Source organism: Chelonoidis abingdonii, chromosome 5, assembly GCF_003597395.2.
Source record: "Chelonoidis abingdonii isolate Lonesome George chromosome 5, CheloAbing_2.0, whole genome shotgun sequence".
NCBI lineage: Eukaryota > Metazoa > Chordata > Testudines > Testudinidae > Chelonoidis > Chelonoidis abingdonii.
Window position 1 is genome coordinate 85,329,823 of NC_133773.1, and position 72,089 is coordinate 85,401,911.

The following is a 72,089-nucleotide window of genomic DNA, read 5'->3' on the forward strand; positions in this document are numbered from 1 at the left end:
CAAATTCTTAACCAGTTCCTCCCTATTTGTCAGAATCAAATCTAGAATTCCTTCTCCCCAGTCACTTTCTCTGTCTCCTAGAATAAAAAGTTGTTTCCAATGTATGCCAAGAACTCGTTGCATAATCTGTGTTCTGCTGTTTTATTTTCCCAATAGATGTCTGGATAGTTTAATTCCCCCATCACCACCAAGTCCTGCGCTTTTGATGATTTTATTTGTTTTAAAAAAGCCTCATCCATCTCTTCTTCCTGGTTAGATTGTCTATGGTAGACCCTTACCACGATATCACTTTTGTTTTTTTAATCTCTTTTATCCTTATTTGGAGATTTTTCACAAGTCTTTCTCTTGTATCCGTCTTAATCTCAGTGCAAGTGAATACATCTTTGATATACAACGCAACATCCCCTCCTTTTTCCCTCTGAATGTCCTTCTAGAACAAGCTATACTCTTCTGTAGCAATATTCTAGTCATGTGAAATATCCCACTACTGTGATGCTAACTATGTCATAGTTGTGACTATTCATTAGTATTTCTAGTTCTTTCTGTTTATTCCCCATATTTCTTGTATTAGTATACCCACATATAAGATGATCATTAGATTTTCTCCTATATGCCCTGTTGTGTCTCCTTTGTCCCTGCTGTGATTGCCCATATTCCCTCTAGATTCTGAGCCTTCATTCAGGTCTCCATGTTCTGAACTTCCCTGTGGGCTTTTGTTTCCTTCCTCTGTTGAACCTAGTTTAAAGCTTGCTTCACTGGGTTAGCCAGTCTGTATCTGAAAATACTCTTCCCCTTACCTGATGGGCAGATCTCATCTTTTCTCAACAGTTCTTCTTGGAGCAGCATTCTATGGTCGGAGAAGCCAAAGTCCTCCTGGCAATGCCATCCAGGCAGTCATGCATTCACCCCAGGACGCGTCTGTCTCTGCCTGGGCTCATACCCATGAATGGAAGGAACAATGAAAACACACCTGCACCCCCACTTCCTTCACTCTCATTCTCAGAGCCCTGTAGTCACTTCTGATCTGATCAGGGTCAGACCTTGCAATATCATAAGTGTTCACATGGATGAGCAGCATGGGGTAATGGGCAGAGGGCCAGATGATCCTCAGCAATCCTTCTGTAATGTCTCAGATATGGGCCCTTGGCAGGCAGCACACCTCCTCAGATGCATTGTCAGGCTGGCAGATGGATGCCTCTATCTCACTTAGAAGGGAGTCACCAACTACCACCATCCTTCGTTACTTCTTGAGAGTGCTGGCCATGATCCTTCCAGACTTCAGGGTATATGGTTTCTACTCCTCCATCTTTGGGGAGATTCCTCATCTTTCGATACCAGGGCAACATGCATTTTTTTATTTCTATGTGCATTACAAGCAGGGGTGGAGACTGCCTGTTGCCAGAAATAACCAGCAGCCAGCTTCCTCTCTGGGAAGGAGCTGTTTCTTCATCCCTTGGTGATGTCACTGCAGTCCTCACCAGCTATATTGCATTCTCAACCTTGGAGCGCTCCATATGCATAATTTCAATGAGTTCCTCATGTGCATGGATGCTCCTGAGCCTAGTCACCTCCTCCCACCTGAGAGATTCTACTGAGGGGCCTCTCTCATGCCGGATGGTCCTCCCTGCCTGACGTCTTATGATGGAGAAATGCAGGCTGCGGTCTCTGCAAATCCACACTAGGAGCTGAGTAGAAAAATACACAGTCAGATTCTCTGTCTGGACACAGGTGCAGGAGAGGAGCCAGGAGCAGTGTTGGCATTGGCAATGCAGCCTGTCCACACAAAGCGGGAGGGAAGGAGAGAAGTCTGCATGCCAGGAGGGAAGCAGAGCATGACTGACTTTGAGGAGAGGTTTTTTTAATGATGTTATATTCAAATCTTTCATAAAAAGCAGAGTTAGGTTAAAAAAGGGTCTGAGGTGCAGGCTGGTACTTACTATGTTAAGCTAATTTTAATCTTCATGGTGTATCTCACAGATGAATTATGTTTTATATATTTTAAGTAAATGTAATTAGTTAAACTGTCTGGTGACATATTGATGTTTATTGCTAGTCCAATTTTGTTTCAGAGATAATAGAAGGGCATGGGACAGAAATTCAGTTAGTATATGTTACAAATAATGTTATATGTTACAAATAATAAGCCCCAAACTCAACTGAATGATTTCTTCTGGCCATCTCAAATTAAACACTCAAAGAGTGCAAATTGTCTGCCATTGCTTTTCTTCTTCTGCAGACTTCAAAGCCAACAGTTGAAGGAAATGCTTTAAAACGAATCATTCTTACCTTGTGGAGCTCAAATATCTACCTATTCTTTTCTTTTTTAACAGCTACAGGGCTTCATGCTGATGTCTTTGTGTGTGTGTGCATGCACATGGCTGCGTGTCTATGCTTTTAACAATCTTTCCTCAACTAGCAGCATATTTTCTTCAGTCTGATTGCTCTCTCCCCATGACAACAGTAACAATTCCTAAATAACTCATAACTTTTCTCTTGGGATAAAAATAAGTAAAAACATTTAAAGGAAATGATTGACCCTGCTGTAATGCTTGGAAAATTGTCTCTGTGTTATATATTTAAGGACAATAGTATTGCCTTTTCCATACTAGTTGGCTAAAGAACCAAATTCTGTCGGATTGCATGAAGGATTCTTATTAAAATGGGGGTTCAGTGCACATGGATCCATGGGTGAAATTTGGCATGGAATGTGGAAAGCAACTAGATTAAAAGAGCGGAGACCATATGATCATTACATCATTCAGCTAATATATTTTGGAGAATAGACTTTTGAGATGGAAAGTGCTATCTATACTGGAAAAATGAATATAAAAATCAAATCTTTTGGCTGCTGTGAGAATGTCCCCTGGAAGGAAAACCTGTGCTTTTAGGCAGGAAAGTTTGAATGCTGATTTGTTTAATGTAACTTTTGACATAAAAAAGTATGAGTCAGTGGAAAGAGTAGACAAATAAAAAATATTACAGTTCAAATTTCTATTGTAAATCAACCCAAGAAAAAAGGTCCTGCATGCTGATTAGGGAAGAAATAATTGTCAACTGGAGAGAGTGAAGCAATTGTTTCAGTGCAACCATTCTAATTAGAAATGTACAGGTAATGAATTCTACACAGAAACAAACAGTCCATGAAGAATTCAGATGAGCTGCTTTTCAAAAAGAGTCAGATTCACCAACAATTCTATGAAATCGTGATATCCCACTTCTGCCACTCTGGCATAGTGCTCTCAGCACTGTAATAATTTGCTAAAGGATAGCAGTCTAGTGTCTCAAGGCATCATCCCCTCAGACAGGGGACCTTCAGGCACCGGCACAGGTGGACAACGTTGGTCTAGCAGGTGTGTGACTAAGACACTATGGGATGTGATAATTAGGCATATCTGCTCCTAAGCCATTGCTGCCTGGGCTCTTTTGACACTCCAGCAGAACTGAAAGCTCCTCTACCTAATGTAAGGCCCAAGAGTGGCTGGCAGAGTAAACCCTGCCAGGTTATCTCCGAGTTGAATTCTGCTCTACCTTCCCTAGGGATGCAACAGCCCTTCAGTGATGCCATTTACATCACTCTATACCAATAGGGTGCATCCTGATGTGAGGTCAGATGAATGGAACACAGGGTATCATTATGCTACATTGTGTCACATTTGGATATGTAAGTTGCTCCTTCCCGGTGCTGAATAGTACCTTAATCCATGAACAGACCAGCTGAAATCAGTGGGATCACTCACACAATAAGGCTCCATTCAACTTCCTCAGGGTATCTGAATCTGGCCCTTACGTTCTGATTTAGCCAACATATCCCAGAATGAAATGGCTACCATTAAATGAACAGATGTGTTGAGAAGACAGAGGCCAAATTCTGATCTCATTTACACCCACACCACTTTACTAGCTTCAATGGAGCTATATGGAAATAAATTAGTGCAAAAGTTTCGACTTGGGTCTTTTCTGTGGCTAACCTGTCAGTCAATCAAGAAGAGTCTTAGCTAACTTTTGCTCACACAACATGTGACTCTATTATATAAATCAGGGCAGAATTTGGCCCTCTTTGGGGAGGCATCTTCTTCACCTGGAAACTAGTAGCTACTACAACAAATCTCTAAGCACACCATAATTTTTCAAAGATTTTAACTTGTTCCTACTGCTGCAAAGCTCAGCAACAGCCCCCTCCAACTTATTACTATAATTAATGAGAAAACGGTTATGGTGTTAGCTTTGAATCAGGAAGATGCTATTTGACTGATAGTACCAATTGATTTTGGGAAAGTTATATCGTCTGATGCCATGCATGCAGAACATGCCCAGCTGGAGAAGATTCAAGGCAAATTAAATAGGACAGAGAGGTTTTGTAATATAATTAGCCTGGAAAACAAAGACTGTTTGGAGTCAAAGATAATATCATGCTTAATCATTGCTGTTGCTTTCTTAGCCAGAATCATTGGCATCTGAAGGAAAAGCAAAGAAAACTACTGCCTCAGGGCCATGTCCTGCTATCATCCTTAATGCAAAACTCCCACTGACTTCAAAGAGGATTCTGAACATGAAGAGATGGCAGATATGGAATCATTATGACTATGGTGCATTGAGTTGTGTGTGCTGTTAGGTAATGAAAGAGTTAACGCTGTGGATCTCTTTACAGCCAGAAGTAGTGCTAATTCAGCTATATCACTTTACGGTTATCATCACCACAGCAACTTACCTTGCTGAAACATCACATGTCTATGCTCTTTGCTCCTATCTGCACCAGAACATGATATGGAACATTGGTTATTTTCTGTCCTCCTCTCCAGAGATGATGGTATGTCTGTTGTGCTAAATGTATCTATATATTTTAAGCAAGGTTTGAATCCGTGAAATGAGATGCACCTCAGAAATATTGCAATTTATTATGATGAAGCTTGGGGAGAGTGTGAAAGGAGGAGTGGTACTAGAATATGTTAGCATATATGCTATACTGAAACAAACATTAAAAAGAGTTCAGACTGAACATGTGTTTCAGTGAAAGCCAGGTAACACTCAAAACACAAGAAGCCAGATCCTCAGCTGCTATAAAGTGGGATCAGGTGGTTGAAAGTCAATGGAGCAGCAAAAAATTATGCCAGCTGAGGATCTGGCTCAACATCTCAATTCCTTTACAAAAAGTCTACCTCATATAAAAAAAAAAATCAAATGTTAGAGTGACTGGAAATGAACAGTACATTACTTTGAATACTCTATAACAGTGCTCCGCCAGGTAGAACATTCGGTATGTTATAATAAGCTATTTCCTGACAGAATACTAAATTAAACAAAGGCTCTATTCTGTCACGACTTCTGGTCCATGTCATTTAAAAAAGAAAGACCTTACATGGATCTTACCTTTAAGGAGTCACTGTCAAACTGAAAGGCTCAGCATTTAACCTACTGTGAACCTCATGCATGTAATCTTTAATGGGCCCTCAGTGCTGGAAGCTCCCATGTTATGAACTACGTGGAAAATATTGTAGAGAAATTTGGATGGAGAAGAAATTTGCAGACAGAGCACTGCAGGGGAAACAGTGATTAGTGAAATCATGAGCAGACAAGGCAAGTGTGGAAAAAGCACTAAGCATTGCAAAGCCATGGAGAACTATGAGTGGGGAAAAGGGAAGAGGGCCAAGTAAAGGGGAAGGTCAAATCCTCAGAAAGGAGCCATTTGCCTTTGAAATCATATAGGAAAGATGTGGAAAGATCATATAACATTTATGCTTCTCCAAACTACATTTTTAGCTGGGGAAATAGCCCAATTCTATGGTGAGGACAATATGATTATGTCACAATAGGGCCAGGATAATGAAGCTTGACTTTACCTGGAACAAGGATTGAGTAGTTTACCAACTCTATACCAACTGGGTGCATTCGATGTCCAATGTGAGAATCAGATAAATGGAACCTTGTACATCTCATATGGATCAATCATGTAACTGTACACAGGGAATTGTCACCGGGTGGGTCTGTTCCTAGCTGAGTCCCACAGTGAGCAGTTCTTGGCACAATGCTATTGAGCATTTTTATTAATGAGATGGAAGAAACCATAAAATCATTGCCGATAAAGTTTGCAGATGTCACAAAAATTGGGGAAGTGGTAAATAATGAAGAGGACAGATTAGTGATTCAGAACTATCTGGATCACCTGGTAAACTGGGTACAAGCAAACAACATATATTTTAATACAGCTAAATGTAAATGTACAAATCTGGGAAAAAAGAATGTAGTCCATACTTACAAGATGAGAGCTCTACCCTGGGAGGCAGTGACTCTGAAAAAAATTGTGGGGTTGTGGTGGATAATCAGCTGAACATGAGCTAGTGCAATGCTGTGGCCAAAAGAGCTAAGGTGATTCTGGGATGCATCTCAAAGAGGTGTAGAGTTTATTTTACCTCTTTATTTGGTATTGATAGATGCCAAATACAGATGTTCCATTTTTAAAGGGACAGTTGGGACGTTTTCTTACATAGGCACGAATTACCCACCACTCCCTGTCCCGTTTTTTCACAGTTGCTATCTGGTAACCCTAGGCATTGATGCAACCACTGCTGGAATCTTGTGTCTAGTTCTGGTACCCACAATTCTAGAATTTTGATAAAAGGAGAGGGTTCTGAGAAGAGCCATGAGAATGATTAAAGGATTAGGAAATGTGCGTTCTAGTGATTGATTCAAAGAGCTCAAACTATTTAGTTTAACAAAGAGAACATTAAGGGGTGACTTGAGTACAGTCTATAAGTATCTACATGGGGAACAAATATTTAATAAAGGGCTCTTCAATCTAGCAGACAAAGGTACAATACAGTCCAAAGGCTGGAAGTTGAAGCTAGACTACCCAGACTAGAAATAAGGTGTACATTTGAAATGATGAGAGTAATTGAACACTGGAACAATTTTCAAAGGGTCGTGGTGGATTCCTCATCATTGACAATTTTAAAACCAAGATTGGATTTTTTCTAAAAGTTCTGCTCTAGGAATTATTTTGGGGAAGGTGCTATAGCCTGTGCTATATAGGACATTAGACTAGCTATCGCAATGGTCTCTTCTAGTCTTAGAATCTATGACTCTATGTAGTGATTGATCCTGTGCCACATGCTTGCAAATACTAGTGTTTATTTAATCAACGAAAACACACTAGCCCAGTGTTTGTCAAACTGGGGTCGCCACTTGTGTAGGGAAAGCCCCGGCGGGCTGGGCTGGTTTGTTTACCTGCCCCGTCTGCAGGTCCAGCCAGTCGCAGCTCCCACTGGCCGCAGTTCACTGCTCTGGGCCAAAGGGAGCTGCTGGAAGTGGTGCGGGCCAAGGGACATACTGGCCATTGCTTCCAGCAGCTCCCATTGGCCTGCAGCGGCGAACTGGAGCTGCGGACGGGGCAGGTAAACAAATCAGCCCAGCCTGCCAGGGGCTTTCCCTACACAAGCGGCGACCCCAGTTTGAGAAACACTGCACTAGCCCCTTATATCTCCATGCAGCCAGATACACTCCTCCCTTCATATGTGCTATGGACTACTATCAATTCTTTCACACTTTTTTCAGGATTAGTGTGCATTTCTATGCCCATGCAGACTGCTTCATATGCACATCTCCCCTATCAGTGCATCTGAGGGGAAGTTTGTAGTTCCACAGCTGTTTTCACACATATTTTTCTGCCTAACTGTACTCCCGCCACGTCTCTTCCGTACCCTAGAAACACATGGACCAAACAAATCTGTGTTTATGTCTTGCTTTCCATTGCATAAAGGCTGTAGAATTGCTAAATCCCAAAACTTGAGCTGGAATACTGAACACGGACATAGCGCTGGCACATGGGTTGCCTTGTGGATTCATTATTCTGTCTCTTCACTCTCCATTCTAGCTTTGCTTTCATGAGTAGGCCAGGTATTGATATTCTTTTCCTAAAAGTAGCAAGGAGAGTGGAGGAATGGTGCAACATCTATGCACTGATTACTGAAAGGTATCTCAGCTGAGATTTTAAGCATATTTTAGTCTTCATTGGAGCTTTCATTTTCATGTGGAAAAACTTCTCCTTGTCAAATGTAGAATAAGTTTCAACTATACCCTTTAAAGTATGCAAAATTAGTATTTTCCTATTAGAGAAATACCATTAATCCTTATTACCTTTATATTTGTGTGTGCTAGGAGGATGAGGAAGGAAAATAATGTGTGTTGGTGTGAGTGCATAACTTGCTGAAACTAAAACTATTCATTACAAACCATGGAAAATTAGTAACATTTAATAAACACACGGTAACCCATTTGCTGCTGTTCTTCACTGCAGCCTCTTTGTAGAAGTTAAAAAAAAACACCATATTTTGAAGCATCCACTTAACGTGCTGAAAGAGGCTAGGCCAGACTCAAATAGTGGAGCAAAACTGACAAATTGACTAGAACCGCAAGATATGGAATTGTACTAAAGCTTGTCACAACAAAATAAAAAAAAGTGTGATGCTGTTATAATTAAAGTATTTTTGATATAGGCAATATTCAGCACAGTTGGAAAAAGCAAATCTTGCATATATTGAATATTGTAACCTTTAATTTTCCTGAACAAAAGAGTTGTTGCTTTATCTGAAGATGATATATATACAATAGCAGGTATTAATGTGCACCAGTTCACACCTCTATTCAAAAGCAGAAATTTATTTATTTACATTTACAATCCTTTATTTACATCACAGATGTACAATGGCATTTTTCCCTCTAGATACGAGTACAATTGTATGACAGTAAAGTAACACATATGTTTAGTCACATATCTATATAATAATACTTACAGCACTTAACCTCCCTAAACCTCTGAATGCCAGAAGCTGGGGCTGGACAACAGGGAATGGATGACTTGATAAATTTCCCTGTTCTGTTCATTCCCTCTGAAGCATCTGGCACAAGCCATTGCTGGAAGATAGGATACTGGGCTAGATGGACCATTGGTCTGACCCAGTGTGGCCATTCTTATATTCCTTTTTCATCCAAGGATCACAGAAACATCATTGCAACTAATATATTTAGATTCACAAAACCTCTGTGAAGAAGTTATTACTATGTTTTTTATCCATCCATAGAAAGGGTATCTCAGAGGCATTAAGTGCCTAGACTAAGGTCAGACAATAAATAAGTGGAAAAGCTGAGAAAAGAGCTCAGAAGTCTTGACTAGCATTTTTGTGCTTTAATCTATTTCATTTAGTTTTACACCCATATATTTGCTAATGAATATATCTCTCCTACTTCTTTCTTAATCACAGGACATTTAATCATATCATATTTGTGTCTATGTATATGGAAAGTAGCTAAGGCTATTTTTTGATACCTAAAACTTCTTGAAGTACTAAAGCTACTTCCAGACAAATAATGTGAATCTTCATTGAACGACACTGCTGAGAAATATGGAATCTAAGGTCTTATCTACACTTACCAGGAGATCAATGCATGATGCATTGGCGGTTGACTTAGCGGGTCTAGTAAAGACCCGCTAAATCGACTGCAGAATGCTTTTCTGTCAACTCCTGTACTCCACCGGATTGAGAAGAGTAAGGGGAGTCGATGAGAGTGTGAACCCCGCAGTAAGTAGGTTTAAGCTACATTGATTTGAGTTATGTTATTCATGTAACTCAAATTCCGTAGCTTAGATAAACTTTTTCCTTTAGTGTAGAAAAGGCCTAAGTTATTTTATTCTTGGATAATGGAGAGAAAAGTGTTTAGTGGAAAGGGGGATGAAAATACTTCTGTCCAAACTGATATGAAAAGTTAAATGAATGGGTGGATGTAAACTGTACATTGCTAAATATATATATATTTTGATGAGATACCTTAGTCAAAACAGAACTAATGGTGATATAATTTCAGCAGCACTATCTGAAAAACAGAAAATGAAGAATTGAAAAACAAGCAGAGAGGTAGTGTGAGTTTGATTCTCTTTTTCTTTCCACCATTTTACACAGGTGTGATTCTATTGTCTTCCATGAATTTACTCATAACTTACACTGGTGGAAGTAAGAGAATAATCAGACCCAGCATTTCGACATCTGAGAATTGTATTTCTTATGCATGATGACAACAATAATGTTAGGGTTCTTAGACAGTGACTCCTGTTATTTTTGTTAAATTATAAGAGGAGAAGAATTTTATTAAGTGAAATTGTAAAGCTCTTTAAGAAGTGATTACCTTTGTGTTTGGAGCCCTCGATGAAGGCAATATAAATTGTTTTTATTGACTGAGCTTCCTTTCTCATGGGAAATTTTTATTTTACTATTTCACTGGACATGTGTGCACGTACAACAGGGATAGCAGTATATCAGAACTGAGATCTGCCCCATGGATCTGAGAGAATTTTACTCCACAATTTTTTTCATTCTGGGATCTGAGTCCAGCTGGTCTTCTCTACTATGTGCTATCTGAACAGGCTATTATTGTACCCTACAGATGACTGCTTTTTATAGCAAGAATCTTGCATTTCTGATACTAGTTCATCACCACTCAGGGGACCCAAAGCAACTTTAAAAGGTAAGTGACCATTTTAGGTAGCTAGTCTTAAAGCTGAGCTGCTTGTTGGGAAAACCCTTTGGCAGTGGGGAAATTCTTATTGCTAGCTCCTGTAGTGCCCCTGGAATAGAGGGCATGGCATGTCTGTTGGAGGGGATGTGACTACTGCACACAGCAGCTCAGCGACTCTCTGATGCTACAGCATACCCTCAAATGGCCCTGGCAGGCTGCTGGAGGTTAGAGAAGTCCTAAGGTTGTCTAATCTATGCCAGGTGCGAACCAGATACCAGAAATCCTAGGAATTGGGGCGGCACAAAGATAGTATTTGACTAATTTTACCTTCCCCCACGCAGGCCCAGAATCAAGCACAGCCTATCCAGATCTAAACATCAGGGCCCAGATGTCAAATATATAAATTATGTGCTCTTTTTGAATGTAAGAAGTCAGACTGGTTCTATCGATAAACTTAAAATATTCCATCTCTTTTCATAAAATACTCCCAAATTCTCAAAACTGCTTTGTGGGCCTGAGTGAAAGTCCATTGGACTGCAGGGTAATCTTGCCATTGACTTCAATGGGCTTTCAGTTAGGCCTTACATTGGAACTAAAAGTAGTAGGTGTCAGTTTTGTAGGTCTACACAAATAACCAAACCCAGCTTTTTGTCAAAAATACCTAGCCTGCAAAACAAAAATATTTTAAAAAAGTGAAAATGAGCTCAGCAGTGTTTTTGGCAAGTGTAGAGAGGCTGCTGAACATTGGCATTATTTTGCTTAAAGATTATATCTTCTTAGACCTGGGCTATACTACCGGGGGAGTTCAGACTAAGATATGCAACTTCAGCTACGCTATTCACATAGCTGAAGTTGAAGTATCTTAGTTTGACTTACCTGGACATCCTCATGGCGGCAAGTCTACTGCTGTGGCTCCCCCATCGATTCCATTTACTCCTCCTGCTGAGATGGAGTACGAGTGTCGATTGGCAGATCGATTTATCACGTCCAGATGAGACGTGAGAAATTCATCCCCCATACATCGAACACTACTCGCCGATCCGGTGGGTAGTATAGATGTACCCTAAGAATGAGCAGAGGCCACGGCACCTGCAAAGGTACAAAAAGCGTTACAAATGTTCTCACAGTTTCCATATAAAAGTGTCAGCAAACGAGCAGTGACTGATTTCATTGAAAAGAAACTCATCATATGGAGATCAATGGATGAAAATCAGTATACAAGAGCTAGGTATTATTATTATTATTATGGTTTTTGACACATAATAGATGAGAAGAATGAAGAACAAAAAAAATTAAAATATAAGAAAAAAATAAAGCTACTTAATCAAGTAAATAAATAGCAAAGATAAAAAGAATCTGTGGAAGACCATTTGAGAACAAATCCTGCTTAGAATGAGGCTAGATAATATGATGACAGGAGCTTTAAAGAAATACTGGTTTAAGATAACCTGATGAGTGTGTAGATGGCAGAGCAGTTGATTATGTGCTAACAGCTGTCTGATCCTGGATGAATAGTGGATTTTCCATGTATGAGCAGTTCACCAAAACCTCTGATGGGTGACTTAAGGCCTGCTCTTGTACCTGGTAAAGTCGGTGATAAAATTCCCTATTTCTTCAACAAGAGCTGAATGTCTTTTTTCAGTGGCTTTTATCAGATGCAACACTGAGCAGGATTTGGCACAGTATGAGTAAGTACACGGTATGACTCCCATGTGCTTACTGCTGTAGCCAGATTCAGCAACTTTTTAAAGTGCATCTTTCTTTGCTTTATCATGGACTTACAATAGCAGGGTCCAATCTTATGCTTACTGAAGTCAGTGCCCAAATTGCTATTGGGACAGGCCCTAGGCTAGGGCAAATTTCTTTGTATTTCCTGGAGGATTCTTTGGATGGTGAATTGAATGGTGAATCCTGCAACCAGCCTGGATTGTGGCCAAGGAAAAGGGTTTTGGCCAAGGTGTCCCTGTGCTCTGGCAAATCCCAGTTGTTGAAATGGCTTTTTGCAGCCGCACAATTTCTGGCCGTTCTAAGTAGCATGGGAGAGCTGGCCAAGGATTGTGGGACCAAAAAGGAAACTTAAAATCACATTTTCACCCTCTTTTTCTGAGCTTCACTGATTGTTCCATCAATCAGGATTTTACCAAATGACTTTAGTGAGACTATAATGTTTTAAACCAATGTCTTCAGAATAGAAAATGTCTGCATCATGTGAGTATTATTAAGCAATTCCTTAACAAGAAAAAATATCCATTCATACAAGAGTTACTATTAAGATACTAAAACAATATAAAGCAAGCTGTTGACACTGTGAACCAATGTTCTGCTGCCACATGTCCTTTTCAAAACCAAGTCTGTTATTGAGTTAGAGGAGGGGAAAAACAGTTCCTGTAAACCAGGACTAGGAGTGTCTCTTCTAATTATTTTTTCTTTTTGTAAAAAATAAGAATCACTTCTGATACTGAAAACTACTCACGTTCTAGCCCCAGAAGATTTCCCCTAGAGATGTTAATCCCTGAAAATCAGACTTGATAAGAAACTAATCATTCCTCCCATTTCTTACCACAGAGCCTTATGGAAATCCTGGATCCATCACTGAACAATGAATTTAGCATGTTTTCTGGACTTGTTTCTGATATTATGCTATCAGATAAAAATTAATAGACATTTGTTTAAGAGATGCCTAACAAACGAGTCTGAGAAGCTCTGTACTGTTCTTACTGACCCTACTGAATAGGTCTATTTAATCTGTGAATTTCAGAGGCTAGCCAAGTGAATTTGGCAGGTGGCCACCTGCCTCACCAAACTGAAGGCATGAAGAAGGGGGCAGTTGTGATTTGAGTGTGCTAGGCTGAAGTCAAGGACTTCAGCAAAATAGAAGCTGCACTCAAGATTAAATGAGTATGCAGAGTCAACTTGCAAGGCAGTGGAGAATCAGGCCCTCCATCTTAACATGGACAAATATTGTCTCATCCGGTGTCCTAGGAATTTGAGCGAGTGCTTTGAACTGGTTAAACAAATACATGTACTGTGCTAATTAAAAGTGAAGTGTTTACAGCAAGACCCGGTTCCTGTTCCTTCTGAAGTTTTGCACTGGCTCCAATGCGACCTGGATTGGGCTCCAAATGTAAATAATACTATCCCATGCTGCCATCACATAATTTTTTGCATAATGCTGTCTTTTAAATTGAGGTTACCATACTGCAGATTTAATGCACTTCAGGAGTAACCTGCAGGACAATGCAAAGAGGAGCACATATTCCTTCAAAGCACTTGTAGCTGTCATTTTACTTCTTGAGGCTTATGAATGGAGGTATTGTTGCAAACAGCTGTACCATGAAAAAGTTTAAGCTAGATATTATTGCCTGTGGCATTTGTACTCAAAATATTTCAGATGCTGAAATGACAATTTACAGAGGTGAAAAATGCAGGCTACAGGTGGTCTAGTAGCATTTTTACTCTGCTTATCGTTTGTTTGACAGATTCTACACTAACAGCATGACTCCTAACCAATCATCAATGTATTTTTAACCCCAATTAGTTTGAAAGGAATTATTATTGTATTGCTTAGAGCATGTTTCTCTTTTTACAAATAAGATGTGTCCTGCAAATTATCCACTAAATTGAAAAAATAGCAATAAAATCATGCTTCCAGGAGAGTAATTATAATTAATCTAGCTCCCCCTCCCCAGAAATATTAATTGTCTTACCACAGACATTGGTAATGAAATGAAAGTGGCAAACACAGCATAGCAGAAATTATTTATAAAACTTGAAATGACTGATTATGTAGATCACAGACATCAGTATAATTTCATCTGAAACTTCTAGTTGTCACAATAGCTACAATATGGCAAAATTATCCTTGAGGTCAAGCGTAGTTCAGTTTCACAGGAACAGAAACCTGTCTGGTATATTATTCAGCCACTTATACCATAGCTTTTTCCAAGACGTTGAAGTATAATCTATGGAACTGCTATCAAATGGAAAGGAATCCCTTTCCCTACTCTCTGTAAATCATATTTGTACAATTCAGGAGGAATTCTAAAAGATCAGGAAACAAGTGGTTGAGACTGTTTTTCCATTGACAGTGCTAAAGAAAGGTAATATCATTTGTCAGTTATGGAATTTTCAGAACTGCATTCAGTTTTATCCTGCCATTCCATCAAAACTACCTTTGAAGTCAATGGGAGTTTTGGCCAACCAAGAACTGAGGGCTCAGTCCTGTGTGCCCATTACTGATTTCCTTATTATGTTATATGGGGCTATCCCGGATCAGAATACTTTGTGGAGTTCCCTGGTGTGCCAAGGGAGAGAATTTGCCTCCTCCTCCATCATGAAGTAGCCGGGTTGATGCCTGTGGCCTGATGCCTAGAAGGGGTGGAACCATCACTCCACTTACTCCTTGTCTCCCCATTTCTGGCAAGTTGCTCCCAGAGCATTAGCTGGATAGTAACCCCTCCATTTCCTTGAGCACAGAAGCTGTGATTCTTGACCCCCTTTACTCTAGCTGTGCAAGGTGGGGAAAGCACTTTACTCTCTCTCCAAACAATGTGTGCCTGCATGAGATATGTGATTTAGCCCCATGAGAATAAGGGGCTGGTCTGGACCTTGAATGTGGAGTTTGGGACTGGGCCAATTGAGGTTTATACAGAGGTTATCATGATACAAAAAGAAAAGGTACAAATATGCCTGTATAAAACACATATATTAGACCTTGTCCTCCATTCCATATATAACCTAAACTCCTCTTTACCTCAATGGGAGCTTTGGGTGCCGATGAACTGGAAGACTGAACCCATTATGAATCATGAAAGCAATCTGTAAAATCATTATTAAAACAATTATAAATGCAGCCCTTAATGAGCATGACACAATAGCTAGCCATAGCCTGTTTTATTACAAACAGAATTTTTGTTTGCTGTACTTCTCCAAGGAAAATGTGTTTTTAATATATTTTTTACTAAACTTCTCATTATTTGTGAAGCTCATTAAAGACTGTGGGGGAAAAAATCAAGACAAAATAATAATTTGTTCACGGTAATGTGTTTACACAAAATGCTACAGTTTATTCCCACATTTTCGTAGGATATTCTGATGTAATTTAACGCATCCTCAGCTTTGTCATCATAATCTTTTTCTAGTTAGACATCTGAGGTCTACCTTCAGTGAATAATTGGCATAGCAATCAATGACTGATTTCTTCACAGAGCTTTGCTAATCGCTGTCAAACACTCTGTTTACAATATCAGTTTCAATTTACTAAAAGTCTAATTGGAGATGGTTTGATATTATTATATTCCAAAGATGAGTAATGTTAATTAATAGGCTCTTTTGCATATTTTTTATCCCACTGAGCAGCCCTTATTAAAGAAAAAAAAGTACTCTGAGGATACACAGCACTTTCAGAAAACATCTGTGTCAAATGCTGATTCTCGTTATACCTGGGCCACCCCTTAAGGGAGAATAATTTAGTTCCAGATGTCTACAATTGCAATGCTTTCATGCAGAACACCCTTTGACATGAACAATGTGCCCCATGAAGTGGCATGTTGTAAAAGTGAGCAGAAATGGCCCCAAATATTTGATCATAATTTACAACATGATATAGTTATCACCTAGATACAGTGGCCTAGATCCTCAAAGTTAGGTACATGCCTACCGCCTTGTCGTGGCGTGGAGAACAGGGGTTAAAACAGCCAAGCTAGGCTGATTAGAGTAGCAACCACAGCTGTAGCCAGCTCAGTTAGGGCACAGCTGGCCCTGATAAGAGGGCTGTGGACCAGATGCTGGAGGAGGCTCTCTCCAGCCTTGGAGGGAGAAGGACCAAGCTGCCTGGGAGCTCAGGGTACAGGGAACAGAGCAGGGCTGGGGAAAGGCAAAAGGAGCTGGGGAGCTCCAGCCTCGTAAATCCCCAGGCTGTAGACCTTGCTAAAAGGCCAAAACAGGTACTGGGGTTGCAGATGCTGCAGCCCGGGCTTAGGCAGAGGCAACTGTCTGACCCCCTTGCCAATGATGAGTGGCCTTTACAGACTGCAGTTTGCCCCAGTGAGCAGGGCCTAGATGACGACTGGCAGTAGCCACTGAGGCAAGGTGGGTGAGAGTACTGGGGGTTCCCCTGGGAGGGGAGACCCAGAGTGTGGTGGGATACTGCTGGGGCAGAACCCTGAGATTAAGGGCACCTGGGTCCAGGGGGGACATGGGGCCTGAGGCTGGCAAGACACCTGCCTGCAGAGGGCACTCTGGAGCTGGAAAAGAGCTAATTCCCAGGATAACCAGCAGGAGGCACCGCACCATTGAGTCTCGCTTTGCTATACTCCTTCAGTGGATTTCAATGGGAGTTAGGTACATAAATACCTTTGAGGATCTGGGCCTCTGTGCTCATCAGAATAAAATAGAAAATAGTACTACGAAATGTGTACTGCTTCTTTAAATCTATAAAGACAGTCAAAAACATGCTATAGATAGGAAGAGGAGAACAGAGAGACAGACACAGAGTGAAGTAGTTCTAGTAAGCTATTTTCTTATTCTAGTAACATTTCTTGTTTAGTGTTAGAAGACAACTGTGTTTGTGATTCTTCATCCTGGTTGCATGACAAGTAACTGAAGCTATAATGAACAAAAACAAAGGGAAAACTTCTGCTCTGATCTTTACTGTAAATTTGTATTATACATTTTGTATTCATTTCACAGGTGGAAAAATGCAAAATGAGGAACAGAGAGCCACATTGCAGATAACAGATCAAAGAGAAGAATATTATCCATAATTACCCCAGGAGTGACATCATCTGATGTATGCAAAATGTTTCTATTTAGAAATGCTGGAAATATTAAAACTGAAATACTACACTATATTTATATAGTCCTGGTAAGTCACCATCTTACGGTTTCTGCACAGTATTTATATTAAAAAGAATATTAGAAAAACACTAGGGGTCTGATTCTGCAACACCTACTCATATTGACCAAATCGTGAACCCCTTAGTCCTACTGATGAGCAGTGAATTGTACAAGAAAGCTCATTGAAATCAACAGAATTGCTTATTGGGCAAGATACTATTCAGTGTGAGAAAGAGTAACAAAATCTGGCCTTAAGTGATTTGGAAACAACACAGCTTGGCTCTCAGAGCTAGGAAATATGAGACTGTAGCCAAAATGTCACTAAATTCATCAATGATTAGTGCTTTCTCCTGTGCTGCCTCTCATGCTCGGGAGGAGCTCCCCAGAAATATCTGCAAAGCTACCTCATTGACCTCCTTTAAAATTCTCCTTTTCCATGATGCCTAAAAAATAATAATAATAATAATTAAAAAAATCAACAACTATTAGGCCACTGGTGTGCTGAACCTACTGCCTATCATGTTGACCAGTATTGTCTCTTAGTTTCCTCATGCTCCCTTGTTTATATCCAGCTGTTGTCTTTTGTTTTACTTAGATTATAAGGTCTTTGGAGAAGGGACCATCTTTTGTCCTGTGTTTGTACACTGGATCCTGGTCCTTGATACAAATTAAATCATTTTTGTAAATCTTAACCAACCTGCCTGGAATTGACTCTATTGAGCTCTGCTCCAGCAACAGCCCTGGGAGATTGTTACTCAGAGTCCTAATTCCTCCCTGTGACCACTACCGTTACCAACCCACATCTCCTGCTTGGCTTCTCCCTTTGTTTTCTACCCACCTCACCAGGAGAGGGCATTGTAGTCTGTGCCCTTATGAATGAGAATGAGTGGTGGTTGTTGGAATAAAAGATTATGGAAATCGAGCTCAGCTGGTTATTCTGGAGATGATGCTGATGTGAAAGACAGAATGGAATACAGTTGCCTGTAGCAAAAGTGGCTCTGAATCTGTAGAGTTGACTGTAGTAAAAACAAACAAAAAATTGCTTGTGGCAATTAAATAATTATATCTTATTAGGATGAATCAGAGGGCACAATTCTGCCCACAATGACACAGCTGCAGCTCTATTGAAGTCAACAGGGTTTCAAGGTATCACTTAAAGCAGAATATACCTCATTACATTTAACAACATTTCCAGGTAGCTGTGGGCTGGATAACTTAGGGGATTGGTAATGAACCTTTCACCTAGTACATCAGTTCAAATCCAGTCCATTTTGGTAGTAACCAAATACATTACTATGTTCAGTTGCACATATGTGTTGATTCAAAAGTTTCAGTACAATTTATAATATGGAAAAATAGAGAACTTAGCTCAAAAACTCCCACAACACTAATGGAAAAACAACTTATACTAAGGACCAGATCCTCATGTTTGTGCCCAGGGTCAATAATTGTTGAAGTAGGCTTTGGAGAACCATAACATGGCAGAGGCCTGGAGGAGCCACATAACACTGAATCCACTGCCCCTGGCTACACACCTATCCCATTCCAGCTCCCCCCTGCACTGCTGTATGTGTTAGCATTGAAGTAAATTGGTGGTGGCAGGGTAGGGCAATTTGTACAGTTCCTGTGTCCCTCTTTGACATAAAGGAATTAAATTTCCAGAACTATCAATTCAGTACCTTTATGAGCATACGTCAATACATTTATATTTTAGAAAGAAGAAAAAGCTTTCAGAGAAAATCCAGTTGGACTGTAGGCTCAAGGAATATCTTCAGAAAACACACATCCCTTGTTAGGATTTTTGCTGTAATATTGTTTGAAATAAAGGCACTGATTACGGATGCAAACTTCTGCTGAAAACAAAAAAAAATATAAATGTAACATTTAGTTTCTGAGTACGTAATGTTAACTATCTTTTAATCACAAAATAAAAAAAAGGAAAATAGTTTATAACTTCTATTGAAGTATTACAACAGGAATAATAAGACTAACAATAAAGTCAGGTTTTTTTTTCAGGAGATTACTTTAAAGAAGAACAAAGTGTTGGCTGGTGCATTGTTCTGACAGCGAACATATAAGTGGATTCAATTATGTGCAAAGCTGTCTCACAAGGCAAGTTTTCTTTCTGGCCTCCTAAGCTCCCAAGTATCAAGTTAATTTTCTTAATTTACATTAAAAGTTTGCTGTGCTTTAGCTTACGCAGCAGTCAGGCATGGTAAGCATCATGAAAAGGGTATTGTTATTGGGCTATTTTCCATTGTTTCGTTAGAGCAAGCCTCTAGACAGATTTCTTCCTCCTTATTAGGAATATGGTGCTCTTCAGAGATATGGAATGTACAGTAATTATAATAATCAAGTAGCTGAGTGCTTTGAATGAGTTCCTAAAAAAATATGGATAATTAGTATGAAATGTGCAAATATTTTATTAAATGTTCTGGAGCACTCTTCTTTCCTTCCTAAAGACAGCACTATTATATAGTGACTTCTTGCAAAAAACATCTTGTTTTGAAAACCCTGTCAAGGCATTTGCCAGAATTGTAGTTTCTCTCTTATCCAGTGAGCACAGGAATATTAAAGGAATTCATTGCTGAGTTCTGCCACAGTAAGACCTACCATTAGTCTATGAAAACAAACTCGTACCTAGGCAGGAATAGATATTCCATGTTTTTTAAAATAAAATAAAAGGGCTTACTGTGCTAGAGCAAAGGTCATAACTATTATAAATACACTTGTCCTGTTGCCACTAGTGTAGGCTCTTCATGAGTTGCTGTCTTGCTGAATCATGGTCCCCCTCCCCCTCCTTCATTTACACTGTGCACCTGCATGGGCATCAGAAAATGAGAAAAATGTGGTAGCCGTTTGAAGAGAAAAAGTAAATTATCACTAATAGAGCTGAAAGATTCGCTGTACCAAATGAACAAGATTGAGAAAGAGAAGACAGATTACAAGAAGTCCCTAAAAGCAGGAGTGCATGATGCTTCACTGATTAAAAAACTGAAGCTGAATCTTTTCTGCTTCTTAATCCTTCCAAAGAGACATCTCCAGAATTATTCATTTTAGAACTTTGCAAACCTTTTAAGTTGTGTCAGAGTGCATGAATACTTCCTGCCAAACAAATCCAGAATGTCTGTTTCTTCACTTAATATAACTTTAACTCTGTTCTCCCCAAACAAGAAGACTCTGTAGGGAGAATTTATCTGAGGAACACTACAGGAAACGAACAGAGTTTCTTACAGGGCATGTGCTGCGGTTTGGTATGCCCAAGTTTTTGAATCTGAGTGCAATAAAATGAAATCATCTCCACTTTCCTCAAAGATGGAAAAGGCAGGAAAGTTATTTTCCTTTAGCCTTCACTCTCTCCCCTTCTCTCCCATTATGCTCCTTCACAGAGCTGTGCAGGAACAGGATTTTATGTTTAATAGGAAATGCCATGATTTTGAAAATGTTTCTGTTCCAAAACTGACCAGAGTCAAACATTTTAAATGTGGTTTTCAGGAAATTTTGAAAGAAATGTGTTTTGGGCCACTAGAAACATTTTTATGTTATGTTATACAAATTGATTTAAATATATTTGGAAATGAAAAGTCATTTTGAAATGGAAAGTTGAAATGTTCATTCTGCAAATGTTATCAAAGTTTGTTTGCTTTTTCATTTTTTCCCTGCTGGACAAAAATGTTATCAAAACGGAGAGGTCTCCATGAAACATTTACCTTTTGAAAAAGCAGAATTTTCTGACAGAAAGATGTTTTGTCACATTTCCAACAAGCTGTACTCACTGGGCTTCTATTTGTGAGTTGTTGCCAAGTCTTTCTTTCCTGGGGTTGCCCCTTCTCCTCCTTAAGAGTTCCACATTTCTCTGGCTAGACTTGCACCTTCCTTCAATGAGCCTGAAGTTTATGAGTGAGGAAGGAGGGGTATTAGTTGGTGGCCTGTATGAGCACAGCAAAACCGTCCAAAGGGCCAGATTCCAATCTTACATTTCACCTGCTTTACAGCAGCATAGCTCCATTGGTTTTGCTGGCGTTATTCCTGATTTCTACCAATGTATGTGAGATCTGAAACAGGCCCTGAATGCTCCCTTCCCAAAGGTTAGTCTTAAGATTAAGTCCCCTTGTTGGCAGCCCTGTGGCAGACAGGCTGCTCTTTGTCATCAAGCCAGCTATCTCAGTTTGCTTAAAAAAAAATCTGTAACATTAAAAACAAAGAATAAATGTCAATGTGCTGGCTACAAGATAAAAAACCATTTCTAAAACAAACACTGGAAATGGTAAATATGATTGCAGATTATGGCTTGCCTAGGAGCCTTTTTCAGTCTGCAGGAAATAAGAAGCACATAGCAAAAGTGAAAAGGAAAACACTGGGGAGTCAATACTCTTGTAAAAGGAGAGGACAGAAGATATGTGGAAGTTAAGTGGTCAGATTACATTCAGCGAGGGATAAAAGGCATTTAGGATAGGATCAGCTAAGTGCTAGAAATAAAAAGGTTATGGTGGCAATGGGCAGACAGTGCGAGGCACAGTGCTGGGATAACAGACAGTAGTGGCAGAGACAATAAAATGATAAAAATAAACAGAGGAAACAGGACTAAAAGAGATCCATGAAATTGACTAAAATGTTGCCTAATTTATTCTATTTAAACTAGAATAATAATTATATGACAGATCATCTGATCAGCAGCAAACTTCAGTTAATTTCAGCAAATCACATGTGCGCTTAGAAGCCAGCAGGAAGTGTATTTTAATTGATGTTTGACTTGCCTGGCCATGTTAGATTAAATCACTACAGGAAACAATCATTCTGGGAGAGACATCACATCATCCTCTCCCAGTGCTGTAGGTGGTGCGGCCCAGGAAGCCTTTAAAACAAGGCAGCTCCCTGGTGAATCTGAACTTGATCCAGCATCCATTGAAACCAACGGGAGTCTTTTGATTGATTTCAACAGGTACAGGATCAGGGGCTCTTGTGCACAAATCAAGGGTTGGAAGGTACCTGTCAGTAGTGTTGCAGGTTAGCTAAAATCCTCCTCTCTCATACATCTTTTGTATTTATTACCAAATCTCAGTTTTACAAAGTGTGACACACTTGAAGTCAGTGGGATTACACAAGATGTACACCAGTGTCCATGAGGTCAGAACCTGGCCCAAACTCTCCAGGGAAAACATTTATTCAACAATAGCTCCAAGTTTTAATTCTGAAACTATGAAAGGTCTGTTCTGATCATATAGGGCCAAACGCTTCCCTCTGTTCTGTGGCAAACCATGGAGTAAAGTAAATATATGAAAAATGAGGCAGGGTGAGAAGTGGGGGGAGACTAGAAAACAAAAACAACCTTTTATGCTGCTGCTGTGCATAAACACACATCTGAATCTCCACAAAATCTAAGGGGGAAGTGGCTGAATGGGGAAGCACTGCGAGTCAGTTGCTCTAGGTCCGTGGTCCCCAAATTTTAACAACCCATGAATCCCTTTCAATAAAATGTCATGTCTCGTGAACCCCCTCCTAAAAATGAATATTTCCAGGGATTTTCTCCTTTACCTGAGTATAAATTATAAAAGCAGTGATCTTGGAAATATAACATTTATTTTTATGACATGCTTATTACACACTATTTGCTATTAATTATTAGTTATCATTACAGTATTTTTATTACATTATGAAAACGGCAACACTCTTCCAAGATCTCACTTTCGTAGCTTGTATCACTTTCAACAAACCTGTTATAAGACAAGGCTCCTATTTGTCATCAAGGAGTATCAGATGTGAAACAGCAGGAAGGTATTTAAGAAGCCAACTCAAGGAGTTCCTCCTATACAAGCATTCAGGTCTTGAGCAGTCCAGGCAAACAGTGCACGTTACAACAAAGCTTAAACTTGTTCTTCATAATAATTTTAAAAACAATACTAGCTGCTGATTTAATTTTAAAAACAGCAAAAAATATCCACCTCCCTTTCCATTTCTTATAAGGAGTCTTAAATCTCCTTAAATCTTAAGTTTAAATCTCCTCAAGGTGATAGATATGCTTGCTTTGATCTGCTTCGCTCTTGAAAGTTCAGGGGCTGCGAGCTGCTGGCCCTGTGCTGAGGTCCCTAGGGACAACTCTGTCTGCAATTAGGGAATTGTTTCCTGAGAACCTCCTGTAACATTTCACGAACCCCTAGGGGTTCATGAACCCCAGTTTGGGAACCACTTCTCTAGGTGGTATTCTGACCTCAGTAACTGTCTATTATGCAGTGGAAAGTGTAGTATAAATTAATATTGCTTTAGCATGAATTTTGTATCTGTGGCCTGTACCATCTTTGGAGGGGATTGTCCTATGTGGCCAGTGATTAAGGGACCAATGACAGCAGAACCATTGATTTGACCATGTTACAAGAATGAGGGAGGTTAGGATAGCATGTGGAGAAGCAGGACCTGGCATTCCACATGGCAATCCAGAGGGTCAGGATTCTCTTCACATTCGCATGCTTCTATTCTTTCTGCGCTAAGTCTTCCCTCCACCAGGGATAGTTCTTCAGATTTTCTGTGTGTTCAGCAGTGCAGGGTTTTTGGATTAGTCTCTTTTTCATAACTATTCTCAGTACACATTTATGTTCATGAAATATTAGCAACAATGATGCCTGAGTTAGGATAATTTCAAGAAAATGACTGAAATATGATAACAGATTTAGGGGCAATTGAAAGTGCAATAACATCCGGATCCAAAGCTGACTGAAGTCAACAGGAGTCTTTGTGTTAACTTCAATTTGCTTTGGATCTGACCTTTCTGGTAACCTGATTACAAATCTAGCAAGAAACCTCCAAATGACAATCTGGGGCATACTAAAAATGGAAATGTGAGGACCACATAAAGTGATATTAAAAGAGCATAATATAAGGGTTGCTGTAGTGCTTTTATTATTTGATTTCATATCTGATTCAATACAATCTCCATTTGGAAAAGATAGTAAAAGATGATATTCTAAGAGCACATTTGGTAGATGAACAGGGTGAAATACACGCAGTATCGATTGCTGCTCACAGGTAAACAAAGCAGTGCACATGTCCCAAGGTGCTTTACTCTCTGTCAATTTAAAACAAAACAAACAAACAAACAAAATATCAAAACTTGTATTGAACTAGATAAGCCATAGAAAACAGATATTTCTTTAGTAGTATTAAGGACTCTCCTCCTTAGGATCCCACACAAACTGACTGAGGTGCTGGATCTAAGGAGCAGAAAAAAGTTTCTCTATCTGGGACTGATAAAACTCATGCCCCAGATCACCACCAATATGCTCCCTACACTAGAGCAGTGCCATAGCACTAGTTACAACAGCTCTACAAGTCTTGAGGATTCTCCTTTGCTAGGGGAATCCCCAGATACCCATCTTTTCAGGTCAGTTTGTGTTGCCTGAACAGCAGAGGGTACTTGGACAGAGGGCTAAAGATCTAGCCCAGAAACAATATCTGCCTCTTGGAACCAACATGGGGACAGCTCCAGTCCCCAGAATGCTGCAACCAAAGACAGAAGCAAAACCAAAACCTCTTTCTTGACTTTACGTCTCCTTTAGATGTAAAATTAGATATCAGCACTACAGTAGCTCAGCATATAAAAAGTCTGCTACATACTGGAGAAATTATTTAACAAACCTCCTGTTTGGTTATTGCTTTCTGTACCCTAACCATAGCACAAACGGTTATAAGGGAGACTGTTGTCCTTCTCACTCTTCTCTCATGCTATTTTGTGTGGAGGCAGGCACATGCTTAACTCTCTGTTGCAAGTAACATCTTAAGCAGCTAAACTGCCTGACTCCAGGAGACCATGGATTGCAAGCAGAGATAGGCACTTTCCTGAAGCCTGGCATTAAGCCTTGAACTCCCTGGGAGCAGCAAGGCTTAGGTAACACCACTCTTGTCAGCATCTCCCATTGTCTGTTTTAAGTGGCTCCCCATCTAGTATACTGGCTTTTGTGCATCCTATTCTTAGGTGCCTATCTCTCACCAGTCATTGAATGGGGATCCTAGGCTCAGGCCTAGATGTAGATCCCCATTGTTATTCCGCTGATTTCCTAGGCACGTTACTGCTCATCTGTGGATCTGACCACAATGCTTATAGGATTCCCAGCTGTATGGTTCATACCTGCTCCTGCTAGCAGAACTGTGTCAATAGTTCAGGGATGGGCAAACTATGGCCTGCAGACCACATCCAGCCCACCGGACCATCCTGCTCGGCCCCCGAGCTCCTGGCCCAGGAGGCTTGCCCCCAGCCCCTCTCCTGTTGTCCCTCTGGGTGGCGGGGATGTGAGCTTCAGGGGCAACACAGATGCAGAGCCTGTCCTGTCCCAGTGCTCTGTGCTGCATGGTGGCAGTGGCGGCAGTGTGGCCCAGCTCCAGCTAGTCGTCATGGCTGTAGTGCTGCCAGCCACCGATGCTCCAGGAAGCCCAGTAAGAGGGCAGGGAGCAGGAGGGGAGGGGTGGATAGAGGGCAGGGGAGTTCGGGGTGATGGTTGGGGGCAGGGATGTGGATGGTGGTCGGGGGAGAAACGGGGTTGAATGGGGGCAGGGGTCCCAGGGGGCAATCAGGAAGGAGGGGGGTTGGATGGGGCAGCAGGGGGAAGTCGGGGGAGGAGTTCCAGGGGCAGTCAGGGGACAGGGAGAAGGGATGGGGTTGGATGAGGCAGGAGTCCTGGGGGGGTCATCAGGAATAAGAGGAAGAGTTGGATGGGGCGGCAGGGGTCTGGGAGCAGTCAGAGGACAGGGAACTGGGGTGAGTGGATGGGGCAGGGGTCCCAGAGGGGCTGTCAGGGAACGGGGGGGGGGTGTTGGATGGAACAGGAGTCCCGGGGCGGGAGGGCAGAAGAAGGTGGGAGCCGGACCACGACACCCCTCCCCTAATTGACCCTCCAGGCGGCCCTCAGGCCAAACCCGACGCGGGCCTCAGGCCAAAACGTTTACCCATCCCTGCAATAGTGGTTAAGATGTAGAGTTAAAGAAGGAAGGTCATCCACCCCAAAAAAAACCCTAACAGATAAAACTGAAGAGCTATAACATGAGATGGATGAGACAGACCCAAGTGTTTCTGTGCACCAATCCTAAAGTTTGCACAAAGGCACAGTTAAAAGGTAATCATAACCAGATAGTATTTTCATCTGTCTTTTAAGCCAATGCATAATGACAAGGATCTGGACAATATAGTGTGTTTTTTTTAAAAAAAATACTATCTAAATGCAGCTATGTTCTATTGTAAGTGAAATCACATAAATCCCCTAACATTTTCTGTAGAGCTCAGAGAGGTTTCAAGGAGTAAGTTAACTCCTACATAATACAAATCAGCTAAGTAACAGATTTGGGAATTTGATTTTCCCCCTTATATTTCCCGTTTGTAGATTGCCATAGCACATGATAATTTTCAGTAAACATGAATTTGGAAGGAGAAAATGTTGCCAACTTGACACTTTCATCCTCATTTATCCACATTTTCTCTACCCAGATTAAGAGCCCTTGGCATATTTTTGGAAATTGAAGTTCAATTAAAATATTTTAAATTGACAAAATATTGTAGCTAAATTATAACTGAAAAATCTTATGACATAAGCAACGTAAAGAAACATTCAGAGTTGAAAGTAAAAAAAGTTGTAGTTACCTGCAGCTCCATATCACCAATTAAATTTCATCATTATTGCTACACATTTAAATTCCCTTGCCAGAATGATGAAGTATGTTTAAAAGGACATGTCTGGGCATAGAGTCTTTGCTTTTATAATATACATTAAGAAATCTGTTGAGATCCTAATTTGCAGTTTGTATTAGTTTTGGACTAGACCTTGATGATGCTGGTATTATCACTGTTCTTTTGTGAAAAGCAATGATAATGCAGTCTTAATTGGTCTTTGAAAACAGCACTTTTCAGATGATAATCCACTTGAAGAGCTTAAAATTCTGAAGCTCTGAAGATGGCTGTTTTAATTATAATGGTTACCTGAGAGCAAAGTTAATACAGAGGTAAGTGTTAGCTTAATTCATATGATTGAGCAATCACAAAATGGATCTATTTATTTGCATTTTGTGTGGGAATCATGCATATTCTAAGCTCCATAGAAATGAACAACAAGAATCTCTTTTCATTGTTTAGCTCTACAGACCCTTTTGATGTACATGAGGAACTTTAAAAATGAAGGTCAACATATTGAAAAATTGCTCTGGCAATTGTTTTTGCTTCAAAGCTGGGTTTGTACAGAATCAAATGATTATAGATTGTAATGGGGTACTATTTAGAAAAACTGGACAAGCACAAGTCCATGGGGCCAGATGTGCTGCATCCGAGGGTGCTAAAGGAGTTGGCGGATGTGATTGCAGAGCCATTATCTTTGAAAACTCATGGCGAACAGGGGAGGTCCTGGATGACTGGAAAAAGGCTACTGTAGTGCCTATCTTTAAAAAAGGGAAGGAGGAGGATCCGGGGACCTACAGGCCAGTCAGCCTCACCTCAGTTCCTGGAAAAATCATGGAACAGGTCCTCAAGGAATCAATTCTGAAGCACTTAGAGGAGAGGAAAGTGCTCAGGAACAGTCAGCATGGATTCACCAAGGGAAAGTCATGCCTGACTAACCTAATTGCCTTCTATGAGGAGATAACTGGATCTGTGGATGAGGGGAAAGTCAAGGATGTGTTATTCCTTGACTTTAGCAAATCTTTTGATACCGTCTCTCACAGTATTCTTGCCAGCAAGTTAAAGAAGTATGGGCTGGATGAATGAACTATGAGGTGGATAGAAAGCTGGCTAGATAGTCGGGCTCAACGAGTAGTGATCAACGACTCCATGTCTAGTTGGCAGCCAGTTTCAAGTGGAGTGCCCCAAGGATTGGTCCTGGGACCGGTTTTGTTCAATATCTTCATTAATGATCTGGAGGATGGCATGGACTTCGCTCTCAGCAAGTTTGCAGATGACACTAAACTGGGAGGAGTGGTAGATACGCTGTAGAGTAGGGATAGGATACAGAGGGACCTAGACAAATTGGAGGATTGAGCCAAAAGAAACCTGATGAGGTTCAACAAGGACAAGTGCAGAGTCCTGCACGTAGGATGGAAGAATCCCATTCACTGTTACAGACTAGGGACTGAATAGCCAGGAAGCAGTTCTGCAGAAAAGGACCTAGGGGTTTCAGTGGAGAAGAGCTGGATATGAGTCAACAGTGTGCCCTTGTTGCCAAGAAGGCTAATGGCATTTTGGGCTGTATAAGTAGGGGCATTGCCAGCAGATCGAGGGATGTGATCATTCCCCTCTATTCGACATTGGTGAGGCCTCATCTGGAGTACTGTGTCCAGTTTTGGGCCCCACACTACAAGAAGGATGTGGAAAAATTGGAAAGAGTCCAGCGGAGGCAACAAAAATGATTAGGGGGCTGGAGCACATGACTTATGAGGAGAGGCTGAGGGAACTGGGATTGTCCTCCTGCAGGCATGCCTGCGGAGGGTCCGCTGGTCCCACGGCTCCGGTGGACCTCCCGCAGGCGTGCCTGCAGAGGGTCCACTGGTCCTGCGGGTCCACCGAAGCCGCGGGACCAGCGGACCCTCCGCAGGCACGCCTGCGGGACGTCAACCGGAGCCGCGGGACTCGCGACCGGCAGAGCACTCCCCGCAGCATACCGCCGTGCTTAGGGTGGCAAAATATCTAGAGCCGCCCCTGGTTGGGAATTGGTCCTGCTTTGAGCAGGGGGTTGGACTAGATGACCTTCTGAGGTCCCTTCCAACACTGATAGTCTATGATTCTATGATTCTACTGTAGGAAAACTGTACTAGATGCACTGTTGACAACTGGTCATCCATTTTATCTTTCAGTGAGGCTACAGGGAACCTGGAAATGTTTCATACATATGTGAAATTATACAAATGCATAACAAACGCATACACTGCTCTTCAGACGTATAAATTTCACTGTTCTGCCCTTGTATATTTGTCCAAAACAAAATTCAATTATTCTACTGGGATAGATGAGTGCTGAGTGGAAACAGACTTTTTTCAGAACTTGAAAAAACTCATTGCCAAGTACTGCAGCTGATAGAAATTATAAAGGGATGTAACTAAGCCCATGAAGTCCTTACACAACTGTATTTTCATTCACACTGATTATTTTAATGCTTGTAAACAGCTAATAGAACTCACTGTTTTGAGAATAAAAACCACAAGTCTGTATGAAAAGATATAGGAATGAAATGTTAATAGCGCCCATTTTATATAATGCAAATATTTCTTTAAAGATTCATAAGATATCTAATCATGCCATTCCTGAAACTAGAATTTGTGCTTAGCAAATATTATGATGTATGATTCAGTCTAAAAAGGCTTTGAAACAAACAAGGTTGACAATGTGCAACAAAATCTCTCCATGTAAACAAAAATTTAGTGATTTCAGAAAAGATGGTAGTTTTTCTCCATTACTAGACCACCCAAGACCATTAAGCAGTAGCAATAGTAAGGGGAAAGCTTTCTTAGAAGTTTTGTCCATCTCTCTTTTCCATCTGTATTTATTTTTGATGATTTTTAACATTCTTGAAATGCCATATTTAAGTCAGGCTGGTGTCTTTTTTGAACTTATAAAAAATGTTTTTAACTGGTTTTAAGTTGCTACCTTTCCATTCATTTTCTGTGGAAGTTGGCAATTTTAAGGGGTACATATTTAAACAGCAGCATTTCAAGGTAGTGCAATTTGCAAACATTTCCAGCAGCTAAGTCAAGAGCTGGAAAGAATGTTGCAAGCTATAAAGAAAATTCCAGTTTCTCTCGCTTATCACATTGTCACATTCCACATTCTTGAGACAGTCTCTGCAAAAGCATTACACAATACTTCATGCTCTAACTGTTAGATTCCCACGAAGTATACTGCAACCATGTTATACCTTTTATGGTCCACTATATTTATCTCTTTCAGCAAGGATTTATGCATGTACCTCTCTGCATATTGGGATGTGCTGTGCCTGTAAGGCTTAGATTCCAAACATAAACAGAATAAGACAGAGGTGAACCAATATCCATTAATGCATATCCTTTCCTATAGAACAAAGCTGATCAATATTCCCAACCCACAAGGTGCTGAGACCCCTCAATTCCCAGTCAGTTTAATTCAATGATTGTTGAGAGTATTCAGCACCACACTAGATCAGGATCCAAGTGAGAAATGTCCATTTTAGGCAAATGCTAATTCCAGCTGAGTGTGCCAAATGAAAGCATAATTTTCCCCAAAGTCCATGCCAATATGACCAGTGAAAATTTCTTGTTGTTCACTAATTTGGCAAACAATTAAATGTCATACAAGCAGCTAATCCTACATGGGTAGGTCTCAGATGGGTAGTCTATATTGTCCTGTATATTAAAAAATCTGCTACTGTGCTGTTGCAATTTATTGCTATTTGTTTGTCCAGACTGGATATTTTAAAATTAAAGCTCCAGTCCTACAAACACTTACTTACACATGTGTTTATCTTTAATGGGACTACTTAATTTAACAACATATGAACAGCCATACTGGATCAGACAAATAGTCCATCAAGCCCTGAATCCTATTTGTGACAGTGACCAGTGGAACTATTCACATGAGTTAAATTCACCATGTATTGGTATGTCTTCACTGCAGAGTTTGCCTGGGTGGTCAACACCCAGGTCTGTTTAGTCACACTCAAGTTACTCTGTCATTGGGAGTGCTGCACTCCCTGGTAGCACTTCTGAGGGCATATCTCATGTTTCTTTGTGCTGTAATAAGCTGAGCTGCTCTGATTCTTTATCATTCAATGGGGGGAACCTGTCTCTTCTTCTGATCACACAGAAATAATTCTGAGAAGGCACTGGAAGACTATCAGCTCTCAAAAAAACAACAAGGAGTCCTGTGGCACCTTAAACACTAACAGATTTATTTGGACATAAGCTTTCATGGGTAAAAAACCCACTTCTTCAGATGCATGAAAGTCTATGCTCATAAAAGCTTCAGATGCATGAAAGCTTCAGACCCATGAAAGCTTATTCCCAAATAAATCTGTTAGTCTTTAAGGTGACACCAGACTCCTTGTTGTTTTTGTGGATACAGACTAACATGGCTACCCCCGATACTTATCAGGTCTTAGGTGATTTAGCCTGTGTCAACACTGCAAAGTGGGTGGGTTACCAGCCTGAGTGAGAGGGAAATCTTGGCTGTAAACTGCACCCCAGCTAGGCAGGCTAGACAGCGTTGAAAGTGCCACTAAACTTGAGGGAGAGGTTTTAGGGTGTGGATAAGAGAGGTATTAAATGCGGAGCCCAGACTAACTTCACAGTGAAGATATAGCCTCAGTTAGCGGTAGTGGGTCATATCTCAAATGATACAGTATTCTAGGAAAACAAAGTTCCCAAAGTCCTAAGCAAAATGGGAGTAGGGCTAGTAAACCACAAAAGTGAATATCATGAGGCTTTCACAAATGGTTTAACTTCATCAGAGTTTTTACATGCTAGTATGTAGGGATAAATCTCAAGGTCAGCACATGGCTTTAGTAAGGAACACAGTGGCCACCAGGGATAGGATGACAGAGGGGAGAAATCTTCTCTCCCCAGGCTGTACAATGGACGGTGTAGCTACAATAACCCAATCTCCCTGTGAAGAGAATGGGAGCAGAATGATCACAAGAACTATATACCATATAAATAACTGAACTGTCCGAGGCTCCAGTCTAGCACAACACTTAAGCAAATGAGTAGTCCAATTGAAATCCATAGTTACGCATAGACTTGCTTTTTTCTGAATCAATAACCTCATCATTAGTTTCTAAATTTGAGGGGAAGTTTTTAATTCATTTACGAAGCAGAAATCAGGGTAGAAGTATTTTTATATAAGGCTCTGAGATTATTAGGAACTGGTGCTCCCAACAAATCTATCCATTTATCAGGTTTGTGCTTGTGCTCGGCACAAATATTGGTATGAATTCAGGAGCTCAGCCATTATCTTTATTGTCCCTGAATATTTACTTTGAATGCATGTCATCCACTCACTTTCAGAAAATGAACTTACATTAACAAATATAGAACGTCTGTTCTCTATGAGTGTGATATGAGTGAACTCAATAGGAAATACTATTTGCTAAGTCAAATGTATCATAGCAAAATATAAACTAGATCACTTCAATCGCTTTTGCTGAAAGAAGATGATGTAGTTCAGCTATCGAAATAAAGATATAGAGAAGTAAGCACGGTTTGGAATATGCAATATGTGCATAACTGGAAGTGGGCGAATATAGCAAAACATGCTTTTGTGCTTGTGTGAACTGTTCACATTTTTGTAATGATTTTGCCTTGACTATGCTTTCATTCCTTTTTTTTTTAAATCACTTTTTGTAAATATTCTGCATGATGAATTTACTGGGAGAAATTTGCTCATATAGCAAATTTTAAGCAAATATTGCAAAATATTTGCGGAAAGCTGATTTTGAATTTACATTGCAAGTATTCATACTCTTAGACTGATACAAAGATACTTGCCTAATCAGGGAACAGGAACATACCTATGCCATCTCGATGTCCACTCAGAACAACTCAAATTTTAAATATGAAAATCTTCCAACAAACTGCTCCTGAATTAACTACAGACCAGTTGTTACTCACAGAAACTATTTAGCCACAAATTTTGAATAGCACGTGATTTTAAGAAAATAGAAGTCTGTTTCACAGAGAAAGTGGTGACATTTATCATGTCATTTATTTGTTCTAAATAATTCACCCTGCTCTAGCCCATCTATCTGTCAGGCTCTAACTGGGTTCTAGCCAGTCAGGCCTGACTGGATCTCTAGTCAAGAAAAACTGCTAAGAGTAGAAACTGGCCATAGAGTTGGGACCAGGCCAATGGCAGCGCTCAAACTGGGGACAGTCCGTGGGTCAGAACTGAGCTCAGAGTTCATAGACAAGCTGAATGTGAATCATAGGGTCCAGATGAAAGCCAAAGCCAGGTTGGGGTCAGTCCGAGGCCCTGGGATCAGGAAGTGGGTGCAGGACTGGAGCAGGTCAGGAACAGGGCTAGAGCAATGTCAGATTAAAGAATGGACAAGGCTGAAGTGGGCTGAAACAAGACTTGGACAGGAATAGGAACTGGATGAAGGGCAGGCTGAAATCCTAGGGAGTCTATAACAGCGCAATGCAGCTGGAGGATTCCTGGTCAAGTAGTGCTGTTGTACAGCTTAACTTGCAGCTGGGGGGTAGGGGGCAGTGTCAGTGAAATACCTGTGTTTTGGGGTCATCTGACCTGGGCCCTGTCCAGAGATCAGGCATGCTGCAGAATGCGTGAGGGATGAGTCAATGCAGGTTCTGCTTACAGGATGAGTTAGTGCAGCTGAACTGCTCCAGCACATCTGAGCAACGTGTGGCTCTTCTGGAGGGGTGAGTCATGGCAGCTATTGAAGCTCTGGGGGAATGGACGGGTGCAAGCCTACCCACATCTAAAGACCCCTCCTTCCACATAAGGGGAGGAGCCACTGGACCCAGGACTGAATGCGGGGGACAACAAGTGATAAAACAGGGACAAAAGTGAGGGTTACAGGGTCAAAATCAGAGGGGGACCCTGAGTAGAGAACCCCGGACAGTATCCACTGCTCCTCAAAGGCGCCCAGTCGATATGGCCCAGATGTGACCTAAGGAAGGAGTGGGATTTGACCCCATAGTCTCAGAGCACCTCCCCATCCAGTATCCTTTTCCTGGTATTGTGGATGGCCACCTTGGGCAATGCCAGGAGGAGATCGATGAGGAGGTCTTGTGACTTCATGAGGCCGTGGTTGGGGTGTCTGTAAATCAGGAAGTGCATAAGTCATGGCAGTTGAGTGAGCATCCCTGCCTCATAATAGCTAAAACAATATACCGTACGTCTTTGTTAGTTGACTGACACTTATTTACTATATTCCTATTGATCTAGAATCTTGAAATTTGGTGCACCATATTGGCTGCTGAATACATGCAAAATCCAAAACCTCATTAGTCTTTCAACCATTCAGCTGCCTTATTAAGATATAATTTCAAATTTTCTTCAATTTGACCCTTCCCATATTCAGAGTGATATGTCAACACAAGGTTCTCCACACCATTAAGTCCCACACCAGTTTGCCAGCTAAGTGATCACACAAGGATGCTTATGCATCCCCAGGCAATGCTGGAAAGGGCTCTTTATATTATACCTGCAACACTATTTATGAATAATGAAGTCATCTCTCTCTTTTATTTAATTAATTGCCATGTGGGTTCCAGGACACGCTGTGCATTCCCCCATCCTATATAGAAGAACACTATTTAATCAGTGAAGTGCATTGCTAGTATCCACAAGCCTCAATTTTATGTCTCACACACATGCAATCTCCATCTGTTCACCAGAGTGATTAATATGGACTCCGTAGACCTTTGACAATTCCAAGATCTGTCCAGTGACGATCACACTGGTGTTTGCTGGGTCATTCTATTTCATCTTCCTGTTGGAAAAAAATGTGAACTGAAGTTCACGTGATGCAACAAGAAAGAGGACTATTGCTCTGTCAGAAAAAAAAAAGTGGATTTCTTGGCTGGTAACTGCCAGCGTAGTGAAATATGTGATCAAAAGCACTACGATTGTGGACCCTGATTTAAAAATACCATGGGCTCCTTCTTCGTGTCTGACAGAAAGAGACAGAAAGCATTGTAAGCAAAGAATAATTGACACAATGGCTGAGTATATTTGACAGGGCCCTGATCCAAACACTAGACAACATCACACAGCTTGGAAAGAAGTACAGTAGCAACAGCAGCCTCATAGCAGAGGTCCAGGAAGTGATGTTTTCCCACATACACAGAGGAAATCAGATATTTTCAGCTTAAGAAAACAACAAACAAAGAAATGTCTATTAGACAGAAACAGAAATCAGAGTGACTCACTCTAACATTCTGCATCTGAACTGAAACACAAAATGGCAGATGTCCCTTGCCTGCTGAGGATTTTTTTTGAAGTTGAACATGTGGAGCACAGAAAATAGTGACATCATCTTCTGGTTACATAGCTACATAAGCCACAAAGGGGCAAGAAGAAAGAAAGAATGGAGGTCTCTATAGAATGAGCCAGATGATTTTGTCCTTGTCAGTTTTACTCCCAAATTCCCAGAGGATTTAGTTGAAGCTAGGGCCAAATAGATGCTTGAGGGATACTATTGTTGTGTCTGCCAATATTTTACATGTCAAGATGTGTCTGTGGCTGGTCCTATCTCACATAGCCATACAACATCAACCCATCCCTCTCTCAGGCATTTACTATTAGCTGCTCTTAGTCTTCAGTGCAAAACTTAACATTTAATTAAAAAATATTAACTTAAGCTTATATTGATTTTATATTCTTCAAAGTGAACTCCTGTGACACAAAACTTCAAAAAATAAAAGCAAACAAAACAAGAGTGTTTGGCTAAGAGTATATTTGGGGTCAGACCCTCAGCCGGTGTAAAGTGGTGTAATTCCTTTGTCAGTGAAGTTATACTATTTTATTCCAGCTGAAGATCTTGCCCTCGGTTTAAAACTTATTTAATGAGGCCATGTGTTTGCTTTATATGCACACATTCTATTTATAGAATATGGAATGCAAAAGTTACTCTTTGGGATATGAATTTTTGAAAGTCTGTCTTCACTGAAAAACAGCTTGCAGTGAGTCACTATTTTTCTCTCCTTGTTTGGAAGGATGATGCAATTGGCACTGGTTATCCCACTGCTAGAAAAACTCCTCTCACTGACCCCCTCTGTTCTCCAGCTTCCACCCCCAGATCTGTAAACTCACCATATTTGCTTGAAATGAATGATTCATTCGTTCACAGCAGGGGTGGAATGTGATTATGAATTCTTAAAAAAACCCAGATGATCAATGCAGTGGTACTGTAGGGGACAGAATCATTGAATATGTATGGGCTATAACTTTAATCTATTGTTCAGTATCTCCAATATATAATCTTTCAGCAGACTGGAAAGGAAAATGGCCACAGAGTCCCAGAAAAGCCCCTGAATTACAAAGCATTTAAGAGTTTGTCTTCATTCATATTTATAAATACATAAACAATTCATACATCTATAAACAACATTTTAGAAATAGTCAGTCTAGTGCCACTAGTTCCTGCTGTTTATAATGAAAAGCCACATACATTTATTGTGTTCTATGTTCTGAGGATAGCAACATACACATGATACTTTGCATTTGTGAGGGTAAAGGTTTTAATTTAAGGAAAAGGCCAAAAAGCTCTCTGGAACTCAGCTAATTTTCCTTAGTTCTTGTGATTCTGACCCATGTTGCAATTTGAAAGAATAAACCAGTTTGGTGTACTTTTGTGGATTTTATTAAATAAGCAAGCAAATATTTAAATTAAACAAATATATCACTAAGGTTAAAGCTACTATTACTTCACTAAACTAAGAATAAAACAAGACAATGATCAAATCAGGTCACAACTTAGATTGAATTAATAGTTCAATGGGTTAATGATATTGGCTTAGATCATCAGTTTATCAAATCACCATATTAATTCAGTGACTAATCAATTCATGAGGCTGACATAAGAAAGAATTGCCTTTTATTAATCTTGCATCAGGAGACTAAAGGAAGTATTGTTTTGCTTTAACCTAAAAATATCCAACTAAAAGATCATGTCTCGACAGTGAAATCAAGTTAGCTGGTGCAGGACATGACTGTCCATTTTGGTTTTAGACTACTGCCTGGAGCAGTAGACTCCATTTAGGTCTTAAAGAAGTATGGAGGCCAATTCTTTAACCTACAATCTCATTGCTACTCCACACTTCCTCCTTAAATCTTACTGTTATGGCAGCTAATATTTTTCTCTGCTTATTCCCCAACCCACAGAGTATGCCAGTTTTACTGAGTGACTTCAGAACAGAATTAGTTGCTGAACAATGTTCACAGCTCACAATAGCAGCTTCAAATAATACTTCTATAACCAAGGAAGCACTTTATTGATTAAGTGATAGATTTAGGGTTTAATCTAAGACAATTATTAATGCCTCTGTTTTCTAAAAAGACGTGCATGAATGCACACATATACACATTCACAGCCTAGAACAACAAGGAAGCATCCCTCTCGAAATAAAAATATGAAACTGAGGGAAAAAGAAAAATAAGATATTTAAGGTAAATAGTTTGAACTGCTTTAGGGTCTTGTGATCTTTTATTTACATGGCTGCAGTTACTGGAATTAGGTGACAGAGTAGCTGCGTTAGAGCTTGACACCAGATGTGGAGGAGGGAGACTGGTCAGGAAGGCACAGCTGATAACTAAAGTCTTCATCTCTACTTCATCTGGGTAGCCTGCCTAGGGGAGCTAAAACGGGTACTTCTCTGCCGTTGGTGAAATAAGAGATCACATAAACTAGTCTGCCTGGTCTTGACCCTTATAAGAAGCAAATCTCACGTACTTCACCTGAGGAGCCACATTCATAGTTTTGGGTCCAATTAGATAGTCCATATACTCTGATTATAGTTAACATGGTCCAATTTTGTCACAATGGACAGGCTTCAGGCCTGGAGTCACTATGAAAAGTCAAACTAAGAATGACTGTTGTCAGGGAAGATCTGCTGTCACAACCACATGCTATCTGTTCTCTTAGGACTTTCATGGGACCCACTCTTGGGGAAGCTGCTACCAGTTTTCCATCTGGGGTAAATGGACATGTGATTCACTCTTGGCATCAGTATTTGTTACAGGCCTAAGCTATTTCTTAAAAATAGCTTAAAAAAAAAGAAAAAAAGCTGCAGTCTGCTGCTTGGGGCAATCCTGCTCCTTCCCCATGCCCCATGACTAAAGTTTCCTCCTTTTTAAAGGCATTCTCCACATCATACATGATTGAAAGGGCAAGCGGGGTGGGGGAAGTACTACCACCAGGGCCTCTCTGGACCCTTTCTCATCTGTGTGGGGCCATGGTGATATAGGAATGCTACATTCATTGCAAATTGCAGCTGGTGTTCAGTGCAGAGAAAGACTAAAAGGGCTAGCTCCCCAAGGCACATGAGATCTGTGATATGGCTGGGGAAACTTTTGCCTGTAGAAAGAAGGGGAGTTTTGAAGTTTTTGCTCCTCTCACAGAGAGCAGGGTGAAAGCATTCAGAAGTGAACTAAGTCCTAATGGTAAGGTTCAAGATGGTCTACTTCCAGTTATTGATTATATAAATGTGTGGGAGAGAGGGGTAGATCGATAGTGCCTCTCCCATTAAGTTAATAGTGTTGCTGCTTGCCCCATATGTCTGTCTTTCATTCACCAGTGTGCCCTGATACACTACTTTCTTATCCCTAGATATGCTCCTTGTCCAAATCACAATTGCCTTTTGTTTCTGGGACAGTATGAAGAAATCTCCATTGCCTACCCTGTATTATGGATGCTAAGATGGCTTAGTTCTCCAATGATGCCAAGCTGACACCGTTACAGAGACTCAATTTATGTAAAAAATAAATGACAAACTACCCTCATTGAAATTTAGTCTAATATCAAAGTAGAAACAAATACACAATGTACATTTTATGATAAAAGTAATGTTAATGATTGGCATTTGCTATTGCTGATCAGCCTAGTAGCACTAATAGAATGGTTTTCACATGGTATTCTAGCATTTATTTTGTGGGCAATCTACAGCCAAGGAATATAGAGGTATGTAAAATGAAAAAAAAAATGGTTGCTGAAATTTTGAGCCTCTTAGAGGGATTGGATTGGTTCAAGGGAGTTGGAAAGCCCATATTGAGTCAAATATGGACCTGGTTTGCCCCTCACTAATTCTTGACACACTGTGCAAAGTGATTTTTTGTCTAAACTGGTTTGGAATTCTCTTGTTTGACAATGCACCTGTTTCTCAATAAATCCTACTGGAGAACTGTCCTGTGCAGATGTGTGGAAACACAGCTGAGCAGAATATATTTTCTTCACTAATTTTCAAGTTTCAAAGAGAAGATCAATTCAAGATGAACACTTTCACCATTCTCTTTTATAGAAAAGTATAATATGTTCATGGTTAAATGTCCTCAGAAGTTTGTTTTATGGTTTTGCTTCATATTTCCCACAGCCACAAGGGACCACTCAAAAGAAATATTGCTGTAAAAATGAATACCACTGGTTCACAGCAATTAATTGTGGTTCTATTGAGCACAAAATGGCTGGTATTTATCATATTTTTAATGTGAAATATTTGTCTTGTTTTTGCCTTCAAAAGGAAATGGACAATATTTTAAAAAGTTAAAATAGAAAAAGGCGTTAACAGTTTGTACTGCTGTGTTTGGGCCAGAATTTCTACCGTAAACTAGGAACAAAACCAAAGAATTATTTACTTAAGATATAAAGCATCTACCCAAAATTCATTTTAAATAAGTGGTTAGTGAACTATATTCAAATATTGCAAAAGATTTTCCATTGATAGCAATTCAACAGTGTAAAATATGCTACAATGATGATCACATCATTTTTATGTTCTCTTTCAGTTAATATTGTAGCAAATGATGTGAGAGATGTGTGCCAAAATAGCAATTTTTAAATGGAAAGCAAATTTAAATGTGTAATTATCAGTATTTGTATAAAAACCCCTTGATTCTTGCCCTGATTCAGCAACCTTAAAGCTACCATTCTGTGTTAACAGAGTAATTGCATAAAACAATAAATTGTCCAATATATGTGTACATTCATCTGCAGTTTTTTCTTTTAACTAGAATCAAGAATTTTAGAAAGATCTGGCCTTGTTTCAGGGAATCATCGTTACTGAGGAGAGCAATTAAGCATATGTATAAACTGCATAGACTGTCGGTCCTTCATCAGTTGAGACTGAGCCTATCATATCATGTCTTCCAATTTTCTCTCGCTCTGGCCATTCTTCACCAGGCTTGTCTATATCTCCTTGTTAGGAAATCACCCCCACCTCTTTGGAGGCCAACTGTGTGGCCGTTTCTGTTCTCGTGGATACCACTCGGACATAGCTGCGGTCCATCTGTTTTTGATGAGTTGGGCCATGTGTCCCACCCACCGCATTTTAACAACAATGTCTTGCACTCCAGACTGCTGCCTAATTATTTTGTTGGGGATGTGATTGCGGAGTGAAATGCCCCAAAATGTTTGTTCCATTGCCCTCTGTGTGACACAGTTGATGTTCTTCAATCTTTGTCAGCGACCATGTTTTGCTGCCATACAATTTTGCTGGAAGCACTGTCGAGTTGAAAAGATTCTCACTAGTTGTTTTGATGATCTTTCCTTGGAGGATGTCCTTGATGTCATTGAATGCATACCATCCAGCTTTTTTTTCTGCACGACTGTTCACCTTTCTGACCATGGCGCATATTGACTTCCTGGCCCAAATAAACATATTTATCAACCTCTCGGATCTGCTCTCCTCCAAGGGTTATTTGGGTTCTTGGTAGAACATCTGATCTCATGTATTTCATTTTTGACTAATTCATTTTTAATCTGACTTGACTATTTTTTGCATTTAGTTCTTTAAGCATTCTCTCAAGCTCTGGCTGCAGCACAGACATATCGCTGTTTGATACTCGCCTCTGAATCCCCATCAAAAAAAGTGTGAAACAAGGAGATACAGTTTCACCAAAATTATTCACAGCCTGTCTTGAATTGGTTTTTCAACTATCAGACTTGAAAGGTGGGATTAATATCAATGGCAAATGGCTATACCATCTCTGGTTCGCAGATGATATAGTGCTGATAGCCGAAAATATAGCCCAGCTTGAGAGAAAAAAATTAAGCATATGTTTAACTTTAAAACACACTTATTTCATATTGAAGTCAGTGGGATTTAAACATATAAGAGGGGAAAGGCAGAGGGTAGCCCTTTTCAGAATGACAGTACCTTAGAGTGCCATGAATTCAAATTCTTCTATCCAAAAGAAACACCGGTACTAACCCATAACTAATAGGAGAGAAATCTTTGGGTTATCATAGCGGGCCAAATTCTGCAATTACTACAAAACTTCCATTGCCTTCATTGAATTTCTTCTAAATACTAGGTCTAGACAATATTGCAAACACATTTCTAGAATTATTAAATTAATTTGCTTTGACTGGTTGGCCCAATTTTTTGCACTCTCATCTAGATTTTTTTCCACAGAACTGCGGAGCAGTGAGCGACGAGCACGGCGAGCGATTTCACCAGGACATTGCAACAATGGAGAAATGCTATCAGGGCAAATGGAGCCCATCAATGCTTGCAGACTATTGCTGGACAGTGACAAGAGATGCTCCATTTAATGAATACAAGAGACAAGCCAAGAAGCGCCGAGTAGACACTGAATAGGACTAAACTATGTACATAATAGTTTTTTGCCTTTTGTTTCATAATAAATTTTATTTATATAACCCTTTTGCTGATTTTTAAAGTGTTACATAAACAGGACAGGTGAAATATTATCATGTAAAGCAACCATAAACACATGAAAAGACCTAGGTTTACAATTTATGATTAAAACTCTACTATCTACACAATATACATAGACATAAAATGTAAAAACTTAAATATCTTAGAAACAGTAGCCAATCAGTTGTTTTAATTGTCATATTTGAATTCAGCACATCAAAATACCATATTTTATCTTTGAAGCAGACGACTTCTCAAAAATTGTAGACCGGTGTTATTCTTTAACACAGGGGTTCTCAAACTTTTGTACTGGTGACTACTTTCACACAGCAAGCCTCTGAGTGCAACCCCCCCTTATCAATTAAAAACACTTATTTGTATATTTAACATCATTATAAATGCTTGAGGCAAAGCAGGGTTTGGGGTGGAGGCTGACAGATCACGACCCCCCCATGTAATAACCTCATGATCCCCTGAGGGGTCCTGTTTGAGAACCCCTGCTTTAACTTTATTTAAGGTTTCAATAATTTTGGTTACTTATAAACACAGTATTTTCCTTTTCTATTTTAAACAAAGTGGTACAGACTGGCAATGCTAATATGTTTTGTATTCTCCAAATCTGGGAGTTTGTGTTTCTGGTAATAACCAACATCAGCCATCAGCTCAGTCCAAGGCTGAAAGAATTAAAAATAGTTTGTTTAAGGCCAGAGCAAATGTGTGTTGAAGTCAATAGGAAGTCTCCAAATTGACTTCAGTGGGCTTTTAATTGGGCTCAGACCCTAGGAAGCAGGATTTGTAGTATTTCTGAGAATTATGGTAGCACTGAACTGAGACTGAAGTAAATGAGAGTTCTAACATGGGTCCTATTTGTGGGTTTTTCTCTCTCCTGAGTTTCTGGTACTAGTGCTAATGAAGTTCCCTAGTTCACACTCATTTCCTTGATCAGATAATTATATTCCCCTATAGATGGGATGGTGTTTTGATCACCACCAGACATCATTTTTGGTTTTACTATAACTCATAGAAGATAGCCAATATAGTCGCCAAAGTTCTTAGACACAACATATATTCACTTCTGACTTATTACGGGTCACAACCTTTCAAAAGGAAGGAAGGAACAAGTCAGAATTCATTTTCTAGAGTTTTATATAAATGATCTTGTTCTCAAGGTCATTTGAAGTGCTCCCCAGTTAAATGCAGGTTTGGATACTCCAACAGGGTTTTAAGGGTTTTGTTTATTTTTTGAAAAGGGAAAAAAACAAATTCTTTGGGGTGGCTTTTTACTTCTACTTTTAGTATGACAGTAACAATTACGTTTGGTATGTTTCTCATACCAAATTAAGTATGGTATGTTTGATATTGTTTCTCTAAGGCCAAACAGCTATATTACACAGCTCCAAAGTAAAACACCTTCAAAATAACCAGCAGTACATTTTCAGTGTTTAGTTAACCATCAAAGTAAGGAAAACACAGCACGTGCTTTTTAAAGCAAAGAGTGCACAAGCCATGGTCTTTAGAAGATTTTCCCATGATTTGTTTATATTGGAATTTTCAAGTTGAATTTCATAAGCTGAGAATATCTTTTCTTACTTCCTGTTACTAAGGGTAGGGGAAAAAAGGCTTCCCATGTAAACATTCTCATTTCATGTAAAAATATTTATAATTTCAAGTTCTCACAAAGCACTTTTTAGTTGATTGAGTTCCATAATATTATGGTTTTTCAGCCCTACTTCTTCTGGTATTTCAGATTCTGAACAATCCCAAATTGCCTTACTCGTCATATAATTTAAGATTCTGAGTCATTCCACATTCCTCCAAGAAAGTTTTTTTTTAAACATGATTATATACTGTGAAAATGGATATGATCATTTTTCAACCTGAATTTTCTCTGGTTGCTGTCCTGCTACTATTTTAGCATTTTTTGAAAGCACAGTCATTGCAACAATCATCTTATTTATAAGTAAACTACAGAAAAGTGATTACTTTTGGCTACAATTAACAGCAGGGCCCAAATCCACAGCTCTAGCTGAGAAGTGTTCAGTGGAATTTGGTGTACAAGCATCTTGGTGTGTGCATGCAAAGGTAGCACAGAGGACTCCCCAGATCCTAGGCCTGATGCACATTAGACCAGATCGCTGATGTAAATTGGATCTGTCTGTTACAGCTATCCCCCTATTCCATTTTGTTTCTTACAGCTGTCCCCATACTCCATTTTGTTCTCCTCCTGTGGCCGCCCCTTCCCTGGCTGTTAAGTTGTTTACCAGGGCCACTGCCCTTCTCAAAGGGAGGGCCCCTTAATTGTTTATCAAGAGCCATTGCCCTTCTCAAAGGGATGGCCACTTGTGCTAAGTGGGACCACTGCCCTGTTCAAAGGTTAGTCCTGTTATCACCTTGTTAAACCTGCCTCCCTGTACACCGAGCCATCTCCAGAGCTGCAAGACCTATTGTGTTTTTAAGATCTCTGGGCATGAGTCATAGGCCTCATGTGCTTTTGAGTCACCTATTGCACAGGACTCTGCCCGGACATGTCTCTGTGCTCACCTACAGTTTTTCCCTGCCTCCTCTCCTCCCCTGTATCAAGAGGAGCCAATCAAAAGTACTGGTGGGAAACTGCCTGAGTTTGCCTTTAAAAAAACAGACATTTTTAAAAAACTAAACAGCAGAAAGTTCTTGCATTGCTGCCTGGTCTGATCAGCCAGGGGTTCTGGGGGGTCCTTTCTCCACTCTCGTTTTTTTTTGCTGCGTACCCCGTTTTTTGACCCCCCCCACGAAGAACGAATTGCTGCCTGAGAGATCTCTGATTATTGAGACCCGTACCTAGCCTTCTGATGTTCTTGCTGCTTTTGCCTCTGCTGCTTCTTGGGGGCTGGTAAGAATCCTCTGTGAAACTTTCTACTACTATTTATTTTATTATTTTAGCTGCTGGCTCTGTCTCCCAGCACACAGACTCAAGCTAAACCTTGGTCTGTGTCTTAAAACTCTCCTAAACTCCGCGGCACTTTGCCGCTAAAAATAAGTTGTGCGCTGCTAAGCTCTGCTCCTGTGGGCTTTGCCTCGGGGCTCTCTGCTTTCAGCTGTATCCACTGCTGCAGCCACCATCCCTTGGCTCCTTGGAGCTGGATCTGGCTGCCAGCTTGCAGCCCCCCCCCTCACTGCTGCTAAGGTGCACCTATTAGAATCAGGTTCTTAGTCTAGATAAGTTGTAATTTCATTTTGCATAGCTGTGGTTAAGTTAGGTTTAGAGAATTGTTTGTATTGTGCTCTGTAAGTTAGGTTTAAAAAATTGTTGCATTGTGTCTGTTACTTGCTATTTGTGTAGTCTTGGTTAAGTTTAGATCATAGATAAGATTTTGCTGTGTTCTGTATATTGTGGTTAGGTCTGTCTTCCCTGCTGCCTCCAAACCTCAATTGTATTACTGAGTCTAGCATAAACCCATTTTTTGTTACCCTTTTTTTCTCTCTAACACACCTCACATTTTACATTTACACTACTGTGACACATTTTACCCATAACTGTTAGTTGGCTATATGCTGCCGTGACACACCCTTTACATAGAAATTGTTAGCTACCTGTTACATTTTATACTTCAGTGTTAATTGGTTACCAACTGTATTGTACCCCACTGTATTGTACCCACTATTAAAACCCCCTATTACTATTTACTAAAAGAAACCCCTCCCCAATTGTCTACCTTAACAAACCCCATACCTCTCACTATTGAATTTTCCCTGTTTTTGCATTTTCTTATTAAAGTTTATTTTGCACCCCACCAGTGCAGTAGTTGTCCCCCTGGCAGGGACAGGATCAAACTGAGGGCTGCTTTAACTTTTACTGCCTGCAAACTATTCTAAAGGCAGCAAGGGATCAGTGGTGAAGATACACAAACATGTCCTTTCCCCTCTGGCTGCAGGGAGAGATGATTGTGTAGGAGCCACCATGTCGGCTTTGTATCACCATGGCCTACCTATTGTGACTTTAGGGCTGATTTGCACATGCAGTACAGTGGAAAGCAGCTGCAGATTAGCCTAGGATCTGGGCCCAGAACTCATTAGAGTAGGACCCATTAACATCACTGTCTTCAAGGGTCTGCCACTACTTCTGTTGCTAATTATTTAGCAAGATTTATGTCACAACTATTTCCAATTGTGAATGGCTAAAACTTGTCATAAAGCTGGCAAGTTAAAATATAATCAAACTAGTGTAAGACATTCTAGGAACACCTCAATTACCAAAAGAAAACAAAATAATGCTTCATCCAGGCTAGAATACGGTCTCTGCTAGAAAAAGGTGCATCTCCCACCTTCCACAGTACATAGAATTGTGCAATACTATATAATAGATAGGATAAGGGAAGGAGAGGGAGAGACACCCACATGTGGAGGGAGTTACATGAGTGCTTTGTTATAGACTGATGTCTGTATTCTGTTCATACAAATAGCAGATAAGGTGCCAGTAGATGGCACTCAGTAAGATGCAGCATTGTCCTCAGGTTTTGTAGACCAATAAAACATGTTGTTTTGTCTGCAAATGCTTTTCTGTGTGTAGTGCTTTACATAACATATCCTAAACAGACAGGAGAGAGAGCCAGTGTTTCCACCATTGTGATTTTATTGCAAGTCTAGCAATTTTAGGGTATTTTCTTAAAGTCTCAGTTGCTGGAGTCCAGAGAATTTAAAAGAGAGGAAGTTTCTAGCTCTGGTGGTTGTAGTCAAAAGCTGGAAAATGTGAAGTGAGTGTAAACCTAAAGGCTCAGAAACCAGCATGCAAAAAGAACGCCCAATTTTTTAAATAAAAAATCTTGTGATTTTTAAGCCACTGTCATGATTTTGGGGTCTGACTGATGATTTTTGAACACTTGGTGCCTGTAATAGGGGAGACCCAGCATGTGGAGGGTATGGGGTAAGATTTCTGTATGGAGGGGAGGGAGAAAAAAGAAAGAGATTGAGAGAAGAGAGATTTTTTTTGTCAAAATTAACAAACTTTAAGCAAATTACAGTTATATCTCTGTAACTGAGTTTTTGTAACCTGTCCCTACTACTTCTGTTTTATATCTGGCAACCCTACTGAGTGGCAAGGAAAACTCAGTAGTGGCTTTCTTCCAACTCAGTACAGTAGGAAGGGAAGCAGAAGTTCCTCCTCCTTCATGAAGTGGTGAAATGAATGGGAGCTGAATTAACAGGCACATCTCTCTTACTTTCAAATTCCACCAACAAAACAAAAACTTTTCTTCTGCACCTATAGGAATTGGATGTTATGTAGTCAGAGCAGAGTACATTGTCAAGACAGGAGTCAGTTGGGTCAGGCTACCAGGAGGTCAGAAGCAAGAGACAAACTGGAGATAAGAACCACCTGTCAGGAACCAGAGTCAGGCCAGGTCGGCGTCAAGAAACAAACTGCAGATCAGAACAACAAATCAGATACCAGGAAATCAGGGAGCGGAGATACACAGTCCAGAATAGGATGAATCCCAGTTGTTCAGTTAGCTTTTTGTTTCTGCTGCTGGCTTAAGAAGAGTGAGCAGGCCAATCAGGTTCCAGGACTCCACCAATAGGATTGCAGTAGAAGACCCTCAGACTGGGGCTGAGTTTCATGGGTTCCTGGGACAGAAGTATCAGAAGCCTGCCAGACAAAGATGTGGAGCATGGCTATCCCATATGAACCCTGCAGACCCAGATTTAAGACCCATGGGTCATGACACTGGAGAAGGGGAGAAATAAAGGAGCGGGAATAACTTGGGGGGAAGAAACAGATGCAGTACATCCTGAGATGGGGCCTGCTGACTTCCCTGCCACAAAGGAACAATCCTAGGCCTTTTCCCTCAACAAGACAACTAGTGATAGGAAGGAGTCTGCTGTGGGGTAAACAGCTATGGGGGAAAAGAGACTCACAGGATTGTAAGAGCACCTCCATTGCTTCTTGATGCTGCTTTCCACCGCATGACTTCTGAGGGTCTTGCAGCACTCATTTTAAATTATGCAATATCAACAGTTGTGTGTGTATGTTTTAATATAGGCACAGATCAGTTTTGAGCCCCTAATTAGAGTCACATTAAAAATAAACTAACTTTCACTAGACACAGAATAAAGCACAATAATGAATCTTTCCCTTGTGATGGGAAAAGAGCTTGGGCAGTAGTTCCACTGTGTGTTATTGCTGAGCCAAGAAACCTTGGGATTCAAGTTTGATTAAAGCTTGAATAGATTGTGAAATCCTGACCTTGACCCTTAACTTCAGCACTGGCTCTAACAAACCAGGGCTCCCCCACTAAGTTTCACACTAGGACTTGGGAGACCCTTGGAAACTAATTGTGTAAGATTTTTGTTGTTGTTGTTTGCAGTCAAGTTCTACTCTTTAAATCAAAGTCTCTAGCACCAGAAGATGTTGTACATTACTGGAAAAAGATCAAGCAAATACTGGAACACAGCCACATAAGCAGGAAAATCGAAGTGTGTGTGTGGCAAGGGGGAGGGTGTGTGGAATCCAGGAATCTCTTCATCAGTATTTACTGATTTTCCAGTGTGCAGGCCGGTCACCAGTCTGCAACTGCTTTTAGTATTGAACTGGCTGTTTTTTGTGGACAAACTAAAAGCTTAGTGAATATGTAGTTTTCAAGCCTTCCAGTCATCACATGATGGTTTGATTAATGGAAAATTAAACTAATGACAAAGTTTTAGGGCCTGATCCTGCAAACTAGGTAACAACTCACATGAATAGAAACTAGATAACCACACAGTTGTGAATAGGGACATGTGTGTGTGTATATGCTGTTTAAGAAATTATTTATGAATGCTCAATTTTTCTATGGATGTGTTTGCTCCATGGAGCCTTCTATGCTTTTATTGCTAAAAGGAGGCAAAGAAATCAAGACAATAATAAACTCATTAATCAAGGTCATCAAAAGGAAAGCAATAGATTTTGACCCCAGATTGAGGGCAAGTTTAAATATATAATTTTTATAAGAATATGCAGGTAAATATAGTTTTGTTTTACTATCATTTTTATTTATTATTTTATTACCAATCTGGGTCCAGAATTCAAAATCAGAATTAAGAGTCTAGTTCAGGGATCATCAACCTTTGGCAAGTGGCCCATCAGGGATATCCGCTGGCAGGCTGGGACGGTTTGTTTACTTGCAGCATCCACAGGTTCGGCCAATCGCAGCTCCCACTGTCTGTGGTTCGCAGTTCCAGGCCAATGGGGGCTGCACATACCTCATCCCACGCCGCTTCCCGCAGCTCCCATTGGCCTGGAACAGCAAACCACAGCCAGTGGGAGCTGCGATCTGCTGAACCTGCGGATGCTGCAGATAAACAAACCATCCCGGCCCACCAGCAAATTTTCCTGACAGGCTGTGTGTCAAAGGTTGCTGATCCCTGGTCTAATTAGTGCTTTTTCCATTGACTTCCATGGAAAAAAGAGTTTCTTTCTGTCCTGATTTGTCTGACTTACTGCTTGTTAACATCGCAGCTATTATGGAATATATTTTATTTTTTTGTTTAGGTTAAGGCTAATTTTCTTTTATGTTGCTTTGAAAAAGTTTCTCCCCCTCCCATAAGATTCTCATAAATTCTAAAATTTTGAAATTCACTGGAATTGTTTACCTTTAAAAAAAAATGTATGCATGTATTGTATACTTCATCTTTGTATGTTCAAACAGTGGCTAATAGATGAAATACAGAAGTGGTTTAGAAAGTCTCCTTAAAAACAAACAAACAAACACATGGCAAAACCCTCAAGAGTTTAATGACGTAGGCCTCAGTCCTGCAAAGGAATTCATGTGCACATACCCTTTTGCCCATGTGGAATCCCATTGACTTCAGCTGGGGTCTGTGTGAGCAAAAATGTCCAGGTAGGTGGATCCCATCACAGTATACAAGTCCTTATATGCTTTAGTCACATATTTGTTATTGGTCTCAATAAAGGAGTTATTAGAAAAAGTTCTATGGCCTGTGATATACAGGGTGTCTGACTAGGTATCAGTGGTCCTGTCTGGCCTTAAAAATCTATTAATCTATTTTACTGTGTAACTTGTAGAATTATTCCACCATCATCTTGTCCATCTCCCATCCCCTCCCTTCTCCTTTTTCTATTTGTTTGTATTCTTATTTCTATCCTATTCTTTAAAAATGTGCAATTTCTCAGGTACCAGTGCAACTCGAGTTTATTTTACAACCTGCTGTTAACCGCTTTTATAGCTACACACCTCACTTTCACTACCTCAAGGAATGATTTTTGATCATGCTAGAGTATAAAATAGGATGAGATGAAAATCAGAAACTCCCCCTTGCACAATTGACATTTATTTTGCCACCCACTGAATATAAATTGCTGCCAGTTACTCTAAATTATAATTTATACCCATTTTCTGACAAACTACCACCACTTTTTACATCTTTGCTGAATTTAGCCCCAGATAACTAGGTTTTTACCACAGTAATGTGACTGACTGAACACAGCACTGAGTTTTCGAGACTTAAGGCTAACAATCAAAAGAATGATAAATGGTGGTATAAGCTACATGTCCGCAAGCAAGTGTAAATTTCAAGTGGATGTGGCATAACAGCTAGTAAAAAATATGCAAGATTAACAGGAGGTGCAATGAGATGTATGAGATTAAATATTTTACACCTGGATGTGCCCTTTTGTTGGTGGATTTTCCTGATCCTTTCTCACTTCTGTCCCATCGGCTTATAAATTAAGCACCCTTAATGTAATGTACACCACCATTTATATTGCCTCTGAATTTGGCCCTGGAACTGGGATGCAGAGGGACTCCACCCTCACATATTGGTTTGGACTTTGTAAATCTTGTATGCAGACCTGATTATATCACATTATTAAATAGTTTCCCTATAGAAAATATGTCTCAGTAGGACTGATCACAAGTTTTTGAATTAAGGAGGTTCCCCGAGCCCCACTGTCTCAAAAAAGCTTTTTTTTAGAAAAAGGGAAATTTTGTGTGATGGTGCTGCTGTCTTAAATGTTTTCATGTTTTGCAAAAATTTTCTTTACATTTGTAATTATCTTTTTTTAAACTAGGAATTACACATTGCCCCTTACTTGGGACTTAAGACAAAATAGAGTGTAGCCCAGAATGGGCAACTATTGACTTGAGAAACAAAATTTGAACAACAGGACATAAATCCAAGTTTATTTTTCAGGATTCTAAAACTGTATTTTATCTTGATACCTTGTCCTGCTCTTTTTCATTGGAAAATTATTTTGACTTTTAGAGTGAGGCAGAAGAGTATGAATCTGGATTGCATGTTTTTTATGCTATTAGGCTTGGGGCTTGCTGTGGAGGTCAGATCTATGTTTTTCATAAGATGCCCTGATGTTTCTGGAGAATAAAAAGAAAGATGACACCTGTATACACAAACGGCGGAAGGACAATTCGGGCACCTGCCTGGACTTTCACTTCCGAACATATACTTTAATTTGCTTTTTCCTCTTACGTAGATCTACATGCCACTCAATGTGTTTTTCAGAATTTACGTGATGTTGTAAGTATCTGCGTGGTATTATACTTGTCATCTATAACCACTGATACTGGAAAGTGATGTAAGTGTCGTACCAGAGGGGATGTTTCTCCATTATTGTATTATTTATGTTTAAAGCAAATTGGCAATAAGTGGTATAATGATGAAGAGAGAAAACAAGGAAACTAGACTAAAGGCTTTTATATAGTAAAATAAATTTGGGATTGGAAGACTGTTTGATGGCAGTTTAGTCTCAGTTAGCTTATGGGAACATTTCCTACATTAGGTAGGTAGAATGGCATTATAAGTATTGTCATTTCTGCACACAGCAATTTAAAAATGTACTGAAAAGGAGGATTTGGGAGAAAGCCTCCTATTGGAAACACTTTATATAAAACAGTGCATTTTGGAAATAATCAAGAAAGAAAACATATGCCATTGTCAGAGACTCAGAACAGAAGCAACACATTGCATCACAAGATTGCAACAAGTCAGAGGATACATCAGTCTTAGCTATGTTGTTAACCAGTGTATAGTTATTCTTAATGGCCTAACTGAACGGATCTGTTGAGACAGGTCCAAATTATTATGAATTGCTGTGATTTATATGGATAAATGTGGCAAGCATGAGTTTGGTATGGCTTGGTATGTCTGAACGTGCTAGCGGATTCTGGGAGCAGAATTATCTTAGCATTAGATGAATGATGTGGAAAACTATTGGAGGTGTTGAAACTGCACTGGAATGGTTAACAATGGCTTGATGGGTGCGATCATGCAATTGGTGAGCTTGATGCTGACATGGGTCAAAATGACCCTTTTTGTATAACCTCACGCTAAGAGCTTAAATGAATGATTTATGAGAGGGTAAGTTACGGATGAGCTTTGGTCTGTGGGTCTGCTTTGCAGTCCCTTCCAAAATTATGAAGAAAACCAGTAATAAATGCCTATGAGGCATATTTCTGGAACATGTGATTCCGTTGAGAACAAAAAGGTATATAAATGCTAAGCAAAGTAAATGAGTCAGATCAATTCCCCAATTAACATCCAAAGAGGTTCGAGACTGTGAGACGGAAGTCATCGGGGTAACCGAGACCCCGCCTCAAGGGATCTTAGAACCAGAGGTCATCTGGGTAACCAAGGCTCTGCTTTGAGGTATAGACCAGGTCCCAGAGAGGAGAAAGAAGAAAGAGAAGTAGTCTCCATCTAGAGCTGGTAGATATATCTGCTTTGTTTGCCAATCAGGATACTGTGTAAGGTCAACATGGTTACTGAGGGTTTAGGCTTGGGGAACTGAGGGTTATAGAAAAAAATATATACTATGTCACTTTAACTGCTTGTGTGATTCTCTCTCAAATAAATGACTGTGCATTAAGCATATTGGTTTACGAATTCTCACTGGTACTGGTAATCACCTGCCCAACTGTGGGCTGTTAAAAGATCCATTTCAACAAGATCTATCTGCAGATCCCACCTGGAAGGTATAGCAACTTGAATCGCTATAAAGCAAAAGCATATTACACATCCGTATAGTCTTATTTTCAACTCTGTCCTGCTATTTTATTCTTAACTATGTATATCATGTAGTCATTTATATTGGTCCATCATTTTTTATTAAGATTCAATTTGTAAATATTTTATAAAGGGTTAATACTTGATTTATAGTTGAGTTAATAAAAAAGTTAGTCAATTGTTATAGAATATAACAGGACAATATGTTGCTTATTGTCATGGGATTTAACTACTGAGATAACACCTTCTGTGTTCTCGATCATTTATAAACTACCGACAACTATATACAAGAAACCCATGGATTGCCATACTTACCTTCACAAATCCAGTAACCACCCCAAACACACCAAGTAATCTGTTAAATATAGGCAGGCAATCAGATACTACAGAATATGCTCCTGTCATAACTATAAAGGGAAGGGAACAGCCCTCCTGTGTACAATACTATAAAATCTCTTATGGCCAGAGACACCAAAATCCTTTTACCTGTAAAGGGTTAAGAAGATCAGGAAACCTGGCTGACACCTGACCCAAAGGACCAATAAGGGGACAAAATACTTTCAAATGTTGGTGGGTTGAAGGCTTTTGTTTGTGGTCTTTGTTTTGGGGGTTGTTCGCTCTTGGGACTAAGAGGGACCAGACATCAATACAGGCTCTCCAAATCTTTCTGAACCAGTCTCCCATATTTCAAACTTGTAAGTAATAGCCAGGCAAGGTGTTTTAGTTTTTTTTTTGTTTTCTCAACTTATAAATGTGCTTTTTTGCTGAGAGGATTTTACCTCTGTTTGCTGTTGCTTTGAACCTAAGGCTAGAAGGGGTTTCTCTGGGCTCTATGAATCTGATTACCTTGTAAATTATTTTCCATCCTGATTTTACAGAGATGATTTTTACCTTTCTTCCTTTAATTAAAAGCCTTCTTTTTAAAAATCTGATTGATTTTTCCTTGTTTTAAGATCCAAGGGGATTGGATCTGGACTCACCAGGAATTGGTGGGGGAAAGGAGGGGGGATGGTTAAATTCTCCTTGTGTTAAGATCCAAAGGGTTGGATCAGTGTTCACCAGGGACTTGGTGAAGAAGTCTCTCAAGACTATCCAGAAAAGGGAGCTAGTATTTGAGAGTGGCGGCAGCAAAACCAGATCTAAGCTGGTAGTTAAGCTTAGAGGTGTTCAGGCAGATTCCCACATCTGTACCCTAAAGTTTAGAGTGGGGAAGGAACCTTGACAGCTCCCCAGAGAAATTCTGGGAGACATACTTAAAACTGCCTCCACCAAACAAGGACACTACACCAGAGAAGTAGATTGCACCATGGAAGAGGCCACCCAAATACCCTGAGAGAACCTGCTTCAGTACAGACTCCCCTGCCACAAACTGCACACCCTTAATTATCATCTACCACCTGACACTGGAACTCATACAGTTTATCATTAAACAATTATGACCAGTACTGAACGATATCTTTTCTGAACTCCCTCTTCTGACTGTCAGAAAATCTCCCCAACCTTGCCAAGCTTGTCATTGGAAGAAAGCTCCCACAGATCAGGACCCACCAATTCAAAGCTGCACCAGACCCTGCCATAACAATAGATGCAAAACCTGCAGACATATCTCCACTTCTACGATGATCTATACCCCCTGCAACATACTTTTCAAGATCCCTGGGTCCCTCACATGTCTGTCACAACATATCTTTTATCTCCTACAGTGTATTAAATGCCTCAGTAACATCTCTGTGCGTGAAACCAGACAATCACTATGGTTTTGAATGAGCTCATACAGTAAAATGATAAAATACAAGAACACCATATTACCCATAGGCAAACACTTTTCACAAAATGATCACTCCATATCTGACCTCTCAGTCTTTGTCCTCAAAGGAAACCTCCATAACACTTCCAAAAGACGAGCCTGGGACCTTAAAATCATAACTTTGTTACACACTGAAAATCATAGACTCAGAAACAGTGGATTAATAAATAGCTCACTAAAATAGTCTGTATCCTACTAAACAACCCTCTGTTGTCCTATGATTGCAGAGGTGTTGACTACCTACTTCTCCTAGAATGGTCTCTTACAACATGTTAACTCTTTATGCTAAACAATCTGTTCCACCTTTTATTAAATGTAATACTTTGAATGTCTTTCCCAGACCTGAAGAAGAGTTCTGTATAAGCTTGAAAGCTTGTCTCTGTCACCAAAAAAAGTTGGTCCTATAGAAGATATTGACCCCCTTGTCTCTCTAACATATTGCTAATGTCTGCAACATGCTGTCACCTTCTGGAGCACATCACAGGCCAGTGATAGGTTGTGTCACCACCTGCCCTGTAATTCTGAGTGCCTTCAATGCTCCAGGTTGTTCCCCACAACCTGGACACTGACAGTCAGCAGACAAGCATGCACTGAATATCTCTGTGTTAAGCAGCTCTGGCTCAGCACTCTCAGTCCAGTGGCCCTCTTGTTACTCCCCAGCCACACTCTGGCATCCACCAACTAGGAGCTTATCTTCCCAGGTATAACCAAAAACCCCTCTCGGTCCCAAATTTTCCCCAAACCATGTGTTCTGTAATGTCTAGGCCTTTCCTGGACCATTCAGAGGAATAAGGTGGTTTGTTTGCTCCCATAAAGAGACAAATTGCACAGTTTATCATTTTAACTCATGTTAACAATCACTTAAATTCAAACAGCATTGGGCTGGTTTAGAATAAAAGTAAAACAAGTTTATCAACAAAAGGAGATAGGATTTTAAGTGAATTCAAGTATAAAGGATAGAGTTAGAGATGGTTGCAAGCAAATGGAAGTGAAAAATGTTTTCTAGAGACTATGACTTAACAAATCTATAGCCTTGATTCAAGGGAAGATTCTTACCACACTTTCTTCCAGCAAGATAGCTGATCCTGCCTCTCTCCCCAATGTTGTCAGGATATCTCCCCAAAGACAAAGTGCTTGGTTCCTTCGTCTTCTTAGGTGAAAAATAATGTAGAGTTCTTTGCCCCTCTCTTTGATAGTCTAGTGAACCTTTGAAATAGGTTCTTCTGATGGCTAACCCCCAAAATAAAGTTAATTAAAGCTATGAAGAAGGAGACATGGAGTCTGATACTGAAGGAAGTTCCATGTTGGTTTCTTCCTCCACAGGTGTTTGCTAAAAGGCAAATTGATCTGTTCCTGGCTCTTTGATGCAAATGAATGGCCACTTGATGTGTAATTGCTAACAGATTCTGATGATACCTGGCTGGAGGCATTGCCTGTCTTTTGCCTGGGAGAAATCTGTTTACACACTCCCCAGACTTGTCTGGTAAACATATTTTGTTTTAACATTTCTTTCATATTTGTATGGCCTCTTGGGAATGTACTATACCGACAGCATGCAATAATATTAATGATTAGTTTGTTATTTGTTTTCCAAAGATACCTTACATGACACTTATCAGATACACTTTATAACTTTAATGCATTGGAGTACACTCAACTGTTCAGGCCAGCTGAAACTCACTACCAAATACCAGATGCTCTCTTGCACTGAGATAATGTTAGGGTCACACATGCTCATAAGATCTCCTGATCTTTTACAGAAACTTTTATAAGCTATTTTAAAATGTTTCCTCAATAGAAAAGGACCCCTTATTTTATGTGAAATATCACTAAACATTAAAAAAAACCCGAATTTTAGTACGTGCATGATGTAATAGCAATATCTCCTTAGGATGCATGGTTATCCAGTTTCTACTATATTAAAATTAATATGTAGCTCTGTAGATCTGAACTGATGTTGTAAACCTAGTTGCAACAATGGTTACATGCACATTGGATACAAAGAAATAGATAAATCATATTTTTGAAGTTAAGTGTCTGTATAGTGGCTACATATTTATTAATTATTTGGGAAATTTCAGGCTGGAAGTCAAGAATTGGAGGAAAAGTGAGGAGAAGATTGGAGCTTTTCATGGCGTGCGTGTATGTCTCTGTGTATGCATGCATACCCATGTGTGTTATGGTCTCCCCTTGATGAAATTTTGGAAGATAACCCCCCTGCAAGTCCACCTTTACACTTTATGTGTCATGTAACCACATAATATTGGACTCACCCGTATCTGAATTACGTGATCTAATTCACAGCAAATATGTACACATAATTTACCCTTTTTCTGATTGAAGAGTTCCACAAGCAGATCATTATTCCCTCCTATTTATTATTAAAACTTGCCCTTTAAAAATGTCTTTTCTCTTGGGATTGATCAGGAACAACTTCCTATGGATATTTGATTCTCCATATGTGAGCTGTGTTGGAGTTAGCTGTGAGCTGTGGTTGGTCCCATAAGTCACATGTTACTGTTTCTGCACTCTTATGGTGTCAGTGTAGGATTTATACTCTTGAGGAGCATGTGAAGAAGTCATTGCAGCAAGGAATCTTTCAGGGAGAGGAAGAAGTTTAGGTAGGGAAACTATAAAACACAATTGGGGAGTTATATAACATTTTTAAAGTTTTTATTTCTTGGCTACAGTAGCTTTGCCCAAAGCCTCATTCCTGAATATAATACATGACTTCAAAATTTAATGGCTGGATGTAGATTTTAGATTTAATTGTCTCTCATCACATTTATACATGTAACTGTAGAAGCATGCTTTCTTGTTTGCACCTTGGCCAGCTCATGAAATGGACGGTGTGCCACAACTCTGGCAAGGGGTTTTGAGACCATTGGCCCTTGCTGTGTTAAACTGTGTTTGATTCCATACAAAACTGTCATGTGGACTGCATTTTTGTCTATATTTTTCTATCCTTTTTATTCTGACACCCATCACCGCAATATTTAGGTACTTTCCATGTAAAAAATCAATAACAATAAAGTCCCTAGTGGAATTTATGGTGTCTCTGGCCTGTCTCCATTTTGGGGGTCAAAACTCTGTGTTGACCCCCAAATAAGATTTTCTTATTTTATTTTTTGTTTCTTTAGATGAGGTTTACAGGTAGTTAAGATGGTCAGTGTTGGGGCATTCTTATAGTGGAAAGCCTTTTTTTAGAGGAAGGTTTTGAAGCAAAGACTGTCAGAATGTAAATTCTCCCGGGGCACCTGCACTGGCTTCAGGGATGGTATAAATTAGAGCAACCTATGAGCTGCTCTAATTTATGTCAGCTAAAAATAATCTGCAATGGAGTATATACCGGTCTGTGTAGCGCCCTCTGGCTATGTCCCTTCCCCACTCAGTGCTGGGCTGTGGGATAGGACATTGGAAGGAATCCTCACCTAGTCCATTATAGCTGCTTTCCATCCTGCTAGAGAGGCATAAAGGAGCAGGAACGTAGCTGAGAATCTTGCCCCAAAATTCATTTATTTGCAACCATTCATGTGAATCTGACTCAAAATGATTTCCTGGTATGGAAAATGAACACAATAGTGGGCTGAGCATAGCCAAAACAAATTGAAATACTTGTGGAAATGCTTTTGTGGTATTCTTCCAATTCTACACTCCGCCATAGACCATAGAAAGAAGATAAACAATGAAAAATAACTGCTAGTTTCTCTACAGCTAGATTAGCATCCACTATAGGAACTCAAAAACATGCTAAAAATTCAACTTTGCTTACAACCATTTATCAAATCTGATACAAAAGGATAAAGCACTCCAGAAAAATATTCATTTTATGTTTTATTCATGCTTTTCATGAATTGGTTGCGATAATATATATACCTTTCCATTTACTTCCAAGAAGTTCGTGTAATTATAATTGTGAAAGATAAAATATAATGATAGAAATAGAAATGAGTGATTAGCATAAGGCATGTACCAATCAAACTTTCTCTTCAGAAATCTCTTCTTCTTCCTTTAAGTGATAATAATTATTTTTTATTCAAAGTAGTTTACAGCAGCGGAATGTGCATCCCTTTGACAGTTTTTGCATTTCATTTCAAATGAGATGCCTGGCAATAAACAATGTTACCCACCTTCGTTCTACCTCATTAATTACAAGTGAGATTTCACAGCTGTAATTTTTCATGGTCATTCATGCAATAATCCTTAAAGGGATTTATTATTAGGTAAAGGTTTTGTTTCTTTTTGTTCCAAACTTTCTTTAAAGTATGAAACTTTCTTTTCATAATGTACTTTTCTACTTGAATTGAAGAATTTTATTTCTTAATAGATGACAAAGCTTTATTATACTAATATCTTTTTAATGTACAGAAAAAGTGTCCTAGACATTCTCTCTCATAATGGAACTATGAGAATGGGAAATCAGGACCAATTTCTTTCCAAGGCTTACTTTGAGACAAAGACATAGCATAAAATGAATGAGTTTTTTAATATGCAGTTTCCTCAATAAATAGGCATTGACTGGGTTCACAGTATGTATAAGCCTCTAAAATCTGGTTAGGTTCATATTAGTTCAAATGAGAATGAAGAGAAGACACTTTAAATAAATGCCCATCCCACAAACTCATTTTCACTCAATTTCAACAGCTGAAAAAATACATCAGAATCAAAAACTGGCACAAAAACAGTGCTTTCTCATTGTAAGCTTTCTTTTCTGATGATCATGCCTGGCCATGACACTGGCTGATTTGTGTGATTCAGGATAATGCCCAGAGCACAGGACATAGAAAATAATGTATTTCCACTCTGGCTAAATTAAGAAGAAAGGAGTCTGATTTCCTCATTTTGACTTTAATTTCCTCTATGTTGGGGCAAAACTGGAAATGAGTTGCAATTTCAACTCTTCCTGTGTCTGCTTTGTGCTAACCATGAAAAGGGAAGTATAATAATGGAGAGCAAAAATAGAGCTGAAGTCCTTATTGAGGCAAAACTCCCTTACACTAGAAAAATTAACTCAAGTGAGAATCATGGGGTCAGGCCCATGGACAGTTATTAAGGGCCTGATGCTAATACCCGTGCATTGAATTGTGCCAAATACCACGTGAAATCCTATTTAAGTAACTGGGAATGCTTTTGCATTAAGGTGTGACTCAGGAAGAGCAAGGGAATCAAAATCTGATTTTAGAATGCGACAGTTGATCCTCCTACTGAATTAGTATCCAGTATCACTATTTTGTTCTTGTCATTCCAACATATGAGCTGGAGTCTGAAGTTTCTTATACAAGATCTTGACAAATCCATTTCAGTTAGAAGATAATTTTTTCTAGATAAAAAGATGTTTAACTGTTTAACTGTTTTATATCTGAATCTAAAATGAAGACAAAAAAATTCAATGAATATTAGCTGCCAACACGCCTCTTGACACCATAGTTTATCTTTTCTGTTTTCATTATTTCACATGACTCAGGTTCAAGCATCTCCTTCAGCATTTAGTTTCTTTGAGTACCCTTCCTGTTTTTGAAGGTAAGAACAATTAGTTTTAGATCTTCTGCCAAATATAGTTGGAACATCTACAAACTTAGCTATTCTCATCTTCCAAAGGAACAAGATGACTTTCCTGATTCCCCTTTTCCACTGACTGGATTGTGAGTACTGCGCATAATTTTTTGTTGTCTTAGAGCAGTAGTTCTCAACCTCTGGCCCAGTCAGCACACAGCTGCGGCCCATGTGACATCCTCATGGCCACACAGATAGTATGGATATACTGAGTGTGGATGTGGCCAATATAACACATAGGGAGCTGCATATGCGGCCCAGGATTGTAAATAGATTGAGAACCACTGTCTTAGAGTCTTCAGGAAAGATATATGAAGTTTCTTCAATCTAGTTTTATTGCAGAATATGAGGTCTGGTTAGCATTAGTTTAATTTCTTTATCTACTTCTTGACCTCCAAAGAGTTCTATTTTCCAGAAAAAAAAATATCATCTTAGCAAGATGGTATTCAGACTCCCTTTTCTGAATCTTCCATTATATGGAGGTTAAAATTGACTTAGTGCTGTCCAGCAGATATGGAACTCTTTTTCTGATGAGTGGTAAAATGACAAGTTTGGTTGATAAGGGTAATAGTGTTGATGTAATATACTTAGACTTCTTTAAGGTATTTGTCTTGGTACCAAAAGACATTTTGATTAAAAAACTAGAATGATATAAAGTTAACATGGCACTCATTAAATGGATTAAAAACTGAGAGGTCTCACAACTGTAAATAAGGAATAGCAATCAAGTAGGTATGTTTCCACCCACTTGATGCTTGGCCCTATGCTATTTAATATTTATATCCATGATCTGGAAGAAAAAGTCATCTCTGACAAAGTTGCAGATGACACAAAATTCTGGGAGTGGTAAATAATGAAGAAAGTAGGTTACTGATCCAGAGCAAACTGGATTGCTTGGTAACTGGGTATAAACACATGTATTTTAATATGGCTAAATGTAAATGTATACATCCAGGAACAAAAAATGTAGACCATACTTGCAGGATAGAGGAATCTGTCCTGGGAAGCAGTGACTGAGATATCTATCTATCTATCTATCTATCTATGTATCTATCTATCTATCAATCTATCTACCTACCTACCTAAAATCAGCTGAACAATGTGCCACTGTGACCAAATTGTAATCCTGGGATGCATAAAGAGGGGAATCTTGAGTAGGAATAGAGAGGTTATTTTGCCTGTGTATTTGGTACTGGCTTGACCACTGCTGGAATATTGTGTCCAGTTCTGGTGTCATAATTTAAGAAGGATGTTGACAAATTGGAGAGGAGTCAGGAGAATCACAAGAATGATTAAAGGATTAAAAAGACATGTCTTCCATTGATAGACTCAAGAAGCTCAATACACTGAGCTTAACAAAGAAAAGGTTAAAGGGTGACCTGATTAGTTAAGTACCTATATATTTAATAATGTGCTCTTCAATCTAGCAGAGAAAGGTATAGCATGATCCAATGGCTGGAAGTTGAAGCTAGACGAATTCAGACTGGAAATAAGACATATATTTTTGACCTAATTTATCACGGTTGGTGGTGGATTTTCCAACACTGACAATTTTTAAATCAAGATTGGATGTTTTTCTACAAGATATGCTCTAGGAATTATTTTGGGATGACCTACAGCCTGTGCATTTCAGGAAGCCAGACTAGAGGATCACAATATTCCCCTGTAACCTTTGAATCTATGAACTCAAGAGATTTAGGTAGTTTTCTTGGTTCTACCACTGGCTGGTTGACTGATCTTGAGCAAGTCACTTTGCTTTTCTATGTATCAGTTTCCCCATCGAAAATGGGGATAATGAGACTTACATCTTTAATAAAGTGCTTTGAGAGCTCTGGATGAAAATCACTATAACAGACGTTGGTGGGTATTATTATTAGTTTTACAATGGCATTTTAAATTACAGAACTGTGAACTAACTAGAAGGCATACCTGAAGTGCAACTCCTCACTTTGATGAGAGCAATTTTGTCATTGTTACTGTACCTTTCGTCTTGCTGTCATACATACAGTATAATCAATCTCAATCTCTCTCATAATAAAAACAGACACTGCTGTATCCTACAGCTGCAAGGTATTGAAAAGACATTTCCTAGATATGGAGACCTCTCAGATTCATAGCAGTGGAAAAAGTGGAAGGAAATTGGTACAATGATTAAGTAGAACCCATATGTCAGGAATGAAGGCCTGCACTTGAGCCTGGGATAGCTAGTTCAGTCTCCAGGTAGACTAATGAGCCCAGATGGGCTGTAGCAGAACAGTTTGATTGGCCAACACTCCTGATGAGTGGAAAGAAGCCATCAGGCATCCTCTTAAGACCAACAGGACCAGCAGGTCATTGGCTGCTCAATGCTTCCCTCACAATCACAATCAATCCTGTTCCTGCCTTTCACTTGCTTGTTCCCAGCATTGGTCTTGCATTGCTTAGAGCTATACTCTTGCCTTGTTCCCATCAAGGCCCAGCTCTTGCCCCTTCCTGATCCCCTGCTTCTCTCTCTAGTGTGTCCTGGTTTCTGACCCTCGGCTCCAGCTCTTGACCATTCCTTGCTCCAGCACTAACTCTGAGTTTTGATTTCTAATCCTTCCTTGTTCTAGCTTCAACCACTAGGTCAGATCACTCACTTTCCAGGCCTGACACCACATGAACTTCTTCTCAGTGATGGAATATTTCATGTTTGCTGGGATACTAGATGAATACTTAGTTCTAACAATATTTTCTTGCCTTCTATTTGATCTTCTGTAAAACTCTAAGTCACAACAATATTTTTCTGAATTCTTTAGTTGTTTTTTTAAAAAATATTGTTCAACCATATGTTGGTTTGGATTATCTGGTTTTGAAAGGTGTTCCCATTTGATGTAGGTATTTCTTCTGAAGATATCAAAGTAACATTATCAACAGTTAGGAAACTCCATGGAAATAGAAGATGTTTAATTCCTTTATTATACTTGAAATACATTACATGTTCTGACTGATGTTTAGAGAGAGGTTGGAGAGAGAAGGATGATTGTTCCCTTCACAGAAAAATTCCTGGATGAGAGGATAGCAGGGGAGGAATCATGGTTTTATTTTGTTTTTTAAACTCTGTGGGCGTGGCAGGAGGGATGATGGACCAATGTTGGCTCCCTGGGAGGAACAGAAGGTTGTCTTCCAAAGCTTACAGCTTCTCCAAGATCTGCTGGAGAAACATTGTGTTCTTGGAAATGCCCTAGTGCCTCCACACTGGTTCTAAGATCTCCACTTTGCCCAGGTTGTGATACTCCAGTAGATCCACATAACCAAGGATTTCCCCTGACAGCAGATGCCATCACAAACTTCTCTCAAAGTGGTGTTCCCCAGCAGTCTTGGGCTGCATTAAAATGGGGCAGGTTTACCAGGTGAATGGGGGCAGATGTACCTGTGTGTCTAATTGGTAAGACGTGCATATCCTCTGTTACTTCCCTACGCATATCATAGTTCTTTGTAGGGAACCAGCAGGGATGTCCTGCCCCCATCACCATACAAGTAGCGTGCAGGGACCCTCTGCACAGATCCTGGTGACACTGTTCCTTCCCCTACTAATCCAGTGCAATCTGGTGATTCACCATTGATGATTATACCCTTAGGCCTACAAAATTATAAAGTACAGGCAACTCCTTTCAAAAATACATTTCTTCGAGAGGAGTGGAGAGAGTTTAGCACAGGCACATAAAAGTCTACTCATCCACTTTACCAGGAAGAGGTTTTAACAAGCAAGTGAGATGTAATTAGTTTTCTCATTATATCATGGTGAAAAGCAGCAGCAAAATTCTGGTCTCACATGAGAGTTTTGCCATTGATTATAATGTAACCAGAATTCCAGGTGAAGATATATATTTCTGGGGCTTTTAAATTTTCCTAAGTATTAATTAGGAAGAAAGCGTAACTATTCATGATAACAATTAAGACACATTTAGAGGCAGAAGATTTGAATGAAACAAAAAGAATCTTTTCAGGGACCCAGTTTGATGCCTTTGGTTTTTCAACTCTGTCTCTTATTTTTAATCTTATTCTTTGATGTTTGTGTTTACAATAAATGCTCTTTTTTAGGCAGAAGATGTGCATTTTTCCTGCACTGAAATATATCTAGATTTAAACAAAAGAAAAATATTTGTATTTATTCATTTAATGTCTAGATCCTTGATGGACTAAGAGCATGAGATAATAGCTCTACCTAACTAGTTGATTTCTATAGATCTTTTAACTTCCCTGTTGTTTCATGTCTTAGTCACATTTTAGTTTTATATTCTTTACAATGACAAATCAATTGAGCATTCAAAAAATTCTAACAATTTTGATTATAGTATCATTTAAAACAGCCAAGTGAAAGTTCATAAATATAATAACTCACCATTAAACATAGCTGCTTATTTGTCAGAGTAGTGGTAGGATGACTTACTTCCTAGAAAAAAATACTTCTCAATATCTGCTGGGAAAGTAACGAAGTTAGATATCTGGTACATTCAATCTATAATAATGTAGTTTATGGATGCTCAAGAACAAAATCAAAGCCTGATTTACATTCACACTAAGGCCCTTTTATGCACCTTCATGGTGTAAAGTTGGTGCAAATACAAAAAACTATTTTAAGATCCCTTTACTCTGCAAGAATGATGTAAAGGGCCTTGATGTAAAGATGAAACAGCTTCACTGTATTTAGGGAAAATATTGAGTAACTTTATCATGTGAATTTTCCATAAAAAATAAAAATAAGATATCTACTTTTTCAAAAACCTGTAGGAATATCAAAGAATATATAGAGCATTCTGAGAGACCCTTTAAAAAATAATAGTAGTCCCAGAATCCTTATTTTCCATTGGTTTATGAGAAAGTAGCTGATGGTCATTGCCGTTTCAGACAGCCTTTCTTGTTGCTCTTGCAAACTGGATAATGGAGCCAACAGACAACTGCATGTGCGTATGGGGCATGTGGACCCCTTCACACATCTGACATATGCCGTCTATTTGGATTGATGTTCATGGTGGAAGAACACAGATCTCCTTCTCCAATAGCAAATGGGCAGGAGAGGGCCTTTGGGGAGATTCCCATCATGGAGTGTTTCACAATGTTCCTCTTGGGGGTAGGGTTGTTTGCCCCATCATAGAACAAGTGGGTGGTTGTTCCATGGTGGGGTGGCAATCTTGCCTTGCAATGGAACAGTAGAGAACAGTATAATTCCCAACCTTATTACACTGTGATCTCCTTTGGTCTGGGGGAAGGGTGGTCAGGTGGTATCCCAGAGGTGGGTAAGTTGCAGAGACTGTGCTCTGCACTCACCCTGCATTGGTGGCTCCTGTGGCTTACGTCACATGAGGCTGGCTGGTCTTGGCTCCATGCTCTGGGAATCATGACCTGACATAGGATCTCAGCAGCACTCAGGTTTGGCCTGTCCGCTCAGATGGGGAAAGGGAAGAGAGTAGCCAGGCCAAATTTGAGTCTGGCAATGGCACTGAGATTCTAGCAAATTCAGATCACTAGTGCCCCTATGCATAATTACCCCAAAGGAACTTTTCATTCTCCAAGCAACTACAAACGAGATGGTGCACAGTCTATGTGTAACAACTTCCCACAAGCTGCCACAGAAATTAGAGGCAGACTCAGAATCGTAGTTAAGAGGAATGACTAAATTCTCAGGGTGTCTCATCTAGAAGAATTTGCTGCAAGTTATAACAGATTAATCATAACCATATGAGAATTCCAAATGTATAGGGGAAGTTATTCATAGGCAGGATTTGTGTTAAAGAGACCCTTTAGCAATGTACCAATAGGATTAGTTGAAATAGGCAAATCTTTTCCTGTATTTCTTTGTACTGAAATAACTCTATGAGCAAATACATCAGAATAGTATGGGGATTAACCAAATCATCTTTCAAAACTGATGTCTTTCAAAGCCATATTCAGGAATTAGAATGGTAATTGTTTTTAGTACAATAAGTTCAAAGTTGCATGAAAAACTCAAGCATGGAACATGATTTTTCATTTTTGTTTTGTTTAATGTAAAGTACTGGATTGACAGCCCTTGGGACTAAATCTTATTTACAGAATGGACAGTGGCAGCACACATTTTCCCACCACTGTTCCCAGTATTGCAAAAAATGTTTATCTTTACAAGGGTCTTGCTAATAATAAATCACCTCAGTCACAATACATATCACATTTCCTGAGTAAAATCATCTATTAATTCCATATTCTTCCCCACCACTACAAACACCTCTGTCCTTCCACCTGCCTCAGTCCACCAGGTTTCCATCTCCAGCACCTCATGGTGGATCCTCTAGTTGGCTCCCTTACTTGGGAACTGTTCCTTAGAGTGGCTGCAATAGTGGTAAGCACATGTCCTATAGCCACTAGCTAGTAAGCGCTTGATCAGAATGAAACAAGGTTCATTCAGTGATAGGCTGGGTGAGGAAGGGGTTCCCTTTGCTTGGGATGAGTGGGTCTTCCCAGCTCCTAAATGGACGTATGCACAAGTGTCAAGTGAAAGACTGATCTCAGTGGCTAGAGTCTGGGGTGGGCCAGGCAGAAGTGCAGATTTTGCCTGCTTCTTTGAACTCTCCATGGAGATTGGGCAGAGAGAGGTAAGTGATAGTGACTGTGCACTCAGTGCAGCATTAGTTGAACCTATCTCCTCTCCCCTTCTTATTGGGTCAGCTGGGAGTATGTGGGGTTAAGTAGGGATAGAGGCAGGATGGACATTGCCCTGGCAGAAGCTGCAACAGCACTGGGTACACACATAATGCAGCTGAAGTGCCGAAGGGCTAGGCTGTATCTATTTGGCATAACTCTGTGTAACAGAGAAGGGTGCATGTGTGCAGATTGCACTATCCCTTAATATGTTTACTGCTTTCCTGGTGTTCCAGGCTGTGCTGCAACTGGTACAGAATAAGGGAAGGGTCATGCCCTGTTTTTTCAAAATCCTCTTTGGGTCAATGTGCACTCCCAGAGACTATAATTGTTCTTGACCCTTCAGGGAGATAACTTCTTGCACATTTACCCCTCTTCCCACATGCATAAGGGCAGGGACAATCAAGTTCTGAGTGAGCAGCATCAGAAGTGATTTTAACAAGCAGAGCTGTCTCTTTTGACTGGGCCTTCAAAATAAATATTTGCTGACTTTCCTTCTTCCCCTCTATAGACATGATTAGTTCCTATGCAGCATAATCAATCCATAGTGGGAAGGTTAACTTTGCTGAGAAAAGGTCTAGAAGTTTACTTTGAAAACCAGAGACTAGCTTTCAAAAACAATTTTTTAGAGATGCTGAGAACCAACACCTTGAACTGAGCTTTATCGGGGTTGTGGGTGCTCAGCACTTTTTAAAACCAAGCCCTGAGATTCACCAACACTGAACACAAAACTCAGCTCTCCTATTAAGGGGCTTGTGAGAACTTTCTCCAGCTCATCAATGAATGTTCCTCAACCATCATCTGGAGGACCCCTGCTAAGAAGTTCATGTTCCATGCACATGTGAGTTTCACCCTTGTAGTTGAAGAAGAGTGTCAAATGCAATGACTACTTTTCCCAATAAGAATTACAGTGGAACTGTCAATCCAATTCTCACCAAATACCAATGAGATTATAACAACTTTTTTCACTAGAGACCTGTTAGATAAGAGGTTTTGTGTCCAATTATGTACCCCCTAATCTGGATGATTGGGTCTTCACTCATTTTTTTTTTGCACACTACTTTGTGCTAGTTAAACTGTTATAGATCTTTTGTAGTGTGACATGCTTTTTATGGAGAGTGAATAACTCTGATGAGTAACAACAGGGGCCAAATCTTCAGCTACATCTGAAGATCGTACATAGCAGGTTAGGAGGGGTGTAAAATGGACATAAGTGTCACCATTGCACTTCCTAAACAGTGAGTTGACTGCTGGGTTGGTCAGTCTTTGTAAGTTAGAGCAGTCATGGCCATAACCCCATAACTATCCTTTAAAGAGATAGTACATTTCTTCACAAGTTGATAAAAATGTCACTATGCCAGCAAAGGTTCCCTCTGTTTTGAAGTGATCCTCATGGGACCAGACACACTGGCTCTGGGACCAGTTTCTCTTGGCAGTGAAGTACGAAGTAGTGGCACCAGACATAGGAATCTGACCCCGAATGTGTGCAATTGGAGGTGCTGAATATGCACCCTGAACATCTCTGAGCATGAGGACATGCACTCACCTCTGGGTATGCCATATTCTCTAGCACACCTTTGCCCACTCATGAAGGAAGTACTCATTTATATACCATCCCTGCATTTGTCACTCCTCTAAGATGATACTTCTAGAAAAGGTTTCAAAACAGCAGGTACTGGAACTACAGGAGAAGCAAGGGGAAGTGTGTATATCTTGTGGGTAACTGGTTCTGGATAATACAGTTAAATCTCCGCATCCCTTTAGGGAATGAACAAACAGATTATGCTGTGGCCATTGGTAATCAGGAATTTCCAACTACTATTGCCCCTAGGTTAATAGGATTTTTTAGAAACTCTCTTTAATAAAAGAAAAGATGAAGAAAAAAAAGCATATTATTGTTGCTCAGGGGCTGAGTAGCTTAACTCTTGCTAACTGCATAGGTTATGCATATCTGTTCTCTTTGCTCCCTGCCACCACTACTCCACACATGTTAGCAAAATGTCAATGATCTGGTCCTCCAGGCTGATTTGGGATGAGTTCAAAATTTAAATTGTGCAGTGTTGTGCTATTTGTTTCAGTGCTTTATGCTAAGAAAAGGGAATTGTATTGGTCTCTTTTAAATAAAGAACTATTATTTATGTTAATCTGGCCCAATCATTGTAAGTGAAAAAAGGCCAAAAACTGCCCTTCTGAAAGATAAGTAGGTATCAGCAGTATAAGTAGGGCGGTATGGTCTGGTACGCCATGCCAGCAAGATATTTATAGCTGGTATGGCATACTTGAAAGAGGAGGAACAGAACACGGGGCCGCTCCTCCGTCACAGCTGTACCGCTCCCAGCCCTTCCACACAGGATCTCCTCTGTCTGTGTACCAGCCCCGCTGGAGGACAGGGCTGGGGGTAGGGCCAGGGGTGGGTACAGCCAGGCCGGAGGAGCTGCAGGCGTGGGGCCACCTGGTGGCCATATGTTCTGCTTCTTTCCCTGCTGTGGTTCCCGGGAAAGCTCTGCGGTTCAGGGCCCTCACGGGGAACTGCAGCAGGGAATGGAGCAGAACTCCCAGCTCCACCCCCTGCCCTTTCACTGAGCTGCGTCTCCTCTGGCTCCCAGCAGCAGCATGCTGGAGAACCGGGCTTGGGGAGGTGGGGCTGGGGCAATACAGCAACACTTGCACCACTGGTGGGTATCCTCCATTCAGAGCAGCCTGGCAGCCAAATTTCTTGACATCCTTCTCCTGGCATTTTATTATTCACTTGGGGGGACGATCATCCAAATGGAATTATTGTAATTGCAATGGGACCATCCTAATTTGGTGCTGTATATCAGTTAAACATTATATTCTGTTTGGACCATCCCTTATGATGGACCCTGGAATGGTGGTGATAAGTTAAATATTGTACAAGTTCTTGATTTTTTATGAAAAAGAGAGAGAGGATAGTGAGCTATCTGCAGAAGAAAGAAAGGTCTATAAAAAATTAGGATAATTTTCAAATCTGAATAAAGTTCATAACTCAGAGCAGCAGGAAATACAAAATTTTAAAGATGTGATTTATTTTCTGTTAGCTTTGATTCAAAAATTCATCTGTTGTATATGGCAAATTTCTGTGACATTAAACACAGTACAATATAAATCTGCTAAATAGTATCCCTAGCTCAGAGACAGCAAACTGCTGATGTTATAACAACTCCTTGTTTCTTTATATGGTTGTAAAATGCAGCAGTATAGCAGCAGCCTGAATGGTTTTAGGGATAAAAGTTTTCTTAAATAAGTAGTGTTTATATTAAAATACTCCTGTTTTAGCCAAGTTTGATTGTGACTGGTGGCACAGTAATTGCTGACCTGTTCCTGGTCTTTTGCTATTTTTGCTGAGTGCCAGGTTCAGGTAGGGCTGTGATGGTGTAAAATATCTTTCTTTTTTGTTTCCATCTCATGGCAGTTTGCTACTGTCATGTGATCTTTTCATAAATGGGTATGCTCTGTTCTATTATTGCTGTTTGGCATCATTATCCTTGTACGTCATCTGACCTATAGGACGGCATGGCTGCTTTATGTTAAACAAACAATAGGAGATACTCTTGCCCAAGTTTGTATTCACTGCACATGTCTGCCTCTGTCTTGATGCAAGTAAACATCTGTGCAAACTGGACAGGTTTCCCAGTGATAGAGAGAACACTAGTCAATTGGCCTTATAGCATTAGTGTAAAAGACATTAGTGATGTTAAGAAACATCCTATGATCCATTTATAAAAGCTTGAGATTAGTGAATCTCATTGAGAGATTGTATGAAGTTTTTATGTTCCCCTTAAGTTATGAGTCTTTTGATTTTCCTGACCCTATTTTTTGCATCTCATGCAATCAGATGCTTTTCCTTTCTCTAAATTTCCATGACATGATTTTCTCCCTCCCTTCAAGTATATCAGCTGAAAAACCCACACATTTCATTTCTTTGTCTTCCCTCTATGAGTTGCCCTTCTCTAATAGGCCCACTCAGTATTGCCATCGCGATGCCTCAGATGCTCAGCAGGTGTAGTAGCCTCTGCTGAGCCTGCATCAGACGCTCCATTCCTGTCTCACGAGTTCAAGGGTTGGCTCACAAGCACAGGCACAGGAAATCCCTAGAGCCTGTGAAATTTTAAGACAGCAGCCAACTTAGGGGCAGCAAAGACTGCCAAACTTACTAGGAGTTAAAGGTAATGTGGACTACAAAGGAAGCCCTATGGGTGAGTGCTGAGAGTGGGGTAGTATCAGTGGAAGAAACAGAAGCATGGGAAAAATAGAGAAAAATTAGAGTCATTGGGTCCAGGCCGGTTGTGTGCATTCAGGGTTAGGTAATGAAAAGAGGGTGCAGAAGAACCAGAGGTCAAAAGGGCATGCAGAGTTGGGGAGGGTGATAGCTGAAGGGTTGAAAATGCTTTACTAACTCTTTTCCCCCCACACACTCTTCCATTATTTGTCATTTTCATACACAACTACAATTCCTGGGTCTACCCAAAAACAGAAGTGGAAGTACCAAAATGCTGTGAGAGGGGCTGTTTTTGTCTTATTTTCAGGCAGAACAGAAGTAAAAAATAAGAAAATCCTTCTGTGAGAACCTGTTCTCATCAGATTTATAGAATAATTTTGCAGACTTAAGTGGTTTGGAGTGCACTTTTGATAAGCATCTGAATTTCTGAGTGCTTATTCAGTCCAAATCTCTCAACACTAAGATTTGCCTATTGCTCCTCAATATAAGCCTCTACTCATTTTCTTGTTGTCTCTTTCTCTCACATACACATCATCCTCCACCAGTTGTGGTTCAACTCACATACCAGATAAAACTAATATCTGATTCAGAAAACATCCAGTTGGATTGAGTGTCTGGTTCTGAGAATTTCCAGTTGTTTCTGCAGTTCCACTGGCTTCTCCTCGTCCCTAACAGAAAGTTCTATGGTATGATAATGTTAATTTCACAAATATGATTCACTGAAAGCCTAATGGACACTTTGAGGGACCTATATCTTCAGAATTCACATTTTGTGGCAGCTCTCCTTCAATACAGCAGAGAATGTGTCTTGCTTATATATGGAATGCAGAAAATAAATTTTAGAGGCATGCCTCTTGTTAAAGTATCTTAAGCAAAGGTGCATTAGTTTTTTTAACTTAGTGGTTTCCTAGCCTCTTAAAAATAGCAAGCAATGTTTTGAGCTTATATTCTTTACAGCCAGCAAATTGTGAGAAAAAATGTTGACATATCTGAGAGGCCTTTAAAAGTGAACTATATTGACAAAACACTTCCTAATTAAATGCTATTTTTATTCTGCGATTTGGGACATAGAAGGTTGAGACAGCAGAGGAACAAAGACTATTTATTTCAGTGAATACATAGGCTGGATTCTCAGCTGATGTAAACTGGCATACATCCATTGACTTCAGCTGAGGATTCAGACCATGATATTTAATT